Source organism: Oxyura jamaicensis, chromosome Z, assembly GCF_011077185.1.
Source record: "Oxyura jamaicensis isolate SHBP4307 breed ruddy duck chromosome Z, BPBGC_Ojam_1.0, whole genome shotgun sequence".
In the NCBI taxonomy this organism is placed as follows: domain Eukaryota; kingdom Metazoa; phylum Chordata; class Aves; order Anseriformes; family Anatidae; genus Oxyura; species Oxyura jamaicensis.
The window spans coordinates 66,691,706-66,751,769 of NC_048926.1; the positions used below are offsets into that span (position 1 = coordinate 66,691,706).

General features: G+C 38.9%; 1 long non-coding RNA gene across 1 annotated transcript; it reads right to left on the reverse strand.

The window, feature by feature from the left end:
* Window positions 1-37,218: 37,218 nt before the first annotated feature.
* Window positions 37,219-46,238, reverse strand: LOC118156250. The gene is made up of 4 exons (XR_004746203.1): window positions 46,128-46,238; window positions 42,174-42,264; window positions 41,439-41,484; window positions 37,219-37,442 (listed from the first exon to the last, which is right to left on the reverse strand). It is a non-coding gene; the product is annotated as an uncharacterized LOC118156250 (long non-coding RNA).
* Window positions 46,239-60,064: the final 13,826 nt, after the last annotated feature.

Sequence of the window (60,064 nt, forward strand, 5' to 3'; positions counted from 1 at the left end):
AAAAAAAAAAAAAAAAAAAAAAAAAAAAAAAAAAAAAAAAGTGCATAGTATCTTATACAGGAAAATGCTAATAACTTTTAAATCTTTTAAATTCTACCTCTGCTGTAGGGACAATTTTAAGTCTGTTTTCCTTTTTCATTTTTTAATTATTATTATTATTATTCCTTCTCATACGGTTATTATACACACCCTCTTTTCTTCCAAAAACTCTGATCGTCTTCAGCCGTTTATCATTTGGTTTTCTGTACCAACTTTAATATTTCTTTAGGACTTTTCCACTTTCCTCTCTCTCTTCAAAACAGATTTGATTTTCCTCACTATATTTTCATTTCTGTTAAGTTCATTATATTTTGCACTCACCATATACTTGTTTTTACTAACACAGAAGAAAGGGAAAAGGGTCAAACACAGTGGCCACATCTTCCAGAGCTGGTCTGATAGATGTCTGTGATAGATTCAGGAGTTATTTCTGCCACACAAGCTGAGCCCCAACTATTTACCACATGCCACCTAGGTAAAGCACCTTTTCTCCATACCCCACTGTGGTGTCACCACAGTGAATCTCCTCAGAAAGTCCTTCCACAGAGGCATTTTAGCCATGCAGGTCTTGGAGCTGCAACTGCTTGATTCAAGGATAATTGGAGTAATGGCATATAAGCATCTTCTTTTCATAATATATATATATTTTATATATATATATATTAAAATAATAATTTTAAAAAAAAAAACTGTGCAATCCACAAACTTAAATAAATACCGTAAAAATCAACTACAGCCCAAATGCTTAAATTCCTGTTTTCAGTCATACCCTTCCTGTTACTCATTTAATGTACCCTGCAGAGGGGATTTAGGGTGGGGAGGGAACAAGGGAGGGTGCTGTGTGACTGCTGTTCCATCCAACAGGAGCTCAGTAGTTAACAAATGTGGGCTTTAGCAAAACAACTAGTTCTGCTACTTTAACTAATTTTATTTTTCCTATCAGCAAATGACACATATGCCAAACATTAGGCCCCAGTGTTGTATTTCTCCCATCATTTTTATGCATTTCATTCAGCCTTTTTTGCAGATTGTTGCTAGAATGAAGTCAGAGCTTCTAGAGATCAAACTTCCTATTGTTCTTTGAATAAGAGATTGTATTTGAGTACGGAGATTTGCATAAGAATTAGTCCCCTTCCTTGTATCGTCAGCTATTTTCAGCTCAGTGTAGCAATCTTTGATTTCTTGGTTGTAACTATGGCAATAAGATTAGATGGTATTCAGTAAAATTCATTTTACAAATTAGCATGGGGGGTGCCCATGACTGTAATAGAAGGAGCAACGTAAAAACATTGAGGAATGAAATTAAAATTAATTCAGAATATTATTCAAAATAATGATTCTAAAATTCATCCAGCACCATCTGGTACTTTGTGAATGATTTACAGTTAGCCGCAATAAACATGATGGGATAAATGGGCATGATGGGGCCTATAGTTCTTACTCTATGTTATTTTAAAAAAATATATATTTTAACCCCATTTTGGATAGACATTGATTTCTTTGATCTATAACTTTTGTAACAGCAGCAGTCAAATCAATTCAAACACTTTCATTACAGTACAAATCTACAAAACTTGTTACTGTATGGGAAGAAAAAAAAAAAAAGAAAAAAAAAAAAAGAAAAAAAAAAAAAAAAAAAAAAAAAAGTCTTGCTCCAGGCCTCAGGCCATGTTATAATGAGGGTAAGAATGAATAGTGGTCGGCACTATCTGGAGTTCTGCTACAGCCTCTCTGCTGCATGGTACAATCCTGTCAGTTCATCAGAACAGCAGACCTTAATTTGCACACACTAAATATGGCTTCCTGAAGTTTTGCATCATTTCCAATAAATCTCGAGTCTAATCATATTTCATTACTAATGAGTCTCCTGTCCATACCTAACCTTTGCTGTTCTTAATGATATATGCAAACAGGGTTAGAAGGAAGGCAGTTTTAGATGCAGATTTTTCAGATGTTTAACAAACATTTTTTAATATATTTACATATATATTTACAACATATATATAAATATATACTTATATATTTGTATTTTCCCAAGGAAACAATTATCTAAATAAAAATTTACTGCAAAAAATAAGTTATTATCAAAAAGTATTTGATTTGATTTGATATATAGTATAATATGATATCACATTTAATGGATACTGATATGGTTCTTTCATTGTATATTAAGAAAATACTAAATTTCAAAAACAAGTGAAGTCTTATTTTTCTTCTTCTCTAAAACACAGTCTTTCACAACTTTTCTTGGATGTAGGTTAGTATATTGGAAGGCTGGCAGACATCAGCCCTGCAGCCTTGCACAAGAAGCCAGCAGAATTATGTGAAATCATCTCCCACCACAGTTCAAGTTCAAATTATGTATTTCAATATTACACAAGACCTGTATCCCTGCACAAAACTGATTTGTCCTTGTGGAACAAATACATGTGTGAACTGCATAAAATGGAATTTTACCTTTATAAATAATGTCCGGCAGCCCCTATTCACACAGTTTGATAGATCATCTTACCGAACTGCATGCACAGACAAGTCTTACAAGGATTTGCTGAGGGAGCTGGGGTTGTTCAGCCTGGAGAAGAAGAGGCTCAGGGGTGACCTTATCGCACTCTATTGGTACTATAAAGGAGGATGTTGCGAGGTGGGGGTTGGTCTGTTCTTTCATGTGCCTGGTGACAGGACAAGGCGGAATGGGCTAAAGTTGTGCCAGGGGAGGTTTAGGCTGGATATTAGGAAAACTTCTTTACCAAAAGGGTTAAGCATTGGAATGGGCTGCCTGGGGAAGTGGTTGAGTCACCATCCCTGGAGGTCTTTAAAAGATGTTTAGATGTAGAGCTTAGTGATATGGTTTAGCGGTTTAGTGGAGGACTTGTTAGTGTTAGGTCAGAGATTGGACTAGGTGATCCTGGAGGTCTCTTCCAACCTAGATGATTTTGTGATTCTGTGATTCCAAGATCACAAGTAGGCAAGCCTGACTCTTCAGGAGGAAGGGGGAGTAATAGATTATGTAGACCCATTCAGGACTATTATTTCTCTTTGGAAGGGTCATTTGAAGGTACCTTTTCAGAGTTTAGTTCTGAACTAGAGATGTTAGCACAAACACTCAGAGGCTTTCAGAATGAAACCTTTATTTCCCACTTAACCATTGTGGGCATTCACAAAGTAAATGAACATGCAGCTTCATTGGCTACTTTTTCTCTCTAATACCTTCCTGTGAAGTTATTTAATTGCAAATCCTCTTTGTAAGCCAGGAAAAGGGACATCACTTCAGAAGACACAGAATGCATTATCAAAATTGCTTTGTGTCTCTTCTCAGGTAGAAAGAAAGGCTAGTGGGGTGGAATTTACTTGCTCTCACTATTGGTTATCTATATATAACTTGTTTGTTGCTCTAAATGAAAAAAAAAAAAATATTTTTTAAATGGATGTTTGCACATAAATAATCATAACTATTTTCTTGCCAGCAAAACATATTTCAGTTTCATATTTCAATTATTATATTCATATGTATTCGTATTTCAATTATTTCAGTCTGATGTATATAAAACATCAGCCACACAAAGGCTCAGGAGTTACTGTTTTTTGTTTGTTTGTTTCTTTTGTTTGTTTAATGGCTTATTCTGTAGGATAAAACAAAGTGTTTAGCAGCACATACAAGACCTCGCAGTTTTAAACCCTCCATACTTCTGCAAGGTTGGATTCAGCAGTACGCTTAGTTTTGCTATGAATCTCTGAAACAGATCATACCATGGCACAAATTCATCTTATACAGGGTATACATTACAACCAGGTTGTATAATGCAATGTGACTGCAGAATGACAATGGTGCAGATACCAGATTACTAAAATCTGTGTAATATGTAGTTCTCAGTGCTGAAAGTTTAAATGAAACAAAACACTAGGAAACCTGAAATCAAATACTGTAATTTAGGAAGAAACAGGGCATCCATCCTTATTTAAAAAAAAAAAAAAAAAAAAAAAAAAAAGGAATGAAAGGATCAACTAGATCTGTGAAGGCTGTTCCCAGGTAGGAAAACCATCAGCTAAGGACACAGCTTGCAGTTGGTGAGCTAGGTGAGGAATGGGACCACACCATCTAAAGCATGTGAAAGTGTAATTTAAACTCTTGGCATTTACTAACAAATAAAAGACAGTTCTCATAGTTTTAACTCATGCCATTTAGAAAAAAAAAAAAAAAAAAAAAAAAAAAAAAACAGGATAGGTAGGAATCTTATAAGGATGACACATTTTCAAGAATCCCTGCAAGGGATATCTACTCCTTCATTCTTATGCAATGGAGAGATCTTCCTTGGTCTAACTCCCTTGGATTTCAACCCTAAATCTCATCTCTTGTTCAGGTGCCAAAAGTTCTGCCTGTAAGCATTTCTGAGTTTCTGCTTTATGGGAAGTACAGCTCAATAAGTAACTTGACTGATAGCAACTGCCCAATAAAACTCTTTTCTTGACTTTTCCAAGCATCAAAGTAAACAGCAGTAACAGATCCTTCACACACACACACACACCCTCCCCCAGGTGTCCCAGTTCCCAGACAGAAAAGACATGGCCTGTGTTATTTCATTTTCTGAGTTGAAGGTGTGTGAGATGGGATGTGTGTGTGCACTAATAGTGGAATACAACTGACAGTTCAGTCGAGAGCAGGTGAGGTTAACAAAAGGTAGGTGAAAACATCTATTCTGCCTGTCGGGAAAAGTTGCAGATTATGTTTATTAGTAAAGGGAAAAGAAGCCACCTTAAAACAAAAATTATTTTTCAGGTATTAAACTGACCTGCAAACCTGCTTATTTCATCTGTATTTTCTTGGCCAATCAAGGCCGTACAGACTTGAAATGCTACAGACAATCAGTTAGGTGTATCAACAGCCTTTGTAATAGATGACTGTGTTTCTGCTTTTAATTTGTGAATGCACTAACTGTGTTTTATAATGCCTACCTCTGATTGAAGGAAATGTCTGAGTGTAATGGGAGCCTGTGGATAAGGTTTGCTCTCCTGTTGCCCTTCACATACTGAGAACAATGCAGAAAATGAGTCATTACTTAGCTGACAATGTAGCAGATCAGAAGTAGCTGATATTTATCTCTGATTAGGAAGGCATCACTATAGTTCTTTTTACCTGAGCAACTTAAAACCTTTTCTTTAATCTGAGAGAAAGGAAGCTCCGCTGTTGTACTGAGTGAAGGATATTTTTAGAGTTACTGAATACTGTAGGATCAGAATTTCCACCTGTCTGAAACGTGTTGGAGCTTTCCTGTTCTTGTGGAGTAGATTTCTTTGTCTCATTATAGCCTGTCCATCCTACCCTTTATACTGTTCTCATGAGATGTAAGAAATACATGGGGGGGCATACTTGTATATGTGGCACAAACAAGGTCTAATTCTTTATGTGGATAGCTAACTAGACAACTGTCAGTTCCTTCAGGCTGAAATCTGGAGGGCTATAAGACCCTGTATGATTTTTCCTTTAGTGTAGTTATGAGAGAAATGAAATAACAAAACCATCACCTGTTGAAAAATTCTATATAACTTTACTTTTGAGGAACTGAGCTATCAGAGGTGGAAAGCAAAGTAAAAAAAAAAAAAAAAAAAAAAAAAGTCTACATGAAAAAGGAAAAAACAAAGTAATTCTGCTAAGTACTTTGGGCTATATGAGGTATAGAAATATTTTTAGCAATTTTAATCAAGCTACAAGGAAAATTACACAGCATATTCATTCTTGTAGTGTTTATAAAAAGTCAGTATGCATCATCAGTATGGGTTTTGCAGTGTTAAATGGAACATTCAGCTGAAACAGTGAGATCCGCTATGTTTCTTGATACAGCTGATATGAGGGAGATTGGCTACCTTTACCACAAAAATACATGCTACTTTTATTTTTTATTTTTTTCTGCAAAGTCATGTGCAAGTTCACCATGCTTATAAGGAAATTTCTGACAAAAGACTATGACCTGTGAGAACCCATAAAGAAGCATTATGGGCATCATCACCAGCATACATTTCAACTCTTTACTGATGGCAGTGCTGCTGGTTTTGTGACTCATTCACAGCTTCTCGCTCTCTTGTGGTTGTTGCACACACGTGGACAGTGGCTGGCAGCAGCCTAGCACTGAAAATCTTTGACCTGGCTGCTATGTGGGAGCAGCCTGTAGGTCAGCATACTCAGAGCAGGACAGAAAGTAGGATCATCTGATCAATGTTTAGAAAAAGCTATAGTGCAGGAGGCAAATTGACAGGGACAGGCTCTTTTCAGTGGTGTGCAGCAATAGGACAAAAGGCAATGGCCAAAAATTGGAATACAGGAAATTCCACATAAACATGCCTAAGAACTTCTTTACAATGAAGGTCACAGAGCACTGGAACAAGCTTCCCAGAGAGGTTATAAAGCCTTCTGCTCTGAAGATATTCAAGACCCACCTGGAAGCTTTCCTGCTGAACATACTACAGGGAACCTGCTTTGAGCAGGGGGGTTAGACTTGATGATCTCCAGTGGTCCCTTCCAACCCCTACAATTCTGTGATTTTGTGTGATCCTGAGTCTTATAGCCTGAGATTTTGTGTCATCCTGAGTCTTATAGCCTAAGACACTGCTGTCACAGATCACTACTGTTATTACAGCAGATCCTGTAGTAGTGCCCCAAATCCCCACACAATAACAAGAACTTGGTATCTGAATACATATTACAGTGCAGCCAATTCCTGTAGGAAATGCAGTAGTTTAATGTGAAAATTTCCTGTTTCAATCTTTGCTTGTTCTTTCTGAACCACTGGAGCCACTCTTTGCTACAGAGTGGTCCTACTGTGCCATTTCCTGGTGTAAATCACGTTACATCCAGCTACGACTCTCCTGCCTGTTTTTTTGCCAAATCAACAGGAAGGCTCACAGTTAATTTTCAGGTATCTGCATTTGCCTGCTTCTCCTAATAAACATGTTGACTGGCTGCTTTATTAATTGAGAGTACAAGAGAAAGAGAAGGAGGCAGAAAGCAATGAGCAAGGAGTTTCTCACAAACTGAGAAGATCTACTCACTGATTTTCCTGAAGCTTGTAGTAACTTGGTGTCTCTGAAATTGCTTACTATTTGATAGGAAATACAGTCCCTTGCTGGTCACTACATCTGTGTGCTACCTGCATCCCACATTACTATGTTTGAGGAGTATATGGAACTCAGGAGGGATAGATTTTTATTATTTATGCCCCAGCTCAAGAGAACATTTCATTCTCTGGGCAACACTTGGTAACGTGTTGAATGTATAGAACATCCCTCACTTGTCACTAGAAGCAGAAACAAATTGCAGAAATGGAAAACAGTTTTCACAGAGCTTGATGTGTTGGGATGCCTGCTACCGCCCTGGTCCATTTCTAATTGCCACAGAAAGGATGAAGTTGTCTAAGCAATGTGTCTTACCAGAGTGTGCTACATCTACCTGGCTACTGTCATTAGCCAGCTGGAGAAAGAGATAATTTCTCAAAGAGGCAGTCAACTCATAATTGACAACAATCTAGAAAATTAAATCTTGCAACTTCTTTATGTTAGCTGATATGTATTGGTGAAGGAGATCAACAATGTATTTTATTATAGGAGTTCTGATAAAGCAGCATTGTGTTGTTTTTAAATACTACAGCTTAGATATCATCCAAATAAAATGTATTTTTATTTTGATGAATAAAATATAACATTAACTGTAGTGAAAAACAAAAGCCCAAGCTCTCTAACCTCATTAAAAGCAAAAATATTTCTGATCCAAATGTTTCCATTTGGATATTTTTGTTATTCTGATTTATTGAATGACTTCTTTTATCCAAAATCTTTAGTGACATTAAAAATTCAGTGATGTATTCATAAGTCAGTTGAATTTTGTAAAAAATACCTATCTTTCATTGATGTGGTTGGGGCATATTTTGACTGTATTTCTCTAGGCAGCTTCCCAGAGAAACAAAACCAAAATTCTTCAGAAAGCATCCCATTTTTACCAGTGAAAGTCTTTACTAGAGCTTGTGACCCACTGTCCCTTACAACAATGAACTATTTGAAGGAGATGCTCCAGATGGGCATTGTATTATTTTTCCCTCATGGAAATGCTGGCTAAACACCAGCGTCAAACACAACTAAGATGATAAAAGTGAGTTGTTTAAAGAGGATGTGAACATACTGAGGTAAATAACAGGACAGTTTAGACAATCAGTACATATCAGTAGCTGACTGAATATTAAACTGTTTTAAGTTACAGCAAAAATAAAAATAAAAAAGCTACAGAGTCGGTCAAAGTGTTTATTAACACAGATGCACTATCTGATTATGAACCAAGAAAAATATTTATTTTTTGCTGATGCCTTTTTTACTGCTTGCAAATATTCATTCATTTATTCTGTTTTACTCAAGACACCACATGCAAATATGATTAAATTGATATATAGACAACAGTTTGCTTGTTTTATTCACAAATAACAGAATAAGTGCCCCAGCAGTGTATAATATCCATTGTCAAAGACACTCAAAACTCACCTGGACAATGCTCTGACCAAACTTACAAACGTTGACAGTGCTTTGAGTGAGCAGTTGGATTTCCAGAGGTCCCTTCTGGTCTATATTGTCATACAGCAGAAGTGTTATTTATTTGTGCCTTTCTCTCAGTCATGCCAAAACTTTCCTTCCATTGAGTTTTCCTCTAACTGGCCAAATGTGAAAGCTTCAGCTTGAAACAAACATTTTAAGCTCTTTTATTTCCAAGACAGCTGGCATGTGGGGTTTTATATGAGGGAGCAGAGTAATGGGAAAAAAAAAAAAAAAAAAAAAAAAAAAAGCATATGTCTCTTTCTGGACATAGTTATGATGGGGCCATCCTGGTTAGTAAGACCTTTCAAAATCATGCAACCTTCTGCCAGGGATTTGTGCCATAGCCAGAGCAACTGACCAGGAAGACAAAGCCTCAGTGACAGGCACAAGCCCCTAAGTCAAGCAGGGGACTGAAGATAATGTCAGGAGTGGGAAGCATCAGGGGGAATCACCAGTGCAGTCCTTCCAGCACCACAGCAGGAGCACAGGCTGTCCGAGAGGCAGGAGCCTGGACAATTCCCTCCTTCAGGGCCCGGGCCTTTCTTCCTTCCCTCCCTGTTTCAGCAGTGTGGGGTGTGCATCCCCTCTTAAAATGACTCAAACTTTTGTAGCTTTTTCTCTTACTTACCATACTTACATAGGTATAAATGACTATGCAAGGTAAAGAAGAAACTAATTCCCTATATAGTTACTTACAGAAAAGACTCTGTTTCCTACTAGTTTCTCTTGAGAAAATGATTGATGCATGTAGTTGTAAGAAATTGCCTCCGAGCTAAGCCTTTTTTACCCCTCCTCACTTTGTTCTCTGAAGGATTTGTGATCCAGTCCAGCACAGACTTTTTATCATAGAAAAGGCTTGACGGTTTTTGTGTGGTTTTTGTTTTGTGTCTGTGTGTTTGTTGTTGTTTTGTGTGTGTGTGGTGTTTTTTTTTAATTTGTTTTGCTTGGTTGATATTTTTTTTTTGGTTGGTTGGTTGGCTGTTTTTTTTTGTGGTTTGTTTTTTTTTTTTTTTAATTTGCATTGTCATCATCAATTATATGAAATGTATTTTTCTTCTAAAGGTATTGTAACAGAAAGAACATTTGCAATGAATTTCCATGTAATATGTGTGCAGTGTTTAGCAACTGCACTCATTTTTCTCTTTCTGATTTCATACCGTCATTGCAGGTATCATGCTGTGACATCATTGTCGGTAGTAACAATACTTCCTTTTTCTGTTTTATTTTACTATTTTGAGCCAAACTCCTGGGCATCTATTTCCTGTCAGATCCAGCTGATTTAACTGAGTGCAGATGAAAAACAACTAATGAACTTCCTGTACCACTGGTTGTAAAGAGCATCCAGGAACAACCCTTAACATCCACTTGCAAATTTTCTTCCTCTTCCATGACATGAAAGATTTCTTTGGAAATGCCTTTGCCTTATCTCAGACTTGAAGCTATTTATCATTGAGAACTATGGTTTCTTTAATCAGCCAACCCTAATAGACATTGGCTCTGTTACAAGCATTAGGTATATACCTTCCATCTTAAAGTGCTTGTCTTAACATTCTCTAATTAGGCAGAAAGACAATTTCTGTACATAAAGAGGGAGTATATGAAAGATTTTGAACTGGCATTGACAAAAAATAAGAAGAAGAAGAATAATATAATTTATCCAGCAGAAGGAGAGAACATTTTTGACATTTAATATTTTTGAGACTTGCTTTCATACTGTTACCTGAATAGAACTGAAAGAATATCTTTACAAAACCTAGTATTTTTATTTATGTTAAGATGTCTGTGGCCAAGATCAGAGGCTCTTTGTGCTGGATACTCTAGAAATATATGTAAAAGAATGCCTAGCAGAGATTGTTACCTGAATAGGCATCACAGGGAAAATGTGGGAAGACTGGCACTTACTATTGCTCGTTTGGTTGTTTTTTTGTTTGTGATTGTTGCTTATGTTTTACAGACAAGGAACAGAAACACAAGGAGGACCGTGCTGATCTTTTGCAGTGTAATAATCCCACTGGAAACCAAGTAATCTGTCAGAAAAGTGGTCTGGTGCCCAACTTCTATAGCTAGTGCCCATTCCCCTGTAGGACAACACCAGAAAGGTGAAAATTCACTTTTGAAATAAGAATGGTTGCTCATCAGAAAACACCACAGGCAGAGCTGTAGCTTCTTGCTTTTCTGGGAGATAATGGCAATTTTGCAATCTGGAAGCTAATGTAAAATCTTTGAATACAAACTGGTGAGCTCACTCCCAAAATACTTCACTGAGGAGCTTGTCAACTCCCAGGCATAGCTGCAGATACAGCAGGTGTCATCATCCCAAGTGTGCATGGCTGTGCCTACCTGTGCCAGTCCCTGGTAGTAGTCTGGTGTGACTAGACTCTCTTAATTCAACCCGGATCTCAGCTGTAAACAGGCATTGACAGAAAATAAAGGAGGACTAGCAAAGGAATGCCCTCACCCTTTGTGTGATGCCATGTGCCTATTCATGATAGCTTGACTGCTTCCTACCTCCAGCTCTTCCCTGAATGTTTACACCTCAAGAGAGCGATAACTTCCATCTGTAAGTGGAAGTCCTGCTGCACAGGTTGTATTCAACATACAATTCGTTCTGTTAGGTTCTGTTAGGCCCTAACAAATAATGATCCTAAATAAATTATCATTCTTGAATGAAGAGAGATTTGGGCCTGAGGAAGCACAGACTAATCATTGTTCTTGCAAACTTAAGACAATATATTTCTGGACTTAACTGCAAGGAACTATTATGTTCTCTCTCACTGTGCAATGTTCCTATTTTTGTTGAGCAGGAATTTCCTTACCCACTAAACTTGTTTCCGTATTAGCCACTGCAACTGTTTTCTTGTTTTCAGTTTTTCTGTTTTTTTTTTTTTTCTTTTAATTATTATTATCATTATTTATTTATTTATTTTCCATGTCGTTTTTTCCCAATAATTTCTATCTTAATGAGATTTTTTTCACATTCAGAGAGGTTGTGTCCCTAATTCTGAATCACCTAGTATTACAAGAATCAAAGTATCATGAAATTTGGCTGTAAAATGGGGTTGATTACACGTAGTTTGTAGTTATGTATGTGTGTGTATGTGTTTATCCAATGAAGATATGAAGAAAATATACTCAGTTGCCAGCTCAGTCAACAAAGAACACTTCCATATTTAATCACGTATTGTCATTACAGCATATTATTATTTCTGAAACATATTTGACCTTTATTATTCAAATTTCTAGTTAATATATTTTAACAATGCTGTGCTTTTAGTTCATGTAAAATAGTTTTTTTCTAAAATTAGATTATTTAATAACAATAATGAATGTGAGTTTTAATCTGCATGCAGCCCTGTCCTCTTACTCCCTTAAGGTACTAAATTGGGATCTTTTCATGCATTGTAATTTGGGAAGTTGTTCCTGAGCAATTGCACACACAGTTAAGCTAATCTTTCTTCCTCAGGATGGGAGATTCCTTCCTGATGCAAAGCTAGGGACTATGATTTCCTTTACCAGGATACTTGACTTTGACTGATAGCAGCTAACCTATTTCTTAAAATGTCCTCTGAAGCTGATGCTGCCAAGCTCAGAGCTGTGTGACCTGCCCTCCTAAGGCAGAGCATCCTGTGCGTAAAGCCATTGTATCCCAGGGCGTGTGTGTGTGGCAGTCTCTGTGGGTGCATGTATGGGTGTATATGGAGAGGGCAAACCTCCTTCATCAAGTTTTCTTCAAAATTCCAGCTGGAACAGCAAGTCAAATCCAAACACAGAACTAAAGTCAAGGCAAGATACCAGGATGCTAAAAAAAAAAAAAAAAAAAAAAAAAAATTTTTTGCGCAAAATATAGGTTAAGAAAAAGAAAAAAAAAAAACTTTTTTACTGATACTAGCAAGAAAAACAAAATGATATAGTCCACTTGAATGGGAAATTACATGTTCTTCTATCTTTCCAGGTCAGTTCCTCAGTTCCTCAGTTATAAACTGGTAAATTACAAGCTGTTATATTGTCATTTACACCTGTGCAGAGTACAAGTCTAGCAAACAGTTTTCTTCCTTTTGCCCCCATGTTAATGCTTTCCCTTTAGTTTCTGCTCTTTCTACAGCAGGAAAGGTGGAGAGCCAGCCTTCCCAGAGGTACATACCAAATCTCTTCAGAGAAGGACCTGTCCTACATTCTTTAATACAGGGGAACAAGCTTGTATTAACACCATCCCAGTGGATTTAAGGAGGAATTAACATAAGCCTGTCTCCCACCCCATGCCACTGCCAGTCTTTCTGCTAGACTCCTAGTCCCTGGCCACCTGATCCCTGTCTCCACTCAGTACCCTTTTTGTCTCAGGTCTGCCCAGAGATCCTTGTCCAGTATTTCCCACCCTGATTTCAGTGCTCTGCTATCTCACAGTCCTCTAATTTCTGGCTCCATCTTCTTCTTTCCAGCTGATTCCAGTCTCTAAGTCAAAAAAGTCTCTGTCCTGCCCCAGGCTGCTCCAGCTCCACACCAGCTGACGTGTTATTTTTCTTTTCTTGGTGTAAGCAGTGCATGGCAGGGCATCCCAGGGAGACCACAGGAGGTGCATTCCTCTACCTCCAAAGCAAAGCCCCTGAAATGTCCTCAGAGGCAGACACAAGTAGTGTGCAGAAAATTCAACAACTTCAGGCTGTAGCCACGGGCTGTGCTATGCTCAGCATGAAGAAGCACCTAAGAGAGACAACTATCCTGCCCTAGCAAGTCTGCAGAGCATGTGTGAGCTGTCGTCTCCTGAGGGTTTGTAACTTACACTCACCATGTGATTTAAATGACCAGCTACTGCAGTCTGCTTCTGAATAGAAAATGCTTGCCATGCAGCATGCCAGGGCCAGCCTCAGAGTTGCTCACAGGATTAATATCTTTGAGTGTGGAATAAATCACAGCAAGTAGCAAACAGTCATCTGACTTGTCACAAATATGACGGGAAGGGAGGATGGAGCTGAAATTAATAAATTATCTTGTGGCAAATTATTTACTTATTTCTAGCAAAGACAGGGGGCAAATCCTCAGGTGATGTAAATCACCCTAATCCTATTAAGGTCAAGGAAAATATTTTAAGTCTAAATGAGACTTCTGCATCATGTAATTTGTCCTGTTGTGACATAAGACAGGAAATTTCAGTCATTCACCTCTTTATTAAGTTTAACACTGAATATTTGTTAGGGGTAACATTAATGGGCATTGGGCTTGAAGTTTTTTCCACTGTTTCAAAACTATCTTGTAACACTGCTACTTCAGAACAAATACATATACTTATATATATGCATGTATGCTCGTGTGTACATACATTCTCTGTGGGTGGGGGGGGTGGGGAGAGGAAGCTGTTTTTAATGTTATGTGTATTTAATTAAGCTCCTAGCAGAGTCCTTCACCTTATTTTCAGTTGAGGGAAAATATCCGTATAATGAATGTCAACAGACTGACATTTGCATTTCCCACACTTTGTATTTATTACAGCCTTAATAATAGAACTATGGAATCAGAGAATCAGAAAATCAATCATAGAATCACAGTATCATAGAATGGCTTGGGTTGGCAGGGACCTTAAAGATTATCTAGTTCCACCCCATGTTAATGTTAAAAAACATTCCCCCTTGTCTTATCATTATCTAGCCAAGTAAAAAGTTGTTCTCCTTCTTTCTGATAAGCCCACTTTATGTATTGGAATGTTGCAATGAGGTCTCCATGGAGCCTTCTCTTCTTCAGGCTGAACATCAGCCTGTTCTTCTCCTTTGTCCCTAAGGACAGTGTTCCAGGGGATCGTGTTCACTAGGTCTTTAAACAAGTGAAAGTTCACTCCTCAGAAATTCAGGGTCCTGAGTTTGCTCTTTGCCAGGCCCATATTCCTTGAGATCACAAACTCAGCCAGGGTTTGGTCACTCCAGCAGAGACTGCCTGCAATCTCAATCTCTAAGTTCATCTGCATTGGCTAGCACCAGGCCCAGTAACATTTCTCCTCTGGCTGGTTTGTCTAATACCTCGACCAGGAAGTTATCCTCAATGCTCGCCAGGATTGCTTACAGCCTGCAGTGTGGCTTTCCCAGCAGACATTGGGATGGATGTCATTTGCATGGAAAGTGGAAGTGATATTATGTGCTACTAACTTGTCAAATGCTTGTACTTCTCTGTATCGGAGTCATGGTAGCTGCAAATATTGTAGATACAGGCATGGACGTAACATCTTACCTTGCTCAGCCCTGAGAAACAACATCTGGGGGAAAGAGACCTGACTAAGGCAAAAGGGGCAGAGAGCTACCCATCAGGTAAACAGCATTTTTGGTAACTGAGAGAAAACAAGGCAGTAAGTGACTCCTGCTCAAAACATTTATGCCAAGGACAGAAACTGAGTATTTTCATATGCATGAATGACCTACTGTGAATTCTCCTGTGTTTGCTATGCTGTCTACGTGTGTGTGTACCTGTGTGTGGTTGCTAATTAGTTTATATGACTGAACACAATATAATTAAAGTGTTTTATATTAAATCTCACCATTTAAAATTGCTGCAGCTGATAATCTGTTTTCTGAGTTTAGATTAATGGTGACATCTAATTGAGCTGTAACTGAGCTACAGCTGGCTATCTATGCATCACTGTAGGGATTGCCCAGTGTCATAGAGCAGACTGATAGAGATCAGCATGCCCTGCCTGTCTTCAGTGCCATGTGTAACCTGGGACTATAAAATCAATCATATGCAATTAGGCATAAATGTCATTATTGGAAAGTGCTGTAAAGCAAAATTGTCCTTTTTAGCTCTTGGTAAACAAGTGCATAGTAAGCACAAATATGGCAGATCACTTTCACTAAGCAAATGTTTTCTTAGTGTGAACATACTGTTAAACATATTGAAAAATTTTGAAGGATAGTTGCTTTAATAAATAAATAAATAAATCTCAGGAAGTATACTGTGATTAGTCATTCATGCACCCTAACAATTGTCCATAACAAGTATACAATTGTTACCTACCACTTTGACTAAATATTCTCTCTTTGTTGCTTTTACATCATTCAAATACATCTTCTAAATTGATGTTTGTTTGTTGCAATGCTTGTAAAGGTGTCATTTTGCCAACACTGTTTTTTGCTCTATGACACTAGCTTCTTTAGTGACTTTACACTTAGTGACTGTGTAATCTTGGCTTTGTTTTCATTTGTGTTCTGCTACTGCTCCTAGTTTCTTCCCGTTATGTATGGATAGAGGAGATGGAGTAAAAAAGGATTTTTGTTCTTTTATTTTATACTCTTTGGTTCCTGTCTTGGTTCAGATTGGTCCCAATTCTCCAACTTCAGTGCAAATGCCTGACACCTGCCCCACTGTCCCCAGTGACATTCTTTTGCAGCCATACTAACTGATACTGGGCAGATTTTAGATTGTAGTCCCTTGGGAGAAAGGCCCTGTCTTCACTGTATTACAAAGAACCTAGTACATGAATGAGTAGAGTCACTAATCATAACAGTAAACTCCACTGAGAAATGCTGCAGATCTGATAACTGTTGAACTTCTCAGTGTATTTTTTTCAAGTTGATTTTACATATTTTTTTTCATATAATTTAAGCCAGTTTATCGTCTTGGTTACTAGTCTAACCTCCAAGCCTGTATAAAGCCTAAAATAGCTTTGGACAAGATCTGTGGGAACAGCCATATCTCCTTAATGCAAAAGTCAGGGTTTTTAATCCACAGCATTCAAGTGGTTTCACAAGGGTATCACTCATTTAGTTCTTTGAATTCCTGAAACAAACCATGCCTGACAGCATAAGTTTGGATTTTGATCAAGGGCTTTTAGTGACAATACAAGCCACAAGAACAAAACTGGTATAGTTTCAACGTGCCATTAAAATCTGTGGCTAAATAGAAAAGGCATGCATGCTTTCTAACGATGTGCTGAAGCTGTAGTCTATTTATATGGCTCAAGAAAAATAAGAAGGAAAAACAAAATCATCAGATACAAACATTTATGTTTGAAAAATATTGTGGAAGTTGTATCAGAAGAATCCTTCCTTTGTGGTATCATGCTGCTGAAACCCCCCAGCAATGCTTTGAACATATAAATATAATTGCAAATCTGAGTAGCTTTTCTCAAGATTTTGGTTAAAACTTGATAGTTCCTATCAGAACCATGCAGACTGGGTATTTATAGCATTTTAGCTCCTGCTGCACACTTCTTTTCATACTTGAAAGCTTCACATCATGTTTAGCAGTCATGGAATAAATAGCTTAGAAGATCATAACATTTAATTTTTCTGGAAGAGCTTTTTGCATTTCATTACTTTTTGCCAGCCTTTATATGTGCTATTAATAGAATTGCTACATTTCAATTAACAATTACTAGTTAACAGTAGCAATATCACTTCTGCAATCCACTTCTTTTTAGTCGTTTAGTTTGCTTATTTGATAGTGTGTTAGAAAATCATGGATTTCTTTGCAATTAACATTGCCAGTAACACAGTCGCAATGCCCTTCAAATACCTGAACAAACTGGGTCTGTCTTTGCTCATTAGATATGTGTTAGCTAAAACACAGAAGTAGAAATACTACCTTAAAAGTAGGTTTTCATTCTCAGTAATGCCTGCCACAGCTCTCAGGATTTCTGCTGCAGACCACCTTCTGACCATTATTTCAGGTGAAAAGAAAAGACTATAGAAGGGCATATACATTGTTTAGCTTCACAGATTGCTCTGGGCTTCAATTCCCTTGGTAAATGGGACTATTGTACTTCCCTGATAAGTCTATTTTTATTTCCTGTATTAGTAATTCACTGCTACCTAACAAAGATGTCATGAGAGTGAATGGAAGACAGATAGCAATAGGAGAGTGTCTCAAAATACAGGTGTTTTGTCTTGAATTCAGGACAGATTACCATTCTGGCTTTACTCCCCATTCTGTCTCTGTCCCTTTCTTCAGGATGTGCAGCCATAGTTAAGATCTTAAGTAAGGGTCTCGCCTTACAATGCCGTGTTCACTTGAATCTCAGCAGCAGCAAGTACTGGCTTAATGGCTTAATTTTATGTTGAAATAAGCAGCCAGTTTCAGAGGGGTATCTAAGAGACACTGAAGCCAGGACTAACTGGCCACAGAAAACAGATCAGGAAGTCATTGGTTCTTCATCCTCCTTCAATCAGATCACAAAGAGAAAAAGTAGCTGGTGTCTTGAGTTGGAAATTAAACAGTAGCAACATGAGTCTTTGCTCACACCAGGAGCTGTAAACATAGTCCATTATGATCTGGGATAAGTATAAGACAGTATGATGGATGTATAAAGGCCAGTGAAGCTCAGTGTAAGATGCAAGAGAATGGCTCAGTGGGATATGGTAAATTTTGGGTTTGTTTGAATGGTCATGCAGGTGAGGCACACTGGAGATCCCAAAGCGGAATTAAAACCTCCCTCCCCCATTTGAAAAACCAGATAAAACCATATGCAGTCTCACTTCCAAATTTCCTTAGGATTAATGTGATACCAAGTTAATGTTCTCCAAGTCAAAGTAACCTCTGTGTGTTTTCTTCTATTCCCATGTGTTTGATTTTTTTTTTCTTTCTGTTCCTCATGTTAGAACAGCCAATTCAAGCATTCCTAACGATATTGTGCTGCAGTTCAGCCGTCGAAGCTGCTGTCCATCCACTTGTGATCTAGGCATAAGCAAACTGGATAGACAGTGTACACCCTTTGCTTTACCGCAGTCTCTCTTATGCCATGTGGTAATGCTTTTCCTCTTTTAAATGACATGAGATGCTGCACACTTCTCTTTAAACATCTGTCTACTCAGTAACAATATTTTTATGGGATCTTAGAAGGTATAAAGCAAAGATAAATGTCTGAGAGCTTGTTTTGAGGAGTAGGCTTTGTCAGCTGCCTGTGAAATGAACTGCATTCCCTGCCCCCTATCCAGCTGATGTACAGCAGCCCGGATGGTGGTCTGACAGTGTAAACAGGGACAGAAATTTCTCATTCACTGTCACATAGTTAGATAGTAATTTCTCCTCTGCCTACACCACGGTGTGCTATGGAAATGCAGAGCTACTACAAGGGATGATGGACAGTCCTGCTGTGCGTAACTAACAGGTGCCACACAGATTTCACTGGCCGAGCTGGATGTGCCTCTGCAGAGGGTCTCCTCACAACCTGTCATGCAGCCTCTCCTCCTTCCATTAGGGCTTTATAAATCCACAGGCACACTAGTAGGTTGTGGGTAGGAAAAGAAAGGTGACTTCAAACAATCTTCTATTTAAGCAACTTCTGTCTCAAGTAGGTTCTCACAACTCATTTTCTGATGTCATTTACAGCAGTGAAAAGCTGGAGTTCCGCTCTTTACCTCTCTGGAGTTTTAACTGGATTCACACAGGTGTGACTAAAAGCCATGTTTGCTTTCTATAGAAACCTGCACATTTATCTTTCTTGATAAAGTGCTGAAAATCATGGTCACAAAGCTGGCATTGTGCCTTAGCTACAAATGCTGAAAGAGAGAAAAGAATGGTGACAAGTTTGGAAATTATTATTTTCCCTACACTTAAGAGTCAAATGGATTCCTACTTCTTGAATTATAAAGCCATTAAAAAAAAAAAAAGAAAAAAAAAAAAAAAAAAAAAAAAAAATACAAAAAGCACTACCCATCCGTAGGTTTATAGCACACAGGGATGAGGGAAGAAAAAAGGAAACAGTTTTATTTCTTTTCTGTTTTACAGTCAGTCTGAATCCTGTCTGTGAAAAATGCTCCACTTTTTCTGACCTTTCTCACCATGAATTTTAAAAATGTCACTTCTTTGTTCAGTCTCAGATTTATAGCAGAACGTCTAATGCCTTGGTTGTGCATACACAATTTAAAAAATAATAATAAGAAGAAGAATTGCTGTTAGTAATCCGTGTAATACCATGTGGGTGAATTTGGGTGAGCATGAAAGCTCCAGTGAACTGTTCACCTCCACTGTAAATGTAGCAAACAATCCCCACTAAGTTTGCAAATTGAATGCTGTTTCCCATGAAGAAAAACTCTTTATCATGCAGCTTGAATGTGCCCATTAGGATGGCAAAGGAGTGTGGGTCTGAAGAGAAAACTTTTTGCTGACAGCTGTGGGAGAGGGATTTTGCAGTCCCGTGGCAGCAAAAGGTCCTCCCAGCCCTGAGGTCTGAATCCCCAGCTCTCCTGAAGACTGTGCACTTTTAGCCATCTAGCTCTCAGTTACCTGGCTTCAAAACCAAATAATTGTGAATTTTAAAGCCTGTTGAGTTGCTTCAATTTGCATCAATATGCTCAAGATCAGAACTTGGCCTATTGTGGACAGTCTGTCTGAAAGACTCATTACTTTTCCCTCTCAGCTTCTAGGCAGCATCTGGACTATTGATAACAATCTTGGAGCCAGAAGCTGTGAAATGCATCATGAACACCAAGCTGAGAGTGCCTGAGTGAAACACAGAAGCAGAGTCATTAAGGACTAGTTTTGAAACCAGGGCCTCAGCTCTCAGCCACCCCACTTATTTGCCTACATAAACACACACCATCAGGTGGATGGAGGTTAGAAGCCAGCCCGAAAGGATGAAGAGTTACCCCTTACTTACAATTTTAACCTATTTAATGTAGCTGTGGAAGGTCTAATTATCTACATAAATGTCTAATCACTTTTTGAAACCTGCTAAACCGCTGACCTCAGTAATACTGGTGGCAATGAATCACAAAGTTTACAAGCCACAATTAGATAGCAGTAGGGGACAGTCTGGACAAGACTGCCTCCCAGCACCAAGCACCTCTGCTAGTGAGCCAGTAGGGAATTTAGTATTTTACTGTCAAAGATGATAAAGGTCTTGCTTCATAATCCTTCGCGGTGTTTTACTCATGCAGCCTTACCTACCACAAATATCTGTGTATAATGAGCATTGTCAAGTTGCTCTGTTTTTGAAAGGCTTTCCATTGCTAGGGTTTATTGAGTGAGAAATGGCATGAGTTTGGTTTTCCCTTTGAAAGGAGTAGGAGTGAGAAGGGAGAAATGCTCCTGGATTTCTTGGTCAGAGGCATCTCAGCTGTCTCCTGATGGGAAAAGCATGGTGTCCACATGTAAAGAGCAGATGAGTGTAATGCTTGCAAAATTAAGAAGAAACCTATTCTGAAGCACTGAAGATGGAAGACATCTCTGCTTGACTTATGCCACCTTTCATAGCTGACACTTCTAACAGGGTGTAGAAGTTACCCCGATGGATAACACGGCTCCCACAGTCACAGCATTGGAGGACTCCCAAGTTGCTAAAAGCCAGCATTTCTGCTGTTACCTGACTCATGCAAGGTGGTACAGGTTTGCCTGGTGCAGGCTGCACAGGGCTGGGTCAGAGCATTTTGCACCATTCAACAAGGTGGAGCAGTGCACACGGGGGGCTGTTGCAAGTGCTGCCTGTTGCACCAACACATCCAGCTCAGTAGGGAGGAAAAAAACTGTGTTTTTAGAGACACTGTTGTCATAGTTGGTGACTGTCCACTAAAGAAAGGCCAGACACAGAGAAGTAGATATAATGGAATAGTCTCAGGTCATCTGTGGCTTGGGCTTCTTACAGCTGTCTGCCTTTTAGTTTTGAGATGCTGGAACTCACCAAATTGGTATTTCACCAAGCAGGCAGCAATGCTGCTGCCTTCTTAGGACTGATTCTCGTTATACTTCTCTGTACCATCAGTCTGCTGATGAAAATGACATTCATAGCATGGCACAGCATGGCACAGAGCAGCATGGCACTAAAAGCTTCACATAGGAAAAAACGAATCATGCTTGAATGCCTGTGTCTGGAGATATCTTGTTGCTTCCTTGCTGTGCTCTCCCATGAGCCAGAATTTCAAGAAAATATTACATAAAATGCAGTATTTCCCTTGCTTTCCAACCAAACAAATAATAGTAGGTGAGAAAACACTCCAGAGACAAGCATTAGCCTGTGTACAGATATTTCTGTGGAATATACTTATCATCTTCTAACTGACTATCCTTTCTGAGCACTTGAACAGCCATTTCTCTGAATTCTGTTACAGAAGAGCTTGGCTCTGGGGGCAGCTTGCTTTAGCTGCTGTTTGCCATTGTTTCTAAGCCTCCTGCTGTTTTTCTAAGCCTTAGTGCAGGCCAACAGTACATTTGTTTCACTTCAAATTCTTGCACAACAAACAAGAAAAAAGAAGGCCAGTTCTTGCACTCAAGGGAATGAAGAGCTGGGTATAAAAGGTCACTGGCTGAAGGCTGCTACTCTGTAGATTAATGCTCAGATTCACTTTGCCTCTGCATTTGACATCTCTACAAAACCAGCTCACACTTGGAGCCCGCTGAACCAGTAAATACCTGAACCAGTAAATAGTTCCTTTCCCACAGAAGATGGCTACACAGCCAGGTCTGCACAGCCGTAATGCATGTGTGTTGCAGGGCTGTGGCATACACTGCCCTGCTGGAGGCTGCATGCAGCTGGACGCCATCTTCAGCATACCAGTGAGGGGGCTGTGTGAGAGCAAGAGAAACACGTAACTCAAATATGCAGAGGATTCCTGGGGGCTGGGGAGAGGAGAGTGAGGTGTGGCTGCACACTCCTTCTGCTTCATCTCCTGGAAGTTTGCTGCTAAACTGAACTCAGCCTCCTCCGTGCCTGCATGCACTGGCCTGCAGCCCTGGACCTAATGTAGACTTTCCTTGGGGTGGGAAACTCCTTTTCCTTCCCCTCCATTCTGACAAATAGCAGGTGGATTCACTCCATCCTCACAAAGACACAGCTTTGCCTTCCAAACACAAAAAGTTTTAGAGAATGTGAGAATCTGACTGGGATGGTGGTGCTTTTCACAGCAAGGAGAGCTCGGGAGGTCAACACGAAAGCAGCAGGAGACTGCAGTCTCCAGCTTACCTCTTTAATTCATCTTTCATCATTTTAGTTTAGCAACTGGCACAGTAAGCACTGTGACTTTGTTCCCGTGACATTTCATCATGAGAATGACTGCAGCCTTGGACAAGAAGAGTGGAAAATCACTTTAGGAATCAGTGATGAGTAAACTTATTCAAAATCTTCTCCTGTTCAAGACTCTCAAACATTCTCCCTGCAAATCTGTTTCAGGATCTAGATAAAGCGCAAAGACTCAGATGATAATTAGGCCTCTGACAATTGTGGTGAGTTGAAGAACAGACCTGTTGTATTAGTCTTGAATGCCGTTCTACCAGCCTGTTATTTTGCTCTGGTTTTTAATCATCTTGCCTGAATGTTTGTGTCAGTTCTACCTTGTTACTTATCCCTCTGTCTCTTGACCTGCTAAAATGAAACAGAGACCACTAGTAATGCATTAAAAAATGAAATGGTGAAACATTACACATTGCTGAAAATTTAATGGGAAAACTTTCATAAAATGTCTTTCAACGCATTCAAAACGATATCAAACACTTTCAGTCGTACAGAGTCAAATGACTACAAACCTGAGTATTCTTTATGAAAAATCAGCCTTGTGCTTCTCTTTTCCAAAACAGAGAGGATAATATAGATTTCGGCTGAGGGAGTGGATTACTTTAGAGTCTTGGTTTTTCCTACTGGGAAAATGAAAAATGTATGCATGTAATAAGGAAATAATAACCAGAGCTGCACCACATGAAGGTTATTTTCAGTTCATCTTTGTGTTATTCCTAATTGATTAGTCCATTTTTAGAACTTCAGAACTTTTTAATGGTGCATTTCCTCTAGGCACCAGAGTGTCCCACAGCTACTCGACTGGGACTCACAAACTTAGCAATGAGATTTTTCAAAGTTTCAGGAGTGCAAATGCTAAATGCTTGTTTGAATTAGTTAAATCTCTGCTGGTATGAAAAGACCTGTCCTAGGTGTTAAAGCTAGACACTCATGCTACAATAAATTCCATCTTGATAGTGACTGCAGTGCTAAGTCAATTGATTTTTATTTTTCTTTTCATACTGAAGGTACTTATTTAAAATGTTAAATGCGGGTTTGAGTCTGTCACTAAGGTTTCTAATATGAATGTTTTGTTCTTGTTACCAGTAAGTCATACACATGTACAAATATAAGTTTTTTTGTAATGACGGTAGCTAAATATGTGTCAAGCCACAAAGACAGCTCTCGCTTCTTCAGCTTGCCTGCCCTAGGAGTATGTTAAACCTACAAGCATCCTGAGGAGAGGGGTAACCACACAGAGCTTGTTTTCAAAGAGCTCTGAAAATCAGCAGCACCCAGCAAAATGAGATCACCATGATGGACTATAAAAAGATACTTATGTTACATATATTTTGGGACTTGGGTTTAATGGCTTTAAAACAAGATTTGGTGGCAAAACGCTGAAAACTATGTCAGCATTGAACTGTTGCAAACTCAGTTCTGTAAAGCTTCAATTTACTTCTTAGGAGTAGCCCAGATTAAAGTACTTAATTGTACCCTAGCTTTGATATTTAACAATTAAGTAAGCCTTGTTTGACTGAGAAACATCTTCTGAGCAAATTACAGATGAAGAACAAATGATATGTTTATACCTGTCATATGTCTGAGTGAGCAAACTACAATGAAACCATTACTGAGAGACAGTATTTGACAAAACTTAACCCTTAGCCTAGTTTGCTCTTGGGTGTTTCTTGTCAGTTTTGTTTCTTTTCACCTAGAATGAGCTTCCTTTTACACCTTTTACCCCCACCCCAGACTTCTTTTAGTATCTGGGAAAGCAAAATCACAATATCACTTAGACATCTAGAAGATCCTCTGATCCAAATGAAAACAAACTGAACATTATGACATGCATGATATCTTCAACCATGTGTAAGGACATGTACACATTTATTATTAGAAAACTATGTAACATCCATGTTTTCTGGCTAAGAAATTCTGAGGACAAACCACCTCACCACCATGCTGCATTTTTCTAATGGAGAACCTTAAGGAAACGAGATGTTGTTTCTTCATTAGCCTGACATTATTGTTTCATATTGCTCACCCAACAAGAAGTTGTGCAGGTTCCTTTAATTCCCATACTGGTATTATCTCTAAAGAAGAACATCTTGTGGGGAAATGTTGTACTTTGTTCTGCCTGATATAAATAACTGTATTAGGTTAATATGATTAAGGCTAATGAGACTCTGAACCTCATCCAAAAATTTGTCATTAAAGCACATTTACCACTGATGAATTAATTAGAAAAATACAGATCACCTTTTCTGTGGCATATGTGCCAGGGCTAGTCCAAAAAAATGTCAACAACCAAACATTTTCATGGTGGCAGCGTCAGCTTATAAATCTGAAAAGGGAATAGATGGACAAGGATCCTGCTAATGTACACTCTGGCACTGATCCTCAAAACCCAGAGAACAAAATTTAGCACAGAGGGAAGAGGGAAAAGGGTAGGGCGGGTATTTACCAGAATCTTTTGCTCAGTGACTGTCTCTTGCACAGGTTTCCACCTATTTCCACCTTTTCCCACCACCTTATCAGTCATATTTAAGAGCAAAGAGAAACAGAATCTTTGGAAAGATTTTTTGAATTGCAGAATGTACTTCTGGATTTATTTAAGGATCTATAGATCTCATGACAGATTTTGTTCTGAGATACATGTGCACAGTTCACAAGCAACTTACAAGCAAAACAAGATTTTCAATTAGAGCTCTGCAAAGGGGGGTTGTTTCACTTCTCTGATATTTTTAAAAGTTCTAGTTCATTTCTAATTTACCTAACAACTTCAAGTGAAACTGAGAGATAGATCAAATTCAAAGTGACAATATGCAAAATGATTACCTGGACAGACTTTTCCTGGTACCACTGCCTCTCTATGATACAAACAGTTTTACAGTTTCCAGTCATTTTCTACCCAGTCTGTAGCTCCTTTATGAGCTAAGTCATCCTTCTTTGACTCCACTACACCTCTAGGCAAATTGTTGCAATAACTGACAGCACTATTTATTGCCGCTTATCCCTATTATTTGTCTTCTATTAATTCAGCCCAAATCACCCTGAGTTTGTGTCTCACTGCAATAATACTGACCTCACTTTAGCAGGGAGAGAGGTTTCTATGCATGGTAGGTACTAACTCCCATCATAGCTGCAAAAATTGAGCTGTTACTCTATCACCATTTTTGTAATAAAATAACTTGATGACTACTGTTGCCTTTTTATAGTATTTTATGATGTCTTTTAAAACTCCTCTCTATCTGATTGGCCTGAGAAGCAAGCTTGTCATGGGATGAGGTTCTGGTAAGGACTACCATCCTGATTTTTCAGGAAATATGTGAAGGTGCATGAGGCTTGCTCAGAGACTGAGTTAATAATCTTTTAATTGTCCCCAGAGAAATCTGGTTTCTTGAGAAAGCTGGGATGCAGACAAGTTTCAACGTTAACAACATGTTCATGTTTACATAACAGAAATGATCTAGTGTAGCTGGTAGTGGTTCAGCTCCAGAAAATTTCCACAAATAGCTTTAGAAGCTCACTGGTTAAAAAGTATCAGTTCCCATTTTTTGGTTAGGCTGCTATGCTGACATGTAAAACCATTGATCTGTTAGTACCAACACAGGTAGTAGTGTTTTGATGGCTATGTGTATGTTCCTAATATATTAAATACATACAGTGTTATGGTAAAAGGGCAAAAAGAGAAAGGTTTGATATTACATACTTCAGTGCTTTCCACACTTCTGCATTAAGGAGAAGAGAGCTGTTTCTGTTCTTGCTTTGCTCAGCACAAAACAGCAGACGTGCCCATGATGCACTCACACATGACATGTACACTCTTGGCACAGGGCAGAAGGTCAGGTCTGGGTGTGGAAAAGCATGCAGTGCAATCACACTGGGGAACTGAGCACTTTCTGTGTACACTATAATTGTGTCTGTAATATTTGAAGGCATTAGAAATTGCCTTTATTGAGGGAAGGGCTTTTAACCAAGACTCTGGTGCTGTCACTAGTCCATTTAGAAAGAGTGCTTGGTTTGTTCTTTGGTACCTGAGCACCTGTGAGAGCTACACAGACAGGATCATACAATGTGCACCCAATTTACTGTCTAACAGAGATTATTGATCAGAAAGCACTGATGGGGATAGCATGTCTTTGCAACACCCTATAATTAATTAACTTACAGTGTAGGACAGACCATGTACCAGTTACTATCTCAAGGTGAATGTGGTTCCTGAAATGAACTCTTTGATATGATGGAGACTTTGATGGGGGATTCACAGTCTGCCTCAGCTCATGCACAATAATGTTGTTTAATAGCAAACCTTTTGTTTGTTGCTAACTTAGAGACATAATGCAAAGACCAAAACTTGCTGAATGTTTGACCTCTGCATAGTTACCATTAAATTTTCACACTAAGATTGACATGGTCAAGAATCCCTTTAAAATACATTTGCAGGTATGAACCATGTAATTACATATGTAAGTAGTGATATGTATATGCAAATTCAGTAATTACATATGCAAAGAAACACAGAGCTGTGATCAGCACTGCAAGTCGTATGGAATGTGTCTGACACTAAACCACCAGGCTGGGGAATTTTGTACTCAATCGGTGTTATGACTCTTTTATACGTGTATCATCATAATGATGAATCTTACATACAGGGTGTGTTTACCTGTGATCTCTAGCTCCTATTCCATTTCCTGATGGAAAGCTATTGTTCTTTGCATCATTATTTATTTCCATATTTATTTCCAATTCACCTCTCCTTTTTACATTTTCTTCTTTATTTTTTTTTAAGTTTTCTGTTTTCTTCTTCTATTTTTTCTTTTTCAAAACTATTATACAGAGGAAAACTAAGTCCAGAGTTTCTGGACCTGAAGGCCTATATTTAGACTTCTGTAATCAGATTTATGGTACATAAACAAATAGCTCAATCATCAAAGTTGTTGAGAACCCATAATTATCATCAGCTTCAGTATGTATCTAGTTTCCACAAATCAAGAGCTGCAAGGCTGGTTTTGAAAATATGCAGACCAGTGAACCTCTGTGTTTGAAACCATGATCTTTTGTGGCTTCTCTGTGAAATCAGTGGCAATCTTAGAACAGAAGAATTCCTAGCTTCTAGGCCTATGGTTGACCCATCTGCTGCTATAGACCCCTTATGAAGGCACAGGTAATTCCTTCAGTAAAGATCTGTCTTGTTTCAACAGGAAATTCATTCATATGCTAGAGCATAAGGTATCTGTATGCCCAGCCCATGGACCAAATATTTTTATAGGAAAAAAAAAAAAAAAAAACTTACCAACCAGTCTTAAAGATCAGTTCCCTGTTATATGAAACTTCTGAATTCTAAAATATATAACTTATCATCCCTGAAATGTTCTAGTAAAATATACCATTTGTTAATTTCTAGGAATCTGTTTTTATAAATCACATCTAAATAAAACTGAGATTGAAAAGTATTAACTATGACAGTTACAAACCACCTTCCCAATGTGTAAACTTTCAACTGAATGTGACTGCTTTTTAATATTCTCGCATAAATAGCAGTTTTCTTGCTTGAGAGTGACACTGATTGGTCACAGTAGATCAGTCTAATGGCATTATTCTTTCTTCAGGTATGCTGCAGTCTGCCTTTTGCTTTCCTGTTTTTCTTTGGATACTGTGAAGCTCAGAAAGGTTTGCTCATTATTCAGTTTTTAGTGCAAAAATTTTATTGTGCTAGTCCCATCCTTGCCTCCTCCCCAGAATCATCTGCATTCTGCCATTTGGTAAAGCTGTGGTCGATCAATTCTTTGTGTGGAGACCTTTCAGGTTTTCTTTTATTCAAAGGTTTGCAGAGGGAGGCAAGGGAGCAAAGTCAGAAAAGTTAAGGCTTGCTAACTTCCATCTCTGCAAGACATGGCAAGCTGAAAGCTTGCAGAAAACACTGTCTGAGATAATTATGTGAAAAGTGAGAAGGAAAAAATATTAATTTGACATTAGAAAATACTTTGAAAAGAGTCGTTTCCTGAAGGTGTAAATTGAGGGGATAGTACCCATTAACAATAAGCCTCTTGCTAATGAAAAAGATTATGTATCTAGAATTCAAGGTTTATTTTGTCACTGTTTTGACAGTCTGTGATGTCTATAAGTGCTTTCCCAATATTCCCATGTATTGAATGAATCTGGCGTTCATTAACTAGCTTTTGGCTTCTGCATTTGCTCTCAGCTTAATTAATGTATTTAGGCAGTTGGGAGCTACATTTACATGAAACTGAGAGTATATCCAGTGGAACTTACACTGATCATTTCTTAGATATAAATAGAGACATATTTGGGAATGGACAAGGCTAGTAAGAATATATATATATATATATATGCATATATATATATATAATCCAAGCAAAAAGATTCTGTGTTTAGGGTAAAAAATAATAATAAAAATGAAAATATGAAACATTGAACAAATTAGTGGAAGAAATATGATGATAGATGTTAAAAGAGAGGGTTTTCTTAATTTCATTTTTGTTAGCCATTTCACTACTGCAATGGTTTTCAAACTTTCAAATTAGCTGTGGTTGGTCAGAAAATACAAGAAAAATGCCTTGTACAATGCCACTGTATTGTCAGGCCTAGTGTAGGGCCAAACTTGCCAAAAAGTGCTGGGAATTATGCATCAGATATGGTGCAGAATGACAAAATGAAATTGCTATACAGGGTGCTCAGTGCAGCAATACGGGAAAGGAACTAGAGCCTATACATGATGATGACACACTGGTTTATGAGAATGTTTATCACTAAAAGGATTGTCAGAGCCTCTCACCAACAGGAGGAGAGAAATAAAGCAGAGAGACCACACACAGACCAAGCTGGCAATAATGACTACGGTCATTTTTAAAGCCTTTACTCACATCCACTTCAGATTATTCATATTTCTATTTAATCTGTTGTTTGCTACCCGGTATTAGTGAACAATTTGCTTTAAGAAAGAGCTACTTAACATCTAAAAATAAGGGATGTTAAGCAACCCTACACTAAGGGACACTCCTAGAGGAGCATCTTCTGGAAAAAAGGCTATTCCGTGAAGTAAGGAAGTTTTATTTAATGAATGGATCTCAAAATTAGGACCACAGATTAATAAGACTAATATGTAATCAAGTTTTATATCAAAATATGTACCTTGAAAGGCAAGAAAACTTAATGCATGTCTAGGTGTCTGGTGTATGTGTGAAGTGCATCTCTTGATATAAATAAATTTAGAGAAAACATAATAAAGGCATAATAAAACTGTGGAAAAAATGGTTTTGCTGAGATTAAATAAAATGATCATGAAAATTTTATTCTTATTCTTAAAAAATATTTGGACCAAACTGATCCTATTAAATGAGATGAAAGGGAAAGACTTTATTGTCCTTAAAATAGAAAGAATTATTCACTGGCTGATTTATTTCCTTCCTCTCTATCTCTCTCCTTTATTTACATTTTCTAGGGCTAAATGACACAGTGCTGAGTAGTGAAACCGTAAGTTTTGGTCATGACATTTTTGCTGCTTCAGTTGACTGCACCAACCTTTGCAAAGTTACACAGGTGGCCACGAGGGTATTCCCTCCAGTCACCCAACTCACTAGGCTTTTGATGCAAGTGCAGAAGCAGCGTGGAGCATGCACCGTGCCCTCGTTGCTTGTGCTCTCAAAGTCAGCTCTTTTGCAAGCAAATTTTGGTGTCGTGACTCAACTACTGGGACAGCTGAAGAAGTTCACAGGGATGCAAACACATGAAAAAGACTAACTTGTGCATTGGGAATGGATATTTTGGTCTCATTCTCTCTCCTCTAGCCACATTTCTTAAGACTCCTATCACAAAGATACTTCATTTCCACAGGAAGGGTAGGTCTCAGTTGTAGCAGCCAAGACTTTTGGGTATCGTCTGTTCACTCCAGTCAGAGCGTTCACTCATGGTACCATATTCAGTGTTTCCCAATGTTTTATGACTCCTCCCAGTGCTGTAACTTCAGTCATGATGTAAGGTAGTGAAAGTCATCTACACAAATTAAGGAGACAGTCAGCAAGCCTTTGTATGATCTCCTCCCAGCATCCATTCATGTCTGTTCTAGGGAGACTTTCTGTGAACAAGAAAACATCTCGCTCTGGATTTTAGTTTCTGTATTGAGACGGTTGGGTGTTAAAGGTACATGAGTTTTTGCATTGTAGGCAATTTGGTCCTCTGGTCTGTCTTCATGTGTCCAAAAAGTGTTAGTAGAAGCTATGAGAATGAAGATTTAGTCTCATGATAAATACTTATGCAATGACTTGCCAGTAAAGGAAATTTATTATTATTATTATTATTTCTAGGTGTAAGGAAAATGAACTTGTGTTTAGTCCTCCAAATGTATCAATAGCAGTTGGCCCTTAAGTACCTTGGATCAGAGATTCTATAACTGATGTTAATAGGCAAGATTGTATGATAATCTTAGGTGAGGAAAATGTACTATGGCATAATGGGAAATATAATTTTATGGGAATATAACTGTCAGCTTTATTTTCTTACAGCCTGTTAAATCTTTCGAAAATGTTGCAAAAATACCTCAATAAATAGTCAGAAATTACTTTTTCAAGTGAAATCTCTTCATCCTCCTTATCTTTTATAAAATCTTATGAAGCTGAAGCTAAACAAATGCCATTTCATAATCACATACATGCATACGTGATACATGTGATTGATGTGATGTGGTGATAAGTCATGGGAACTGGAAATCAATCATTCAGCTTCTTCACTTGGCATGATTAATGCCTTGTTTTAGGGCAAGGATAAGATATTTAACATCAGGTTTGACCCTTAGAAAAGGCCACATGTCCAGAGGCTGGGGCAGCGTTTCAGTTTAGAGAGTGTGATCTAGAAAACTTTTAATATAGGGTTGTGGAATTGTGGGGGCTGACCACAGAAAACAAAATAGATGCACATTTACTTGGCTTAATGAAAAGAAAAATGCAAACAAAAGCTCTTTCTGCTAGTTGGACAATAAAGTTTACATCTTTTTCTTTCCCCTAGATAAGGAAGTAATGCAACTATTCTAAAAATTTTGTTTCATTAAAAACTAATATCTCTATGGCGGAAAAATGGCCAAGGGTTTACAATTTCTTTAAGTCCTGTGTTTATCCTGTCCTGGGGGCTCCTGAAGATATCCTTTCCCTTCAAATTCCTGATGAGCTCATCAGATCTTTATCTTGTTAATAGCTTAGACCATCAAATTAGGGAACACATCATGAATGTATTTAGACTAATCAGGTCCTGAAGTGATCATGAATATCCCTTACACATAGTAAGCAGAGACCATCATTAGTCCTTAGGATAATGCATGCAGCCCACCAGACTCCCATTTCGTAAAGGCTAGGAAATGGCAATACTTGCTTGCTGCTAACTTATCTATGCTGAAGACTCACTGGGGCAGCATCCTCCTGGCTTTTCCAACACCCCCAGACATGGCTTAGCACCTGTGTTGGCTGATTGGAGGCTGGGGGATATCCTGGCCCAGGCTGGTGTGCCAAGGGGTAGAGGGAAATGCTTTACTCCCTGAGCAACAGCTCGTATCATGAGTTGCAACACAGCAAGGAAGAAAGTTAGCTCTGGCTCTTTCTTCTTGCAGAGGACAGCAAGTACAGCAGGTTACTTCATGTACAGAGACATAAGCCCAAACACATACATGGCAAATTATCCCATTTTCAATAATGCTTACAAGCCAGCATCTGGGATTTGCAGCTGAGACGGGCAAAAAGGATCAACCATGCTGACCAGGTGATTTCAGCGTAAAATGTTGGTTTTGCAGAACTTGTCAACTACATTTTTGTGCCTTTGTTTTAGGAAATGTTTTTGCTTTATTTGAGTTTTTGGTTAACCTTACTAGATTCAGTAGTTTTTTCCTGATGATGATGATGATTGTTGTTATCCAAATCCAAACATGATATCTATTTTATTTCCCATATGTTTGTCATTATTTTTGGTCCCATTAAAGAGAAAATTGTGGTAATTAATGCTAGAGCAAAAGTTGAGATTTGGAAACCTGAGCACTCCTATCAGCAAATACCTTCAAGCACTTTTTCAGCCATTGCCAGCTTTCCTCACAGCAGTTATACATTGTTGTGTGATTACAGCAAACCTCTCTCCTGGAAAAAGAAGAAGAGAAAGTACTTTCCAAAAGTCTCCTACATTTTCACACTGAGAACCAAGAAAAGATATCTTCTGAACAAATGGAAGGATAGTTTGCACATCACATCAATGTTGATCATGTTTTCACCTCTCCTCTTTAGTTTGCAATATAAATTCATGACCATTAGCACACAGGTGCTCAGTGTTCCCAGCACTCAAATGACAAGGGAGTTGTCTTTATTTCATTCCAAGATTTTTACTTTCTGATTTAATGTAGTAAGTTCAGTCATTTCTTGAGCACAAAGGACTCCTATGGCTGTTTCCTGAGAAACCACTTGGATGGGAATGGGGCAACATTTTCTGTTGTCTTTCTGCCAAGTCTTCAGCTTCAAAGAATTGGCTTTTAGGATTTCCCATTAAAAAGCTGAAGGAGCAGGAAAAATAAAGATTACCACAACAATTACAACACAAAATAATCCTCTTGCACCAACAGCTATGGAACTTCCTGATTTTACTTTGCAATCTTGGCCCCAGTAGCTGGAGCTAGGAATTAACCCTTACAATCCTTGACTGTAGTTGCCGTTTATTATTCACATTGCTCTTGTGCCTGGAGGCCCCAGCCAGTGACTGAAACTCTTTTGTCCTAAACACTGCATATTTGTGAGCTATAAAAACAGCCTCTGACCTCAATAACTTAACAGGTGCAGGGAGTGCAATAGTACTGTTTCTGCTTGTATTGAAATCTGCTTCTTATATCTGTGCTGTATCTAGTAGTTAAATAATAATAATTAAATGAGAAACCACTGAGTTTCTATTGTGTCTGCTTTAACTCTGCACAAAAGCAGTTAATTCATATTTGCAGCTTTTCTGCACTCACACCATTACAGCCATGGTACTGTGTCATGCAATTACATATGAAAGAGCAAGAAGAAAGGGAGTTCATGTGTTTCTCTAACACCTCTGTATTTTAGGCAAGGAGAGGATAAGAACTTTGCATCCAGAAGTCCCTTGTCCCTCTTTTGTTTTTGTGTGTGTCCATTTTGTGTTTGGGTTTGTGTGTGTGTGTGGCTTTGGTTTTTTTATCTATTTATGTTGTAGGAGCAAAGTCTGGTCTTTATTCTTCTTTTATTTGTGAGAAGAGCAAATGTTTTTAAAAGTGTCTTTTATATTACATATGGCAGCTTATCATGAATATTGCTGTTATCCTGTCATAGAATACACAGCAGGTTATATTCCAATAGAAGCGTATCAGAGCTAGACAGATTCTGATCTAAATTATATGGTAGGGGTACAAAGCGATTCTTCAGCCTACCTGATTTATTATAGCATAACTGAGCTAAAAGTAGGTCTTAGTATTTAATCTGCAGATTAATATTTTATTTATATTTAGAAATATTGCCAAAATGGGCCAAGATATTAACAGAAAGAGACCAATGCAACACAAAAGTAGGTTGTTTTCCAAATCTCCTTCACAGAAATCTGCTACAGACTGACTGCAGATCATTGAAGCAACATAGTGATAGCTTCAGATGCCTTAGACAAAGTCTACAGTACAAATGTATATTAAAAGATTTGGGTCATAAATGTAACCAGAGCTTACAGTGGTTTCACAAGAAAAAGCCAATGCCTGCATGAATCTGTCTGAACTTGTTGCAGTCTTCACAGACAGGCCCAGTGATATCTCTGCCTTGAAGTGGGAAGCACATGGAGAAACACTGCCGGTACGGACTTTGTTTTCTCCATTTCATTAAACACTACTTCTCTTTCACTTCTTTTCAAGCAATAGGCAGTGGCCACTTATGTGATTTCTATGTATAGAAAAATATATCAAGAGTACAGTGAAGGAAGACTGTTTATGCATTCCTGGAGAGTCAGTGATCCAAAGTTTCAGAAGTAGCAGCTCTCAGTCTCTTACCTGTGTGGTCACCGTTATGAATGGATGATCTTATACTGCTTTCCATTTGGTCCCTGTGTCATTCATGAATAGGTTCATATTCAGTCAATGAGCAAGAGTTGCCATATTCTCTCATTGCTCTGGGGCTGGCCCCAGGCCTTGTCAGGTGCTCCCAGTGTGAAAACCCTTCTCTGTTCTCAGGGGAATTTGCATCTTCATGGATGTTGCGTGGGTGCTCATCAGAACCTGAGGCCAGAACCAAAGTAAAATGCGTTTTGTGTTTTGGACTCAAAAGATATTGTACATGCCCTGCCAAATATGAAGCTAGTTGGCTCGGTCCCCTGAATAATGCAGAGAGAGGTAGGCCCTGCAAGACCAATCTACAAAGACAAATGCATAGATATGCAGCATCAGCCCCACGAGCAAGGATTTACCTAAGTTTAACCAATGGGGGAAAACCTGCTTCTCTGCAGGGCTTAAATGCCTTAGTCAATATGACCAGACAGTGCCTCCCTACTCTCAGACTGTACAGCTTCCAGGACATGTGATACCTTCCTTGTTCTTGCTCCAGGGAAAGAAGCTGGTTTCACTCCTTTCTTTCAGATTACAGCCATTAAATAAAGAGAAGAAAGGGATTCTCCTCCTAACCCTTTATTAGAAGCATTGGGAGTATGAAGGCAATATGCACATTCAGTTTCTTCCCTATTCAGGAGAGGTATCGTCCCAGAAGGCTTCCAGGTTTTCTCAGGTTTAACAGAGGGATATTCTTAACCCAGCTCACTGGAAATGAATTCAACATGTCAGAGAATGGTAGCCAAGGGGAAAAAAAAAAATCATAATGGGGGATGTTGGGAATATTGCTAATAAGCCTTGAGAGCCCTTCTGCTTATACCACCTATAACTCTCTTCCTTCTCAGCACACCACAGGGCCTTAATCTTTCTAGCTGTACACAAAAACAAGTAGTAATTTACTTCTTCATGTGCTAATGGTGCCAAAATGGTGACAGTTGGAAAGACAAAGTAAAGGTCTTTGCAGAAAAAAAAAAATAAATAAATAAAATAAAAATAAAATACTGAAAACAACAGATTATTTTGTGGGGTTAATTATTATTTTTACTATTTTGTCAATTTTTTTCATTTGAAAGGGCTTGTAAGCATGAGGCTAAATCACTGATGAGTCATTTGGGAACAAAGATGTTTTGCAGTGATGCTCTGAACATGCAATTATGTGCAAATATACACACTTCCCTGCAGATAATTAATCTGAGGATCAAAGGCTGAGATGACAAATTTCCTCCAACTTCTCATCCAGCCTTTTAAAACTAGTGATTCCAATATGCTTTGCCACACAAAACTGTATTACAGGTTTCTTAGTCACAAAACAGCCCAAGTAACATCGACTTGTACTCTATATGTCTTGTAACAAAAAGGAAATGAAGTTACTCCCAGAGACAGAGTGCCTTGTGCTGAGAAACCTTGCAGATGGTTTTATAAACCTTAGAAAAAAATGAATGAAAAGATAAAAGCCATCACTGGTAGTAGCTGCTGCTTTTCCAGGCCAGGGACTCGTAGAATTAATTTCCTCTTTAGTCCTCATCCCCATCCTCCACTTTTTTTGTCACTGTTGAATCTGCTACCATGTCACATTTCCAAACATGACATCAGATGGCATCATGAAAGGGGAAAATATTTTTTAGATGAAAATAAAACAGGAGCCACAGTAAAAGATAGAATGGGTAAGACCTACTGCTGCAAGGTTAAAAGTCCATTTAAAAAATTCATTATCAGTTGTCCTTTACTGTCCTGCTCCCCTTCATTGTGTGAGCTGTTTGCAGCATGGCAGGCTTCCAAAGCTATTTTTCAGATGCTTTGCAGCAGATGTGATAATTACAAGATGCACCATCATAGGATTTTGGCATTTATCTGTTTTCCTTAATTTCATTTTTACTACCTTTCCTTTAAAGACAGCGTGTATTGAGGCCATAAACTGTCAAATTCTGTATCTTATGAGGCGACCAGTGTCATGAAATGTGAGATGATTTAAATTTTCAATCAAATGGACAGAAATGAAAAATTCAGCACAATTCCAATAAAAGCATTTAAAGGCTCCCAAGTGGGATTTTTTTTCTTCTCCTTCTAATCTTTGTAATTCCAGAACTAACACTAAATTAGAATTTGAAGAAGATTTTCATGTACAAAATTAGATCAGGCTAATAAGAGTAGGATTCTAAAATGATCCAAGGTTGTTTCTTTCCACTTTTCCTTGGTGATTTTAGGAGCTTCCTTCCCCCAAAGAATCAGGCTCTGTGGCACGATTAATTCTTGCTGTCAAGAAACAAGCGTGCTATGACACTCGCTAATCAGCAGGGAAAAAAGGTGGGAAATAGTCACTCATCTGCTCTGAAGGAAGGATTTTAGTATCTAAGGATCTAAATATTAATAAATCAGAACTGGAATAGGCAATTAGAGCAGGCACTCTGTGGACAAAGCAGCAGATGTGGCTATTCTTTTTAGCTAAAAAGGATGATCTGAAGAGACGGCAGTGTGCTCCCCTCCACTCCCCACCTGCCCCATCACAATATGACGTTGTGAACAAACACATGTGCATGCACATGCACACACACACACACACACTCATCACTAAGGAAGCAAACTGATTGCTTAGCAGAGAAAGAGAATATAACCCGCAAGCAAAGGGAGAAGTGGAGGGAAGGACATATGGTGATGTTTTAGTGTGCTTGATATTGTCTTGACATGAAAGACAACTCTGCAGGAGTATTTGCGATGCCCATCAACATGCAAAGGCAGCTTTCAGCTAAGCAGTTCCGATAGCATTCAGTGGCTAACAGGCATGGAGAAGTGTAGGCCACCTGGAATCACAGGATAATTAAATGCAGTGCTGGTTTTCTTTCCTTCACTCTGGGAAAAGAAAAAAAAATAATCAAACAAAAAAACAATGAGCTCTGACTTCAGAAAAGCAAACAAATCTGCAGTGTTTGTCATGTAATACTTTACTACCAGTTAAGTTTTTGTGAAAAAACATGGGAGTTTTTACAGTAGTTTCACATCTTTATGTAAGATGTCATAGGATAATAAAATACCCAGTGGTGAAAGTTAAGTACATGGAGAGGGGGATGAGAGGAAATCTAATTCCCACCTGAACTGTTGAAACCACTTGCTCCAGTGGCTCTTCTCCAGTTTTTTGCATCAAAGCTGCGTCAGGGCTGTAAAACTTTCATGTGCTAAAAATTCATCTGGTATTTTTGGGGCCAAAGGTGATGCTCATGCCATTCAGCACACTGGGACAACAAACAGCAAACCAGGTTTCTTCTCTTTCATGAGCACTGTGAAGGCACCTGGGCACTTCTGGGCTCTGCAACAGTGGATAAGATTTTTTAATGAGCTGAACTCATGTAGAAGCTGAGATAGGTTTTGTTTTTTTAACTGCAGAGCTGTTAGAGTGGGAAACAAACTTCATTACATGAAGGTAAGAGCACTTGGCTTTTCAGTCATTACCCTTAGTAATAGATGTATCTGATGCTTTATTGTTGTAGAAAAGTTTTAATTCTAGAAGAAAGGATTTTTATGCAGGTAGAGTTTTGTATATATAGCTACTGTTCATTCAAGCTGATTTCATTAACTTTATTTATGCAGAGATTTCAAACTTATAAAAGCCACGGATTATGGGAAGACTCCCTTTTAGTTTTTTAAAACTAGATAATAACACTTAATAAAACTATAATAATAATAATCCTCAGCACTTACATAATATTACCCCTATTCATCCCCAAAACATCTTATAAATGCTTCCTGGGAGTTGGGAGTGAGTCTTATGATCACCATTTTACCGATTAAGAAGTAGAGGCAAGACATTAAGATTTCAATGCTTTACCTCCAGTATAAAACCATGAAAATCTTTTTTTTTTTTTTTTTTTTTTCTTTTTCTTTCTTGTTGTTTCTATTGATCCAGCTCCACCATGAGAATCTCTGTTGCTGGAGTTTTCAAACTAGCATGCCCAAATTCCTATATCCTACCCATGTTTTTGCTGCAGTTTTGCTTTTCAAACCCTATGTAAAATATCCCTCTGACATTTTTGGAATAAATAACTACATAAATAAGTAAAAGAACTTCCTACAACCAGCTCTCACAACAAATCAATTATCTTATTATTATTATTATTAATTTTATTTTTGATAACGTGAAATATATCCACTGGTTTCCAGCAGCAAAAGAACCTTCACTTCTGCATCTTCTTTGGCCTAGAAAACATCTCTGAGTATTACTGATGTTAGTTTGCTAATTATTGAGCCTGAGGGCCCACTCACAGTTTATATGCCATCCTCTGCACAAATGCTTACCAAAGAGACAGATCTTGTTAGGAGGAAATGCAGTGTACAATTTAGCTAGTGCTTACCAGTCATACCTCTCTTACTAGAGTTTAGGAGAAGTTTAATTTAGCTTGCTTGAGGTTCATGATGTTTCTCACTGGAACTCACAGCAGGCACACATGAGAAAACATGCCCTTTACATACTTGCATTTTAAAGAGGTCTAAGTTCAAAACTTAGGTGAAAAAAAGCTTTTCATCTTGCTTAGTCTGTGTCTCTATATTTTTCTCTCCCTTTAATATTTCATCCTGAAAATGTAGTATTGGATTTTGAAAGTATTCAAGGGATTGCATTAGTGTGACATCTATTTGACAACGTAAAACTATTTTCTGCTGTGAATTTTGCCTTGAATCAAAATCCACAGTACTTGTTGGAAAGATTTCTAGTGATTTGGGGGATTTTGCTTCAAACACTCTCTCAAACTCCAAAGTATTTTGCTGTGTGGATAAGGTCTGTCTTCATATTTACCAAGGTGTTCTAAAGCCCACTAATTCTGTATTGTTCAGGTTAATTTGATCTTATGGAATGAAAAAAAATATATATTTCCATTTGAAATAAGGTAATTAAAGGTAGATTGACTATGTACCTACCAAAACACGTAACACATAACATCGTGTTAAAAAAGTGGGTGTCGTTTGCAGTATAAGCAACACAGGCATTTCAGCATCACAGCAGCCCAGGGCATACATTTTTTTTTTCTTTCCCTAGTGTTCTTCATGTATTGCTGTGGTACAGTACGTCATGAAATGACATGAGCATGAGGTAATACTCCATAAATTACTGGCATGCTATAGCAAATTAGACTGTGAAACCCTATGACATACTGTATTTTAACAGATAATGTGTTTTATAATCATTTGTTTATTTTGTTGTTCGTGTGAGTATTTGCCACTGGCTCAGCAAGCGACTCTTTGGCCAGTTGCATTCTGTGGCAGTATCAAAGACAGCGTTCTTGGCAAGCAGGCGTATTCCACCGCTCACAAACTGCAAACTGCCTGGCTTGCTGTGAACCTCGTGCAGTCCAGCCTCAAGTCCCTGCTGCAGATGGAGCACATGGCTCCTCCAGCTGTGGAAACCCTTACAGATGCGCGGTGAGTCGCAACTATTGTTCAAGCTGCAGTGAAAGGGGTGGGGATTGAGCCATTGATTAGGAAACCTGGTTTTACATCTCTGTGACAGTGCTTCATGTTAAGTGCTACGCTGGCCATGAGGAGGGTGAAGTACTGTGTTAGGCTCTGTGTGGAGTGTTTTACTGACCCTTCTACTTTTCTAATTAAAGAAAATCACCACGATTTTTATTTCCTTTGCAGCTCTCTGGAAGTCATTTGGCCACTTTAACGAAGTAAATTAAGAGGATTATTTCATTTTCTATTGCTTTCTTTGCCTGCAGCACAGAACAACGCCTTTCACAATCAGGATGTCAGGGAGTGACAGTGAGTATGTTGTGTCTAACATCATTAATGCTTCTAGATTTGACATAAGCAAATAGTTCAAGGAGAAAGACTTTTTTTTGTATTTTATATCAGCCCTTTTCAAGACAGAAATCTATGGATCATTCACTTTATATTTTCTGAAACATCCAACAATTAATAAGGGTCCAAAGAGGTAAAAAGAGCAGAAAAACAAACAAACAAACAAAAAACACAGCAGCCATTAACTAATTTAAGTCGTGACTTAAATATGTTTTTCCCTCTCCCTCTCTTCCTCTATTTACTCTGTGAGCCATGCACAGATTTGTAACCACAAAAATAGATCAGTTTAGGAGAAAAATATTTTTATTTGGTTTTAAATTAGCTGAAAGTTCAAATTGGTGTTTTTATACTTGTGTGGGAATCTCCTTCATCACATTTGAGCCCTTCTCCTTCCCTAACTTCATATTCTAGAAATCTGTTGGCAGTAAAAATATATTGAAAAGGCTGCACAAAAGGTTCAAAAAGAGAAGAAAGTTAGTGTGGAAAACAAGTCCAACAGCAAATCATTGAACTTCAATGAAAATGTGATATGCTAGTATAGTGCCATTCACATACTCTTTAATTAGACAAGAGCTGTCATATCTGCAAGTCCTATGAAATTAATTGTCAATTTGCTTGGGATTAGTCTAATTCTATGTAAATTCCATGCAATCTGTAGTTTGCAGAAGGTGGGTATTATATCTGATAGAGGCCACAATTAACCATATAATCCCCCTAGGTACGATTCTTCTGACATACTGTGCTACAACAGCTGGGAGTAACTTACTATGTGACTCATCCTAATGAGATCCATGTAAAAAACTATTCATGAGAACTCAGTAACAATAGGCCTTCAGATTAAACAGAAGATGTTCTTTGGTTCAATTACACAAATAACTAAACAATAAGAAAGTGATAAAACCACATGCATCACTTTTAGACTAGCACAACCATGCACATAAAGCTAACAACACCATGAACAGTATGACCTCATGGTGTTACAAAGGTTACATTTTTGTTAACCAGAAGCAAAATTATCATGCTATCACCCACAAATTTTGAGACACATGTCTTTACATTGTTACATTTCCAGGAGCTCAGCTTCCCCAGTAAGGCCAGCATTCTCAGAAAAGTTAGACATCAAAATGAAAGCTAATTTTTCCAAAAGCATTCAGTGCTTAACACTGCCCGGTATATATGGCCCTGTTTTAACTTGAGGAGAAAAGCATTTGTGAATGCTGAGCCATTTTGTAAATCCTGACCATGAAGTAATGTTTTCAAAAGTGCTTAAAACATTGTTTCAGAAGTGAAAACAAGAGCTCAGATACACAAACAGGTTACTGTGAATAAACAAATCAAGTCTTACTGGCACAATAAATTATCTGCATGTGCACAGCTAGCTCTTTCCTTCTAGCATGAGCCAGCTTGAGATGCTATTACTCAATATTGACTGAGAAAGCATTCAGGATATCACAAGCACCTCAGTAATCTATTCATTGACTGACCCCTTAGGCATAAAAAACCGCATATAAAAATCACATGGCATCTTCAAACAGACATAAGCATCCAGCCTCTAAGGAAAGTAGGACTGCAGATGCTTTTTGAAAACAGAAACAGGCCCCTTATCTGCAGGCCCTTTGGAAGTTTAAAGCAAATTTGAAAACAGTTCTAAAGCAAATTTGACCTCCAAGTGACATAGTACAAATCTTTTAAAATCTTCCACAAGCATGTGTTTGGTAGTCAATTATGAATAATTAGAAACTTTTAATTAATTAGCCAATATTGCTTCTTTTCCATGCAGGTATTACCTACAAAAAGTCATGTTCTCAAAAATGGGCAAAGTTATTTGTTGATGTGTTCCATGAACTATTTTTTATTCTACAGTCCATTCCACAACTGTTCACTGCAAATATTCAGAAACAAAGAAGAGCCATTTATCTAAATAAATTACAAGATATTTTTTCTTTTCCCTGAGTGGGTGACTTGGGTAACTAACCAGCAACAGTAAGATCCTCAAATTGCAATGTGATTATGAAATTTGTCATTCAGAATTACAAACATAATTAGAAACTCACTGCAAGCTATGTGTGTGCACATATTCCCATGATGAGCCTGTGTACGCACACACATGTGCCTTCAGGACCAGCTTTTTGGCTGCTGTAAATCAGAAGACCTCTGCTGAGAGCTGAGCATCTGGTCTGTGTGTTTAAATCCACTTTTCTGACTTGTGCAAATCAAGTCAGATTGTGTTTGCGTCTTCCTCAAAGTGCCCTGAGGAGTATTGCAGGGTTTTGTGGCTGGTGGGCAGCATGCAGCACAGCAAGTAGCTCCACGTGTATATACGTGGCAGTCTTCCCAGTAAAGTATTTAACTGAGAAATAAAGTTACACCCAGATATGCCAGCTCTTAGCCCAGCTAGAGACAGCTTCCAGGCCTGAGAAGAGCACAGCTGCAGGGCACCCACAATCATTTTTCCATGGTAAGGAGACTGTCTGGGGCACCCACACCATGACGCAGCTCTCTGCCTCGTGATCAACTTCCTAATTACCTAGAGGAGATTGGTGCAGCTGCACTCTCCACACCTCATTCTGAATTTGCTTATGGAGAAGCAGAAATGGCTAAGAATATATCAGACTTGCATAAGTTTAAAAGGAGTGTAAATGAAGATCACAATCTTCTCTTTGGAAAGTTAATAGAGATCCAGATTGGCATGCGCTTTGCCAGGGTATTAGTCAGTGTGAAAATGATGATAATGCAGCTTTAGTCAGCAGCACTTTTTTGGTCTGCTTTTTTTTTTTTTTTTTTTTTTTTTTTCCCTCTTATAGAGGTAGCACACTATTGTAGGTCACAAAAGACAGTGTAAACTGAGTCACTGGTTCTCTTTCCATATTTTTCAGTCAACCGCACTACTGTCACTTCACCTCTTAACATATATTTATCTGCCTTGAAAAGTCTCTGATGATTTAGTCTTCTCAAATTCTCTGAGACCAATAGGAACCTGAAAGAAAGAATCCAATGTTACTGCTGTTGGTTCCGTATGTGAAAGTTTATATAGGAGAAGTTTGCCAGACTGGTATGCTGATAAAATGTGGTACAGAGCATGTCAATTCAGCTGGTTGAAAGGATGACAAAATGAAGCATGTATATGTTCACCCGCAAAACAGGTAAAAAACTGTAAATTACAGGTCTGCATTTGGCATCTGACAGTACACATGTCTTGGGAACAACTCTTGGTAGGAGAAACTTTGAAACAGTGATGCATGATGGTGAATATTTTGACAAAAGCTCCCATGCATTTCCGCGCTTAGCTGGCTTCATGTCCTATGTGTTGAGCTGTATCACTGGGAAACTTACTCAGTGGAAACAAAAATACTTTCAGCCAAAAAGCAGATATGACAGCTTGTCAAATAAGTAAAATTTCTGAAGACAGAGACTTCTTGCTTTTGAGAGTAAAACAAGCATATCAAGCAATATAGGCAGATCTAATCTGAGAGCTAGTTCATTTCCAAAATTCAACCAAGGGACAAATTTGCACCTGGAATTTAAACACAAGAATAAATCAGAAGAATGGTTCTTCTGCGTGTTTAATTGCAGGGACAATTAAAATAATTAAAGGTGCACAGGGAGCTGCTCATAACTCAGTTTTCATCCCTCAAAGCCTTTTGAAAAATCTAGCCCTAACAAGACTTTCTGAAAATGATGAGGTATTGTTCCTTAAGATAAAATAAACTATACCACCCAGTATTTAACCTGTAAGATAAAGGCAGGTTTGAGTGCAAATCTTTTAAGACAGAGATACTGTAACTGTGAAATATGTGGTAATGTGTGTGACATTTGGTGAAAGTCAATTTCTTTCATCAGCAAAAACCTAAGCCCCTGGGAAAAGTCCTCTCTGGCAAGAATCATTTAGCTGTAACCACAGGAGACAAAGCCTGAGAGAGGGGAAAGTACCTCAGGGAAAGTCCAACCTTCTTTGATGGCAAAATTCCCACAAGGGTCTACAAGCCCTGAGCAATTTCTTCCCAGCACAACATTGTGGAGCTGTGGAGTTAGTTACAGGACTGAACGTCTCCAAGACAAGTTGCAAATAATTAAGTATGGAAACCTTGATATGGAGGCCTGATCCATTGTCTCCAGGGATGATGACTTTCAGCAGTAATGCAGAGGACAAAGTCTTTTCTGGAGGTCTCTCGCTAACCTCATTGGCTCTGTTGTCCTTATTTACCTCTCTGGTGCATTAGTTTATGGTTCATTCAGTGAAGTTACACTAAAATAAAACTTGAATTAGGTGTGAATCAGCTCCTATGATTCTGTAATGCTTCCAGCAGAATTAATGTCTGATAAATCTTGCTATGGCAGACTTACTATTGATTTTGCCCAAACATTTATTTTTAATTGATTTGAACTGTATATATGTTCAAAGCAATTAAGCAAATAAGAATTGAGTAACTAGCAGTACCACATATTCTTCGGACCTCCAGTAATCAGGATGACAGCTTATGCGGTGAATTTCTTTTTTTTCAGTGGTGTATGTAAATTAATAGCCTCTGCAGATCTGCTTTTACCCTGATGGATATAATAAACTGTAATGATCTAATAATTCTCTTGCTGCAGGGCAGCCAGGTATAGCTTCTGTGAATTTATTTAACTGAAATTATATAGACAGGACCTGAGTGTTAGTGATGCTGAGCACCCACAACTCCTGCTGAAATCTGTGAAAGCTCAGGGTGCTCATCACTTTGGAAAGGAGTCTAGTAATGTATTCATGACAGGCTTTGTATATATAAGCCATCCCGTGAGCTACAACACTAATTAGGGACTGATTTCAGGAGGACTGTGTTCATACTTGCCTGCCCTGCAATAACTCCCAGTCCTTCCACCATGGCCCTCCCTCACCCTTGTAACCTCAGGTCCCCTTGCAACATTCCTAGAACCCCTTCAGCCTACACTCCCTCCTTCTCCTCAGCCCTATTCCCTCCTTAATACCCTCTGCTTCTTCCACACCTCCCCTCAGGCACCGTACACCTACCTCCTGTCTCCTTTCCATTTCTCTTCTACACCAAGTGAAAATAAGCCTGATTCATTATTCCCTGATGGGCTTGAAGTTGTTTGGCCATGTTGGCTGGCCAGCTGGCAGGAAAAACAGAGCAGGTAATTGTTTAATTCACACTGAAACCCTCTCCTCATTGGGAGAACTAATTTAGTTCTCTTTTCTCTGTCTAGCTGCCAGTTTTCATGAAACCTGGAGGAACATAATATATCTAAGGCTGATACCTCTATGTTAAATTCATTTGAAATAAGCCAACAGTATCAAATGTTATTTGAGGGCAGGACAGAAAAACAAATGGGCAAGCAGTACTGTTATGCAAGTCTTATTTCCTTAGGAAGCCAGGATAATAAAACACACAGGCAGATGTTCATTGTATTTTTCTTCTCATGACCTTTCATGTCTGCTTAGATCCCAGTTCTACAACCTCATGGATATTAGAAGACCAGTGTGCCCATTCAGTATCCCAGCTGAACAAAGCTTTACTCGTAGACAGTAGGCTTAATTTTCAGACTCTTCAGACGATTTCTTTTTCGTGCCACTCACAGTGCCTGACCCACCTTGTCACAGTTAACAACTGAGAGACCAGATCCTTGTGTATTAAAAACTTCCATTGTCTTTTTCCATGACACTGTGCATATTACTCAGAATCTAACCCGTTAACAATAACATTACAGTTTGTTCGTGTTCTCCTGCTATTATTTTTCTGGTGTACTTACGATTGCAAAGGATGTGTGGGGTTTGCTGTTTTTTATGTGAGATCTCAAGCTAAACACTGTTGTTGCTTTCTTCTATTAGAAATATTTGATCTTCATTTTCTTCTTGGCTCCTCCCAGGAGTTGTTGTAAGTATCCATAGAGATATGGCATATGGATGTAAACTGAGCTGTGGCTTTTCCTCCTCATATGGGAGCTGTGGATGTGAGATCCTGATTCTTAGAATTGCCAGAGCAGTGCAAAAGTCTGTGGGAGAAGGCTGGCCAGTTGTAAACATGGAAGTGCTTGTTTGCCTAGGGCAGCTGTACTACTATGGTTGGCACGGCAGGACTAGATTTTTTACGAGTGGTAAAGTAGAGTTCATTGGTGGTCCTGTAGCTTTTTCCACAAAAGGAAGGACTTTTGTCCTACTGCTGTAGACCAATTCCATATTAAGCAATTTGTGGAAAATTAATGCAATATGGTGTTCTTCACTTCTTGCCTACAGATTGGAAGTTTCTTTCAGCCTGATCCAAAACCACTACAGTGAACTGGGTTTAGATCAGATCTTCCATGGATAACATGTGTTGCCTGTGAGACCATCTCTAATTCACTACAAAACTCACAGCAATTCCATCAGCACAGTATAAACATGTCACAAGTGTGTACCAAGAGGTTTTTAATTACCACAAATAGTTGTGATCACAGTTCCATGTGAAACTTGAAAGTGATCCCAGTTGTGCCACCTCTAAGGAGTCATTTTTCAGCACAAATGTGCTGTACCACTGGCTGTATTACAGCCTCTTTTACCATGCCTAAGAGAACTGGGATACCACAACAGCCCATAGCAAAGCAGCTCATACTAATTCTTGGTGACAAAATGTGTATGGTACAGAAGTGTTGGGGCATAATCAAGAGGGATGTTGTGCTATTGAGGTACTGAAACTTTCCAGCAACCTCTACCAGTCATCCCAGCGTTGAGCCAGTTGGCCTGAAGGCAGACAGGGAAAGAACAGAAGCAATTACAGCTACAAGTTCAAGAAGCAGCCACTGTCATCTTTGCTGCTCCTACCCTTCAGATGTGTCCCAAATTCATGAGGAATGGCTATGGACTTAGCCTACAGTCTAAATTTCTCTTGGTCCATGTACTGAGGCTTGAAACAGTTAATCAAGTCTCCTCATCAGTGTTGGCTAATCAGCTTATGCTGGCACACAGGCAAGAAGAAAATAACACACCTGACTAGCTTGTCCAGATGTAGCGGAGCCTATGTTACTCTAAGGGAGCTCAGCAAAGCACTCGACAGGACTGAGTGAATGAACTTGCCTTCTACCTAAGCTGTGAACTTGTGAGGGGTACAGCCAGGTTAACAAAGTAATCACCACCTCTTGCCTCTGCCATGGGCCCTTTTGTCAAGAGTGGGTTTAGCGGGCTGCTGTTGACTCCATGAAGCTGCAACAGCTTGGTCCTGTCATTGCTAAATTGCACCCCAGTGGCCCTGAGAGGGCAGAATGCTGCCTGGTGGGGAAGGAAGCAAGATCTGAGGTGGTGAGGAATCTTCACACAGGCATTAAGGCCATTTCTGTCTGTCCACAAAGATACCTCCCAGGGCCTGTGCCATCTGTATCACCTGCACAGTCTCCCCAGGGTCAGGACCAGCCTTGTGGTAGACCCTTTCAGTGGAGTGGAACTAGGCTCAGTTGCCTTCAGCTGCCATGCTGGGCCAGCAGGTAAAAAATGCTAGTACTAACACAGGTGTGCTTTTCCCTGGTTGCTGTGTTAATGCAGCTACTCCTAGTCTAAGTGGCACACATCCCCGCTGTTTCTGACCATCCTGTTCAGCCACATTCCACCCAGGAGTGCACAGAAGCCTTTGGCAGTCAGGGGTGGGTGTCTGCTGAGCATGGATGGGGACCTGAACTTCTCTGCTCCTAGCACTTCTGCTTCTGTCATTTTCCTTCACCAGGTGTCAGGTCAAGTGCCCCTTGTTGCTTGACTGTATGGGCTGAGATCTGTCAGCACTGAGAGTGGAAATGACCAAGCAGCACTTAATTTTACATATTCAGCAAAGCAGTCTGAATTTTTCTGTAGAGAGAGTTCTTCCAGAGAGCAATTCAGAGCACTATTAAATCACTCCTTGGCAAGGCCTGCCTCACACTTGACTACTGAGAGAAGTTAAGGCTGTGTCTAATTGTGGGCTCCAGGAGGACTTTAAAGCTGCATGATCCAAATGCTTATCCCAAATTTGTGTTGTCTCAGTCCCCAAAACCTTTGGCTGTGCTTCTACAGAAAAAGAAAACCAGACACAAAGGCTAAACAGAAGTCACAGCAAACTCAGCCAGTCATTTAGCTCGAAGATGAGGGTTACTACCAGCCAGTTTAAAGCCAAACCAAGGGTATTATCTTTATTTAGCTGCCTAAACTACTGTGAATCTCATCGTCTGGGACCGATCCTGCAAAAGACTTATGGTAGCTTATGTCCATAAAGATCTGGTCCTCATAGTGTATCTTTTTCACGTTTTTATCCACATAATCTGAATAAAAGTGGCTTTATGTAGTTCACTTTGGAAAATCTGATAGTGATGAACCAATCTGCACAACCTTCCTGAGAAAGGTTGTTGGTGCAGAAAGAAATACAGGGATTCTTTCTGTGCTCAGGCATCATGTCTCTTGAACAGCAGTGGGTATTACGAGCATCAGTTAAAGGAACCATGAAATATGCTGTAGTTAATACAGATTTAGGTTATTAACCTGCAGTTGATTCTGTTTCATCCTAGTTATTTGAGAAATTTTACAGATTAAAATGAAATAGTATCATTTTACTCATATGTTTGCACATTGTATTATAACTGAATTATAGAAAAGCTTTTTGTAATTATCTGAATGATGCTGGAGCTTTTTTGCTTTCTCATAGGTGAGTGGGTTAATAGGAAAGAAAGGTGTAGGGATCTATTTCCCAGAACTTCTTGTCCTAACCAGCACCAGGTGATATTTCTGACTGAGCACAAGGAGAAACATTAGGGAAGGAGGATGACTGCTGAGGAGGGGCAGCCCCTTGAGTCAGGGGCACTCTTGGAGGCAAGCAAAGCAAAAAGCAGGCAGTTGTGTGCTCTGAATATTTTAATATATTTTTTATTATTATTTTAAAAGCACAGGTGGTTGCTTTTGCCCTCCTACTCCCCAAACATATCTGAAATTAACTGGACTGCCCTGCACTGAGGAGATAATTAAGGGACGTTATAAATACCAGGAAGCCTTCTTCTCTGCATGTGAGTGTAAAGGTCTGATGGTGCTTTTTTTGTGGTAGGACAGAGACTCTCCCTATGTGGATGTAGGCATTGCTGCATGATGGACCACATTCCAAATTCTTTTTATCCCAGGTTTTCCCTGTTGCAACTGCTTTGATATGGAAGATTGTCTCATGACTGCAGACTAAATGCTACAGGGTTAGGCCCCTGGGCTCAGAAGATTTGATTAAAATAATTCTACCTTGACTGAACCAGTGCACCTACTAGTTCCCCAGCCTGGAGATCATATACATGTACTTTAATGTGCACCATAATAATATGAAAGCATCCCTCCCATTAGCCCAGGCACAGCCAAAGTATACCAAATCTATAAAGAAAGACTGCAGAGAATGCTAGGCTTTGCAAAAACAAATCCTATGGGGAGATTTAATCACCAAATGCACTGAAGCTGCAGCTGAACAAAAATAATAATCCAGTGGATACAGACCAGGAGAAGAAAAAAACTAGCAGTCCATTTAACTAATAGTAACACAAACAATAAATACTGTGTGGGACTGAAGAGCTTTCACTGTGTGATACAAAAATGTATCTTATTCTTTCTGCTTGTACTCAGTGCTTGGTGAGGCCACTTGTTTGTCCCTTCCTTTCTCCTTCTAGGATTCTTACAGAGTGGGCCATTTTTATCTCACATCTACTAATTCACTTTGTTTCTGGGAGAAGAGACAACTCTGTCAGTTGTAATGTCTCTTCAATAGTCAACAATAGGCAGAGGGCCTGAAAAATATACATTATGCAATGAGTATACATTATGCAATGAGCATTTATAATATTTAGAAAGTTACTTCCCTTTCCAGTTCTATAAACAAATATGAAAGGCTGCTAAGCCAGAAAGAAATCAGATCCTACCACTGAAAACAGCAATGAAAAAATGTCTGTAGTAAACTTTAACTCTCAGCTGCTATAACCATCAGTGGGTGAAGACTGAGTCTTTTGTATTGCAAAGAACCTGGTTAATTATTTTTTTCTTAACCTTTCAGCACAAGATTATAAAGAATGCTGTTCCTTGTAGCAGGCCTGCAATTTGGTCCTTCAGTGTGACTTTTAAATACAGCTGTGTGAAATGCTACGCTTTTAGCTTGCAAGAGCTCATAGGAATTTATGTCTGTGGGAGATTCGGAGAAATCCCCAAATCTCATGGGTAGGCACTGGTAAAACAACCACTCTCTGGCTAGCTCTGGCATCAGATTTTTGTGGCATTGCAAGCCTTGTATGGTATCAATGTGAAACCAAAACAAGGATTAGATTCACCCAAAACCTTATTTGCTGCACAGAGAATCCAGAGCAGATTGAAGGCTTCTTGAAGCCCTGGGGAGTCCTTGGCTGGTGGACAGCAGAGCCCAACCTCCTCCTCCTCTCTCCCAGCCAAAGTGTCAGGATTGGATACAGATGCACCAGGGTGTGTTCCAAGCGCCTGCACTAGCTTAAGAGTCAGAGAGAGAAAATTAAAAGTCAGCACAACACAGACATAAGTAAGGTCACTCTTTACTCCTGGGGTTGGTAGGATAGCCACCAGGCAGAGGTAATAGAGGGGTGAAGCTGAACTGTGCTTGCTGAACAAAGAACTGCTCCCTACAGGGACGGCAGTCCTAAAGGAAGCTCAGTCACATGCTTTTCAGCAAATTCCAGTTCAGTAATACCAGGAAATTTACATATGATCAAAGTACTCTTCAAACACTGGGCCAAATTCTGATCTCAGCACAGCTCTGGAGTAACTTTTTAAGCCAGTAGAGTTACTGCAGTTTAACGTCAGTATCAATTTTCCCTGATATAATTTGGCTAAACTTGCTGATATGATGGCAAAATATGTAAATGAGGTATGATTTTAGTCTCTTAACTCTCCTTTTCAGGGGTTTGCAATTTCCCTTTTGGCTCCTGCTCCCCATTTAATTATGCCAGGCTCTAAAATGCGTTCTCAATGGCAAGCCAAGATTTTGAGTAATTGCAACGAATGGAGGATTTCTTGTTCCGACACACACATTAGCTAATTTTCCTTGGGTTCTGATACTAACTATCAAATTTCACCACCCCCGTGTCTCTGGGCTTTTTTTTTTTTTCTTTTTTTTTTTTTTTTTTTTTTTTTCCCCTTGTTTTCCAATTGCAAAGCAGACATCTGGCAGCTCTCTGGTGGCAATAGCTGATACACTCACTCTGCTCATTGCACTTTACCCATTTCTCTGTGGGAGGTAGGAAAAGAAGTAAAAGGAGCCATGGTTTCAGATTCAAGTCCTTATTCTTGTCCTGTGTAATTCCATAGGGGGATGCTTTCCTCTTCCTCCCACCCTCAGGCTTGTGCTTTCTATTATCACTAAAAGACCAACTAGCAAGAAAGGCTTCCACTGCCTTTAAAATCAGGAAAATTCTTTCTGGCTTCTCCTTTCACAAGCAGCATTTATGTCTTCTTCTCCCAAGTCTCAGATGAGTTCCCCCTTCTCTCACTACCCCCCAGGGAAGAGGCATCCAAGCTGGGGTGGGGGGAACTTCATTCAGCATTGCCACCTGGCCTTCCTGATGCTTTCTGCTGAAGAGATCACAGCATTCTGGGACACAATGTGGAGAGCACCTGCCAGACTATTTTTCTGTGGGAAGAGTTCCCAAAGGGAATATTGAGATGCGGGAAAGGGAGGGGAGAAGGGAGGCAGCGTGCGACTTTATCTGTCATAATTTGCTCTGCTTGTCCCTTGAGTTCTGGAAGGAGAATATAACAGAGCCCTCCATGACCTCCAGCTTTCACCTGAATATTTAATCATGATTTAGATTACTGTGATGTTGATTAAGACTAAGTAAATATATACTACACATAAATGATTTCACTCTAAATCAACAACTGCATTTTCCCCAGTAATGATCATCATTAGCATGGAATGTTTCTCATGCTTATAATTTTTTAATAGATTGAAATTATTTTTATTGAAAAATAATCCCCACATGACCCCATATAATTTTGAATATTAATTTGTTCCTGTTCCCATATCCAAGATAATTGTGCCTGAAGTCATTTAGGCTCATATGAGAATGATCAGATTTTTTTCTTGTGCAAAACATAGAGTCTTCTATTCTTTTAATACCAATGTGTTTCAGCTTTCACGCTGATGCTGACACAAATTAATTGTCAAGATATTTCACATGGTCTGTGGAAGGGCCTAACGTCGTATGACACTTCCTTTGTTCTCTATCACAGAATACACGCCTGATAGTCTTGAAATGATTTTGATAGTTGGTTCCAACTGGGCAGGCTTGTACACATAGTCAATAGATATCTATCACTTTTTTATCCTACCATATTAGCCCTACCTCTTTACTTTAGCTCACTTACACTGCAAGAAACTGATGTTTAAGAAAAATTAAAGTACAGATTTATGCTATTAAGCAGGCTTATGTCTCTGCAAGAATAACTCTGCTGTACCAGCCTCAAATAACATCTTAAGGTCATTTTCTGAATAAAACTGATCATTCAGACTCAAAACTACATTTCTCAAAATCTAAACATGCTATCATAATGTTTGGAGTTATCACATGAATATGTATTACAAAGCTTTAGTACCTGAGAATGTCAGAACATGGAGGAAAAATTAAAGCATTCTAAAAATAAGCTCAACTGATTGAAAACTCAGGCTAGAAACTTCTGCACCAAATGCTGAGAATGCACAATAGCAGTGAGCCCAGCATGTTAAAGATGTGCCATTACTTTTTACTCCCGTATCAGTTTGAGACTGTCAGCAGCTCTTAATGCACCTTATTAAAGGATCCTGCTAGAAAGGATCCTCGGCTTCACTGCAAGTGATAGTAATAATCTGCAATGTTTCTTTCAAGCTCAATCACAGGACAGAAGAGTAAAAGCTAGAGAAGTCTTTAAGCAGAAAATTGAATGTGAAGCAGAGGGAGACAAAATAAAAAAAATAAAAATAAAAATAAAAAAAATGTGCAAGTGTCTTTTTTGCTAAGAACCTTTCTGGTTCAGTTTAAGAACTGCTAAGGTAGTACTTGGTACAGCCAGAGGGACATTCATATTCTGCAGCAGAAGAAATGACCTCCTGACACCAGTATCAGAGCAGGCTGCTACCAGCACAGTGATTTATTTGTCCAGATCATTAATCTGTTAGGACCATTCCAAATTTTAGAGAAAATGAGTGTTTCAACTGCTGCTAATTTTTACTGCTCCCTGCTTTGAATCACTGTATGGGGCCCTGTCCTCAGTGTGTTGCATGTCAGCAGATTATCCCTTTTGTCCGTAGAGAGTGGACAAGGTTACATTCAGTGTGTCTGATGTGCCACTCCCAGGACACAGGTAGAGTTTAGCCAAAGCTACCATCACAGACTGATAGTCATGATCTGACCACATAGTCACTATCTGTAAGATCTGTATTGCTTTACTTTATGGCTTTGTGTATTACTCTGCCTAGACTCTAACATGGACAAAGTGCTGCTATCAGTCTTAACTCAGTGTTAAGGTGTCTCAGCATGTCACACTAATCTTGAAGGGATGACTTTGGCTCATTTTCAGAGTTTGAAATTATTTTAATATTTCTTTGATGAAATATGAAGTTGGGGAACCAACTGACACACATGTGCTTGTAACTCCATTTCAGCCTAGGCACCACATGAGATCTCTGGGAACAGGTCTACACCCTCACCAAAAGTATAGGTTAGAATTGTAGCTTCCTCATGATGTAAGCACTGTGCATCCCACACATGGAGTTTAAAGTTGATTACAATCAGGAGAAAAAGCTCAGTAAATTCATTTTAAAGACAACTTCCATTTTAAATATTTATCCCCACTATCTCTTTTTGATCAGCTTTGTCTCATGCCCAGACTGTCCCCTTCAGCTTTTTAAAGAGTCATCAAGTTTATGTTATGGATTCAGTCTGTCTGGCTTCTTTCTTGCTTGTATGGAAGTAAGTCAGCTTGGTACTAGTCAAGTAAAAGAAATAGAGAGTTGGCAAAAGAGGTTTAAGCATTTATATTTTACCTCACATTTGGGACAGACTAAGTGCATGTGTATGATCAGGTAATGTGTCTGCTGATGTGCAGCAACTTGTTGAGCTGCAGTAACTTTAGCGTCTGTCTGAGCCCTGAGGGTTTGTCTACACACAAAAGTTGTAATGTTTAACCATACCATATTGGTATGGCAACATATTTGACCATATTAAAGTGCAACATTGCCCTCAAGGATAGATGCAGTCAGCTTGATGTAAAAGTATGTAAAACCATGGAACTTAGTCTTGTAAGAGAAGAGGAGTAAGCTATACCAATGTAAAGTACCTTTATACCTAACTATAAAGTTAGCCGTAGGAGAGAACGCCAGCAGATCACTACTCTGTGTTTATACCAGTGCAAATACTGTGTGGAAATCATGGTTGAAATAATACAGTCCTCTTGTTGTTGTCAAAATTATAACAGAACACATATTTCAAATCCTCCAGTTCTGATGTGTGTGCCATTCAGTGGAAATATATATATATATATATATATATTACAGCTAGATTACATATAGAAGAGGTATGTGGGGTGGGAGGGAAATACCTAAATTGTAAAATGTGACAAGAGTCTTGGATGAGAGAGATTAAAGCTTTCTGTTTAAGCAAGAAACGCATTAAAAATTCAGGGACTGAAGAGCAGGAAGAAATCTGAACCAAGAGTTATGCAGAATTACTAAGCTTTCTGTATCACATGTTCATTTCATAATTTATGACAATTAGGTGACTTCAGGAAGGTGGAAAGTAAGACAGTAACAAGATAGTTAGCAAACAAGTTTTTCTGGAGTTATGCAGGAGCTTGATTTGAAACTTGGGACACATATATAATATATTCACTGATTTACAGAGAAGAAAGAAAGCATGAGCCTTGCAGATGTATTGAACAGACTGAACTAAAACCTAATATGGAATACCCATTATATGCTGCATATATGCACAAAATAAGATCTGTGAGGAAATTCTGATGGAGGGACAGCGTGTCTCCTGGAATGGATAATACATTACAGACCATTTATTTTTACTTGATTTAGAAGGATTGCCAATAGCTGTCATAACATCATCTGCTGTGTAAACTGAGTTGGTAGGGCATCCTCCTTTTGTCCTCTGAGGAAACTCTGAGGTCTGAACTTCAGTCCAGGAGTGGTTCCTGCATCATCACTCTCAGATGTGAAATGACAGCCACTGTCAGAACAGCCATCCTTAATTTCTAGTGCATGACTATATGCTCCTGTATTTCCTTTAACCTCGATGCTATATTTGTATATTAAAGAAGTGTTAAATGTTGGATTCTTACGTGACTATATATTCCACTGTATTAGATGAGTCAAAACCAACTAAAACACTACCTTTAATAGTAAAATATTATTCAACATGACCGAAATAATAGAATAGGGCCCTACACAATTAGCTCTGTGAAGAGGAACCTTCGTCTACCAAAGACTGTTGACCTTTTCATATTTTTTTCAGAGTACCAGCACCAAACTGCTGATCTAATTTTAGTGTCAGATTTCATAAATACAAAGCACCTTCTAATTCTTCTGTACCAATGTATCCAGCACCACTTGAAGAATCATAGAATCATAGAGTGGTTTGGGTTGGAAGGGACCTTAAAAATCATCTAGTTCCACACACCTGCCATGGGCAGGGACACTTTCCACTAGATCAGGTTGCTCAAAACCCAACCAACCTGGTCTTGAACACTTCCAGGAATGGGACCTCCATAACCTTTCTGGACAACCTGGTCCAGTTCCTCACCACCCTCATTGGAAATAATTTCTTCCTTATCTCTAATCTAAAACTACCCTGTTTTAGTTTAAAACTGGTAACCCTTATCCTGTCATTACATTCCCTGATAAAAAGTACCCCCCCAGTCTTTCCTGCAGGCCTCCTTCAAGTATTGGAAGGCCACTGTAAGGTCTCACCAGAGCCTTGTCTTCTCTAGGCTAAATGATTCCAACTTTCTTAGTTTCTTCATTAGAGAGATGCTCCAGCCCTCTGTTCATCTTTGTGACACTCCTCTGAACCCACTCTAACAGGTCTGTGTCATTCTTATGCTGGTGGGGCCCCAAAGCTGAACACTGTACTGCAGGTGGATTCTCACAAGAGCAGAGTAGAGGAGGAGAATCATCTCTCTTGATGTGCTGGTCATGCTGTTTTGGATGTAGCCCAGGATACAGTAGGCTTTTAGTGCTGCAAGAACATATTTCCAATTCATGTCAAGTTTTTTCATCTACCAATACCCCCAATGCCTTATCTGGAGGGCTGTGGTCTGTCCAATCATTGCACAACTTGTCTTCACATTTGGGGTTGCCCCAATCCAGGTGCAGGACCTTGGACATGGCTTTGTTGAACCTTGTGTTGTTTGCATGCGCCAACCTCTAAGACCTGTCAAAGTCCCTCTGGATGGCATCCCTTTGCTACAGTATGTCAACATCATCACTCAGCTTAGTGTTGTCCACAAACTTGTTGAGGGTGCACTCAATCTCACTTTCCATGTAACCAAAAAAATGTTAAATAGTACCACTCCCAGTATAGAATCCAAGGAACACCAGCTGTTATTGATTTTCACTTGGATATCAAGCCATTGGGTACAACTCTTTGAGTGTGAGCATCCAGCCAATTACTTGTCCATTGAGTGGTCCATCTGTCAAATCCACATCTCTGCAATTTGGAAATAAGGATATCATGCAGGATGGTGTCAAATGCTATGCGCAAATCCAGGTAGATTATTTCAGTTGCTCTTCCCTCTTCCAGCAGTGCTGTAAACTGGCCACCACATTTGTCAGGCATGAATTGCCCTTAGTGAAGCCAATTTGGCTGTCACCAGTCACCTCATAATTCTCCATGTTCTTTAGCACAGTTTCCAGGAGGATCTGTTCCATGATTTTGACATGCACAGAGGGGAGAGTGACTGGCCTGTGGTTCCCTGGGTCTTCCTTCCTTCTGTGCTGTCCGTCCAACAGATATCAGGGTGGTTTAAATCCCAATGAAAATGAAGGCTTTTGAAAGTGAGGCTGTTCTTCTCTATAGAGGACCTCATCTGCTCAGTTTTCTTGGTTGGGTGACCTTTAGCAGACCCCCACTAAAATGTCACCTGTCCTTGCCCTCCCTTAAATCTTGACCCATCAGCTCTCTCTTGGCTCCTCATCCATCCACAAGCAGATCTCCATACACTCCAGCTGCTCATTGACATAGTAACACCCACTACTCATCTCCCCTGCCTGTCCTCCCTGAAGAGCCTGTAACCTTCCGGTCCAACACTCCAGACGTGAGAGCCAACCCAATACATCTCTGCGATGCCACTAAGATCATAGCCCTGAAGGTGTGTACACATCTCTAACTCCCCTTTATTGTTCCTCATGCTATGTGCATTTGCATAGAGACATTTAAATCGGGATGATGACACTTATATTGACTGGTGTGGCTGGGACCCCTTTATGCTGTTCTTCAGGTGCTCTTCCACTCAGCTCTTTCCTGGCTCTGGGCATCTGTTGCTGTTGCTGACACTGAACTGGTAAGGGTCATGTGGATTGAGGTTCCCATCCCCCAGAATCATTAGTTTAAAGCTCTTTTTTGATGTCTGTTGACTTCATTTCTAGCTAACACACACACACACACACACACACACAAAAAAAAAAAAAAAAAAAAAGAGACAACTCCAGAGATATTAATAGCCTGTAGACTTTAAAAATGCAGTTTAACCACACATGCTTGGTGTAAATAATCCCTTTAGATGATTAGAGGCACACGATGCATTATGGCACAAAAGATGACCACTAGCTAGTAGTTTAGTTGAGTTTAGTTTCTTTTTCTTATTTTTTAGCTTGTATTACAGCTGCACTGTCATGAAGTTTTAATTTAAAAAAAAATAATAATAATAATAAAGTAATTCTTTACTTTTTTGATACACATCCAACAACTGTGAAACACTCTCCACATAGCAGAGCAGGACACTTCAATTGTACAATTGTGTTTCCTTTGAGAGCTTTCAGAAACCATGAATTTATACAACACATAGAAGGAACCATCACCAAAGAAGGCCATGTATAACTAGATGTAATAAATTATATGAAACATGCAGGCCTCTGGAGTGGAATCCCAAATTCTGAACTGTGTGCATTAGCTCTGTGCATGCTGCCTAGGCAGAAGGGGTCACCCCAGGAGGACAATCTGAGCATCCTGTGAATTGAGGAAGCAATTAGGAAACCAGCAGTCCTGAAGCTTCACCCCTTGTGGATGAAGATGTCAGACTGAGAGCTGCAGGCAGGACCCTCTGCACACTGCAGCTCAGAGGCTGCCTTTAGTGAGTGGCTGAAAGTATACTTATGAGAAGCAAAGCACAGGGAGAGAGATAAGCAAGTTCTGACCCTCCCCATGACTTCTGGTTGCCTACTGGTATAACAATGTGGTAACTTTCTTAAAACAGTGTCACAGTTTCCTCCTAGCATGAAGTCCCTCAGCTGTTTTCAGGGACCTGAAAAACAGCATAGTACCATGCAGAGACAGGGACCCAGTACTTTCTCCAAATGCAGCTTTCCATTGGTGCAGGTTCCTCTCGTGAGTAAAACGCTGCAGCAGAATCAGCATTTTTCTTGCTTTGGATCACAAGGATGAGAAATAGCATGCAAGCTTTCTCAGTCTGTGAAGGGGACTGAACCAAAGTCTCCCACTAATGAATAGAGGCTGTCTGTTTCCCTCCTGATTAAAAAATAAAATAAAATAAAATAAAATAAAATAAAATAAAATAAAATAAAATAAATAAAATAAAAAATAATAAAATAAAATAAAATAAAATAAAATAAAATAAAATAAAATAAAATAAAATAAAATAAAATAAAATAAAATAAAATAAAATAAAATAAATAAATAAAATGGCCACACCAGCATTTGGATTAGAACCTGAGAACCTCAGCCTGCCAATAAGCAATTATGGATATTTGGAGGATTACAACTGGATGGAGTCCTGTGCTGTATTAAGCAGAAACTGGGAACTCAGCTGCAGTGAGAGCAGCACCAGCATCTCTGATGTACCCAGGGCTAAGCAGTGCTGGGAAGAGGGTACATATGGATCTCAATTTTACACCTACATGCCATGGTTACACTTGTGTTCTAGTGTAGCTATCAAAGGCATTTATGGGATATAGTTCATGCTTTCATCTTGACACAAATAACTGCATCTTCAAATTAGAATGAGCTATGATTGAATCACTGATTTTCCAGATGTTTGATGTGTTTCCAGATGTTTGATCTTTTAAAACTAGGACTTAAAAAAAAAAAAAAAAAAAAAAGCTAAGATGGGAATATGGCATGTTTATATTAGATTTGTGTTTTATATGCATACTGAAACCTACCAAGAACTCTAGGACAAAAGTAACCTTTGATGTTTTGGTGATGTTGTAGCCATTGTCTTTTTTAAATAGTGAGATATTCATGGACAGTATTCAAGGAGGAAAGGACCTGTGCCAAAATAACAAAATGTAGGGAATTATTCTAGTTTCATTAAAAAAAGGCTGAAAATGTAACAGAGAAATTTTTTGCACTAACAGAATGGTCTCCTAAGTCTTGGAGAAAAATATTATATACAAATGAAAATAGAAGCCACAAAAATGATTATTAGTAGATTAAAAATAACTTTAAAATAAAATAAAATAAAATAAAATAAAATAAAATAAAATAAAATA